Genomic DNA, 72089 nt, shown 5'->3' with positions numbered 1-72089 from the left:
TGATGCAAGCGCCACACACAGTGACAGATACACAAACACACTATCTATTCATTAAAACTAAATTAATGAGCTACATTAAAATCCAGATAATTTAAGTAGTTTATATCTACACTTTGGGGTTTGTGTTCCCTTTTATTTAGATGAATCAACATTTGCAAAGGAAATATTTTTTAAGGAACCCAAAAATCACTTAATTTTCTGTATAGAGATGTCACATAGTAAAAGTGCAGCCGGTGTGTATGCTGCTGTAGTTATGCAGCAGTTTCATGTATACACTGCTTTGTCGTGCAGTTTGAAACAGACATAAGTCAGAAATACAGAGTTGGACATACAGAGTTGTGCTATTCAAGACATAAATGCTTCATTTATAATTCATTGGGAACACAGTTATTGATCTTAAATAATATAGGCCTAAACATATTTCCATATTCCAAATTTCCAAGTCAGCATGAATACCCAAAATGCAAACAGTTGTACTAGTTTAACATATTTCTGAGTAAAACAGTATAAACAATGAGACAAAATATTAGACTTTATTGGGTCGTGAACATGGGTGTTCAACACCAGAATAAAGCCAGACATGAATGCGAGTTTGCAAAAACAAAGCCTTAATAGCTATTAAGCTACTGGTTAATGTTATCCAATTGAGTTATTCAATTGTTATTCAGTTACGGTTATTACATTTTGATTAAAGATTACAAAGAGTAAAAACTGCATAATCCACAGATCATCCACAATAACACCAGGAAAATGCATTAAGAAAGTAGGGTCAATTTTGATTTCCTATTGGTAGATCAATACCTCACTCAGAGTAGAGAGTGGCATGCTTAGAATGTCCATGAGAGTCATATCAACTTGATTTCAGATCTCAGAATGCTCTGTGCCATTTGTATTTCACAAGCACATGTGGATGGACTGATATGGGGTGCTCCCCTTCAAAGTGTAGTGCACCTGTGTTAATTAAACACCAATATTAACAAGAGCCATCATACAGTCAACATTCAATATGATACCATTGACATAATAAATGCAACTCTGGCTAAACTTTGGTTCAGTCTGTATACACTAACAGTAAATGTGTATGCTAGTTTAAAGTAGCTCTCGGTTAAATAGGCCTTTATATAGATGGGCCTAATTATTGAAACATTAATATTCAATTAATTACAACGCCCCCTACTATAATAAATAAATGAGAATATAAAACCAGAGACTTAAGTGAATTATTTAGATTTTGCTAATCTATCTATTAATACCAGGTAAGAGACGGCACTGGAAAGAGTGGAGAGAGTCCTCTACATGCTGCTATACACCCATCATTTCCCCCTGTCTCTGTTTTGCTTTGAATCATTAGTAAAGCAAAAGAGTCGTGAATCACTCTTTTCTTCAGCCCTACCCTCTGCCGGACCTCCCTCTCTCTTTTTCTTCCTCTTCCTCTGCAGTGCTAAACGTCTGATAGAAGGGTACCCAGACCGTTGGCACTAGCGATCGACTGGAAGGGGGAAGCTGCCAGGAGTCCTTGATGGATAGGCTCATTTTCCAGCCGGCAGCAAGTCTCAGCGAAGCATCCGTGTCATTTGTAATGTCAGCCAACAAAATGTAATCAAACATTCCAGTGGTTTAATCACAGAGGGCTGCTCGAGAGATGATTGTAGTGTCAATATAATGCTATTTCATTATCTGTTTGTATTTTATATTGACAGTGTCAGATAAACAGTGTGGAAAATTAAGATTAAAAATATGGTAATTTCATTTCAATCACCCAGGCTACAGTTGCAGGCCCATTATGCGATTGATTACTTCTGAATTAAATTTGGGGCTGAATGTAAAGTTTAATCTTCTTTCTTCTCTGCAATTCAGCTCCCCAAAGGCCTCTTAGTAAGTAAGTACCCATTTCATTTGATCTTTAATGAAAAGTAATGGCCCAAATGAATTGTATAAATCAGCCTGAGTGTGTACCTAGCTGACATTTCAGCTTTTTTTCAACAGCCATATATTCTTCTTTGTGCTTACACATACCACTGCCCTGCAGACCTTTTAACCACACTACACCTTTTTTTTAATTATATATTCCCTTGAGTCTCTAAAATCAAGGACTTTCAAAAAAGTTAATCTGTGATGCTGTGTAATCAGAACTAAAACAGCATCCACTTTTTGCCTCTAAAGCCAATCTCTTGCCCTCAAAAATGGACAGAGCTCATACACGCATATTCATAAACACACGCACTCAGCTAATTTTTTACAAACTGGAGAGGGAAAGTGGTATTTAAATGATAGAAACAGAAAATAACCTTGAATTGTTGTACTTTGCAAGGTGCTTAACAATCAAATTAAATGGAGTGTTTTTTTTTTTGCCTCTATTGCCATTTGGAATAGACGTATGCAGTCTTTAAACTATGAGCTCTGTGATAGACGTTTTAATTACATGGTACATTTTTTATATTTTGCAGCCTCTCTATAAATGCAGCTACTGTCGTGGGTCTCAAATTTGCCAAGCGTCTAATTTTTTCTCCACCATTTTTTCTCGAAAGTGACACAACCGTTAACGAGGACTGTGCAAAAAGGAAGGCGAAGAAAAAAGGGGCTCCTTTTTGTGAGACCCATTCACAGTGATTTGTCCTCCTTTGTAGTCCTAATTATGTGCCAAAGTAGGATAACAGAAGTTCTCAACTCGACCATTATGCCAGTACAAAAAAGGAGATGCACACAAGAAGCTGATCACTTTGGAATTAGCAAACATGATACTATACGAGGAAAAGAAATCATTAATACCGACAGGGATTAGAGGTTCTGATTAAAGGGTGGCTTTTACCATATGCAAATTAGTGATAGGCATTTATCAGTGCCTGGCCAAGCTGTCTTAGCTACAAAGCTACATATGTTTTTTAGCTGATTAAAAAAACTGCTTGAAGTTGCAGGTCTTTTTTTAATGGAGGGGAGAATGAGATGAGAGCAGGAGAGAGTGAAGGAAAATAAGAGAAAACGAGTAAAGGAGTGTCTGGCAACCAACTAATTTCCTTTTGGCCAAATTCCCGCTATTGTTCAAAGCATTTCCCTTGTTTCCCTTTTTTATTAAGAACGTTCTTTTGCACATAATTAAAACATTTCTCAAGTGCATGTATGTTTGTGTGTGCTACTCTAAAGCCCCCCACCACCACTACTCTTTTCTTCATCCATAAGCTTATACACATATATTATTCTCCTGAAACAACCACCATGGCTGGAACTGTTATTTGCCTCTTGTCTGAACAGCAAAACAAGCTGAAAGTAATGAATAGAGGGGCAGGACGAAGGGGGAGAGTTTATCGCCGGACCACCATTGTCTGAGGGCCTCCCATTCACTTCACTCACCTTCCTATGGAGGTGACCTGCTTTGTGTTAACAAAGAAAAGCGGAATGAAACTGAACTCTCTTTGGCTCTCACCTACCACTGATAATACCTTCGTTACAACCCCCCACCCCTTCTCCTTGAGGGAGTGCTTTAATTTATGCTTTTTCATCTCTCAGGGGCTCAGCAGTGTGTTAACCTGCTCTCGGCACAAACTGACTCACGTGAGAGGAAACTGCTGTGTCAAGAATTTCGCAGCACGGATGCCAGGCTTAAACAAATATAGCTAGCATTCCCCAAAGAACACAAAATTCAATTAAGATATAATTACAAACACAAGCTGGTGACCATATCCCATAAATCAGCATCAAATTCACAATGCATTATCTGTTTTAATATCATAAGTGTCCGAGCTTTGAACAATTATGTAAAAATGAAGCCACCATTTCCATTTAAAAAAAAATAAAATTATTGTAGCGTTCTCGCTTCTGTGCCCCATGTCAACAAATCAGGATTCTAATAAGGATAAAGTTAATAATTCAAATGAAAATTGTAATATTGTTACGATCCCTGGTTGTCTGCCCCGTGTTTTCCGTGTCGCCGTCACCATGATTCCTGACATTCATCACTGTGTCATTGTTCTCACCTGATTGTCGTTTGTTATCATCATGTCTCTGTGTATTTAAAACCTGCTGTTCCTCCATTCCCTTTTCGTTCGTTGTTTGTGGATGTCTGGAAGTTGATGTTTTGCCTTGTTTACTCTGTTTGTGTACCCTTTGGATGTTTTCGTGTTTTGGTTTCATTTTCCCATCGTGGACGTTTCCTTTGTTCCAGTCTTGTTTGTTTTCACCTTGTTCAATAAAAAACCGCACTTAGATCCTCACCCCTCGTCTGCCTCCTCCTGCCAACGTTACAAATATACACACAGTTGTTATTCTTTAAAGAATATTTAATTAAACTCCTTTTCAGGAGTTGAATTTTATTATACCTCAGCAGACTTTTGATTACATTATTTACAGTGAAAGTCACACATTGTAGAAAAGTCAAAAGCTCATTTCCATAGAGCAAAATATTATGACTTTAAGTGTGATTTTACATATAACAATTTAATTATAATTCAATGTGCAGATAATATATATATATATATATATATATATATATATATATATATATATATGTGTGTGTGTGTGTGTGTGTATTAGGGCTGTCAATCGATTACAATTTTTAATCTAATTAATTGCATGGTCTCCGATTAATTATTCAGTGATTAATCGCATATACAAATATTGCTGAAAGCCCCTCATATAACAATAATTCAATATATAATGATAAAATAATTATACATAGTTATCTTTATATATATATATATATATATATATATATATATATATATATATATATATATATATATATATATATATATATGTATATATATATATATATATATATATATATATATATATATATATATATATATATATATATATATATATATATATATACAGTATATATATATATTCAGTTAATTAAAATGCATTACATTCTTTTGGCAGAAGAGTTAATCATTGATAAGACAATACAAAATCAGCTTTAGAATACAATGTATTGTTTACTACCATATTATTTAACATAAGCCAATCATTGGCATACAGTTCACAGCAATCCATTTCACAAGTACATTTGTCAATCAGTTTGTAATTTATTATGAGGGCTTGTTTAAGGGCCCGTCAATGTACACCTCAGTCATGCTTGTGTAGCATCTCGGGTGCATTGCGCCATAAACATCAAATGTTTAGGTCACTGTGTCAAGTTAAATATAGTTTAATACTTAGAACACATCTTGAGATCCCTTAGTTCGAATTGGCGCTCCAACAAGTGTTTTGAACGCAAGAACGTAACGTGTTTTCTTCACTGTATAAACTCTGCATTTCCACACAGCTGAAATTTCACTTACTGCCCTCTGGAGTAAACAGGTGGTACTACAAGCTTGCATTTCACAGAAAACGTCCTTATTACAGTCCGTAATTTTACATTTTTAACGCGTTATTTTTTATCAAATTAATCGCACTGAATTAACGTGTTACATCGACAGCCCTAATATATATATTAACAAATTCAAGTTCAGTTGCATCTACTCCAGAACCTACATGTGAACTCCCACTCTTCCATTCCTTTTCAGATGAAAACTGCATGTAAATAAAAGTTTTACTATTTATTTAAAATAAATTTTTTCTAGAGCAGCTAAATAGTTTGCCTTCTAAGCAGGTGTGGGTCTAGATTAAGAAATGGAAGATATAGCGTGCAGATGAAACGACCGGTAGAATGAAGCATTTGAGAAATTCAGTTAGGCTGGGAGGTCAACCAAATAAGACGTTATTTAAAATGGTCGAGCAGTGTCCAAAAGCTAGATAAGATTTCAAATAAACTGTGGAATAAAGCTAGTTTTTGCACAAGCAAGATACACGTGACTTCTTTTCCCTCCCTGCTTTTACTATATCATTGTAATTCAAGAGAGTAAGAGGAATGGTGGGAATCTACAGCCTTAAAGCCTTTTTAAATTCCAATTTGTGCTTAGGCTGCTGTTTTGCCAGCACAAATACAGTATGTGTGCACAAGGAACAGAGATAGGTCCTCTGCATAGTCACACGGAAAAGTGGTGTTATAATAGAGCTGTGGCAGTCAGACCCATTTGACAACTTCTATCTGACAGAACTTGCTGATTTTTTTATTTTTTACAATTATCTACTTTCTACCATTGCACAGACTATTTCATCCTATAGATCTATGAATTAAGCTAAATAAACATCACCTGCATCTGGATAATGGGTAAAGACTAGCAGTGAATAGATATATAGTAATTATCAACGTTCTTAATTGAACAGAATTTACAGTAAATACTGAAAAGTTTGAATAAAATAGCACATTGTAAAAACATAATATTGATGAGAACAACAACAACTAAATGTTTAAAAGGCAAATTCTAATAATCTTTTTATTCAGTTACAATCCATAGACTACAGATCACACATTTGTAGATCTGTAAAAAAAAACGTAATTTTTCTGATCTGGTACAGAGAAGACATTTTCATCTACTGAATGCTTCATTTGAAGAAAATAAATAATAGCATTTGATTAAAATATGAATCAAACAAGGAATGAAAAAGGTGAATTCAATCTTTAAGCTCAAGGTAGAAAGATGATGCAGAATTGCTTGAGAACAGGCCATAATGAGTGATTAATTGGGAAGCTATATGAAAAGAAAGACATTGAAGCCTCGGTTTGACATCTTTGCATGTCAATGGGTCTAATGGCAGAAGTACACAAAGCTCTCATTTCCAAGGCCAAATCTCCTTCTCACTCTCACTCCCAGCAAACTAACTTAAATTATACATTCCCACAGGATTCATACTATAACAGCTCATCCCTAAATTAGTTATACCTAAAGGAAACCAACATTTAAACCTACTGACTGCCTATTCAGATACCTATTTCATAAACTAAATAAATGACATGGAAATTTGTGGAAATTAATGTTCATTCAGGATTGTCCTATTGATTTTCAAGGTATGGATCAAGGACCTCTTTGGTTTCTGCTCTAAAAAAGTAATTGACTTTGTAATTTATGGACCTTAATATGGTGCACATAATTCACCAATGTACCTTGACTGAGAGGGTTTTAATTTTCCCAAATCTGCATTTTGAATAATGAACACACCACATTGAACTTTTTAACAATAAAAATAAATGGGGAAAAAACTTACAACTTAACTTAAAAAACGATAAAGAGATACAGGTATAGACGTATAGAGAAATTGATTAAATTGCATAGTCAAAAGAAATTAAACACATAGCAGTACTGCACATTTCAAAAGTGTACTTATTTTTTTTTTAGATCTCTTATACTTACTTTCTTTATTTCTCTTTTCCATGCATAAACTATATGTACTGTTCTTGAGCTACACTATAAAGAGTAGTTACCTTCAGTTGTTAACACAAGGAGCAATTTTTACCTGAACTAACATTAACATTAGCTTTGTTGGTTAACTTAATATATTTAAGGTGCACTGAGTAATTTTTTCCTTATTAAAAAAAATGTAATTCCTTAAAGACAAGAATTGTACTTTCACTCACTGATTAAGTAATCATGGCTGACTGCGTATACACAATTTCTACAATGCATATGAAATTGAAAACTATTGATTTTAAATTATGCTGCATCCAAACCACTAGGTGTCTGTGTAAGTCCAAGCTGACATAAAGACAAAAGATACTGAGTGCACATTTAAAGTAACACTTCAATAATTTTTATTACTTCTTATCATTGTAACGTATTGAAGCTGGCAATGGCAATGATGAAGATGATGAAATGAAGAACCCATTGCAGTTTATTTACATAAACGTTAAACCAAAACACTAACTACAAATGAGAACTAAGCTAGACATAAGCATGAACATGACTAAAACATAGCTAAACATAAATGTGGCTGAAATAATCTAGACTTAGCTTAGACTTAGCATGAATCTTGGAAGCTACATTACATTGACAATACTCGACAAAGACAAAGGCAAACAAAAGTGCTATAAATACTCTGACATGACAAGACCACCAATGAAAATACAAGACTGAAAAAAAAATTCAAGACAATGAAACATGAACCAATGACATAACAGAACTGATAACAAGTTAACAAGACAATAAACCAATGGACACAAGACACATGAACATGGAGGGAAAACAGGACATCACATGACAAGGGAAACAGGAAATACACTTTTAATAATAAAAGACATGAAAAACAGTAACCAACAGAATAAACATGACATATCTCCCCCTCTAAGGGGTGGCAACCAATGCCCCAACACATGAACTTGAGGTGTGGTCTGGCATGACAGGGTCGTGGAGCATGGGATCTAGGTGGAGCCATTTTAGGGGGGGTTGTGGAGCCATGAGAGATGGAGGGGCAGAGCCGGTGGGGCTGAGGACCAAGGTAGAGTAGAGGCGGGCCTGGACCATGGAGCAGAGGTGGTTCTGGACCGTGGAGCAGAGGCGGGCCTGGACTGTGGAGCAGAGGCTTGCTTAAGACATGGCATGGAGCAGACTGAGGTTCGGGTGTGACATGGCATGGAGCAGGCTGAGGCATGGTGGTTACATGGCCCAGAGCTGAATCTGTCTTGGCTGTGACATGGCCCTGAGTCGACTCTGGCTTGGCTGTGACATGGCCCGGAGCCGACTCTGGCGGAGCCATGGATAACTGGGAAATTACCTTTGTGGTCATGTACATGGGCAGAGACTTGGAAGTGACCTCTGTGGTCGTAGGCATGGACAGAATCTCGGGAATGACCTCTGTGGTCAAGAACACAGGCTGAGACTCAGAGACGAAATCCCTTCTCCTCCTCCTCCGTGAGGCCGAAGTTGGCAGTGCAGGCTCTGGGACAGACAAAGCTGGCAACGCTGGCTCTGGGACGGATGAGGCTTCCAGCTCGTTGGTTGTGGCAGGCATGGGCGTTGGCTTGGTGGCGGCCATGATGTGGAACTCTGGGTCGGCGGTGGCCATGACGTGGAACTCTCGTTATCTTCCTCCCCCACAGTGAACATGGAACCAATGATCAGCAGGGTGAGGTCAATATATTGTGCCAGATTGAGGGGACTGCACCCACTAGGCATCAAGGAAGAGATTGGCTCGCTCAATCCCAAATGAAAACAGTCTTTGAGGCAACCTCATTAAAACCAACCTCGCTGGCCAAAGAACAGATGTGCATCACATAATCCTCCAGGGGATGATTCGCGTGACGTAGGCGTAGGAGCCGAACTGCTGGGTCCATAATGGGTGGTCGAGTATCCTGTAACGTATTGAAGCTGGCAATGGCAATGACGAAGACAATGATATGAAGAACCCAAGTGCAGTTTTTTACATAAATGTGAAATCAAAACCTTATCTATAAATGAGAACTAAACTAGACATAATCATGAACATGACTAAAACATGGCTAAACATAAATGTGGCTGAAATAATCTAGACTTAGCTTAGACTTAGCATGAATCTTGGAAACTACATTACATTGACAATACTCGACAAAGACAAAGGCAAACAAAAGGGCTATAAATACTCTGACATGACAAGACCACCAATGAAAATACAAGACTGAAAAAAAATTTCAAGACAATGAAACATGAACAAATGACATAACAGAACTGATAACAAGTTAACAAGACAATAAACCAATGAAAACAAGACACATGAACATGGAGGGAAAACAGGACATTGCATGACTAGGGAAACAGGAACTAAACTTTTCATAATAAAATACATGAAAAACAGGAACCAACAGAATAAACATGACAATCATGTAGTCATCCTCATACCATCGCAGATACTTTCTGTCTTTTGCTGAACACAAATAACAATTTTTAGATGCATATTTCATGTATAGGTCCTTACAATGCAAGTGAATGTGTACCAAAAATTGAAGCTTCAAAAGCACATGAAAGCAGCATAAAATTAATCCATAAGACTCCCATGGTTAAATCCATGTCCTCTGAAGCAATATGATTGGAGTGGGTGAGAAACAGATCAACATTTAAGTCCTTTTTTATTTAAATTTCTTCTTTCACATTCTTCTTCTTTTGTTTTTGGTGATTGAAATTTTTCGTACATATCACCACCTGCTGGGCAAGGAGGAGAATTTATAGTAAAACAGTACTTAAATGCTGATCTGTTTCTCACCCTCAGCAATCATATAGCTCCAGAAGATACAGATTTAACTAGTCATATGGATTTATTTTATGCTGCTTTCATGTGCTTTCTGGAGCTTCAAAATTTTGGTACCCATTCATTTGCACTGTGAGGACCATGCAGGGCTGAAATATTCTTGTGAAAATATTAGTTTTTGTTTAGCAGAAGAAAGAAACTCATCCACATTTGGGATAGCATGAGGGTGAGTAAATGCTGAAAGAATTTTCATTTTTGGCTGAAAACCTTTTTTTTTAAGGTTGATGCAGTGATGTTAAATAATATTTCTGCCATGAATAAAACTGGTTAATTTAGATGTTACCACATTAAGTTTACATAATTTTTTCAGTGTACTGACTATTTAAAAATAGAATTAACATGCAAACATATCCAAAGATCTCAATTCAGCAAGGCATTGGTTATCAACAAATTCACATACATGTGGCAGTTTAATGGGGAGGTGGACATTTATATAAAATTGTTAATAAATATATAATTCTGTTTTGCAGCTTAGGCCAGCACTTATAAAACAGGATTATGCATCTGTATTGATCCCAAATGGAGATCACTGTCAAGCCTCTGACAGTCATCAAAAAATGTATAGCATTGAAATTGCTTGACCTCATCCGGAACACTTTTCATTAACTGTTTACCCTACACAACTGAAACATTGACTTCAATTTCCTTTAAGAATGCAGTGACATCCTTCACTGTACAAACACATTGTGACTTTTTTATTTGCACGAATAATGATTTATTTGTAATTTGCATTAACCTAGTTAATGAAATTCTACTTCTTTTAATGCTTTAAAAAAATAGTTATGCTCTAATGGTGACCATCATAATTACGATGATTAAAAAAAATTAAACAATGATAGTTCCAATTTCTTCAATTCAGTTCATGACAAATTGTTTAAAAGCATTGTTCTACATAAAATTAAATCAGGTCTAAATCAGATTTTGAGTATTGGCTCAAAGTTCACAATATATCGTTATCTTAACAATTAAAGACAAAACCTTACAAATCAACATTGCAGAAGTTTTGTCAAATAAACTGCACAATGAGCATCAAAATATATTTTACTGTTCTATACTGGGGTGCTGTATATGGTTTACAACATGAGGAAGAATGAAATGATAAAGGCAAATTTATTTTTATTAATTTATTTATCCTATAGTCCAAATATGGAGTCTGCTGGTTACCTTGAACAGTCTGAAGGAAGAAGGCCTAAATAGCAAGAGCACAGAATGACACTGAAAGGGACTGTTCCATTCTCTCATTCCCAAGGACAACTAATTAGCAGACAACAGCTGAGTCCATTTCAAATGTTTTTTTCATTTTCCTTTAAATGCTTTATAGCCATGTTGTATACTTCCGCACACAATTGCGGTTTTCATAGGAGAGATTTTGTTCAACAAGTCCCTTATTATTTGCATGCATGTGGGCATTTTTGTGAGTCAATGCACTAGATGAAAATCTCTTTATGACACAATAGTCAAGTGGAGAGACGGTAATATGAAAAACATTCACGACTAACCCACTAGAAGTCTGAGAGCATAATAGCTTTGCCCACAAAAGCATAATTTGTGATTTTAGGTCTAAGAAAAAGGAACGCAGATTGCTTTCGCTATCTTAATATTCAAGCAATGCCACCGTTCATTTTAAATAGACACATCTTCCTTTCCTAAATTATTTTGGGTATGCATGTGCAAAAACAAAATTGTAAATCACCTTGATGGGAAAGTGTCTGTCCAGAATATAAATTTAAATGTAATGGATATAGAAATATATAATTAGGGTTGGCCGAAAATGACTAATTTAATTAGTAATGAACATTAAATTCCAAAATTTTGCCATTCCAAATCAAAGATAAAAACCTATTTTAAACAGGTCCAGCTTTTTAGATTCACCTGATAAAATCAAATCTGTTTGTAACAGGAGGTACTAGCTGGTGGGCCCATGAGTAAAACAGACTGCCGGTGAGCTCCTGCTTAACTGTATGCCATCCATAAGATATCCGTTGGGTCAATGTGAAATAGTCACAGCATGTGCAAGAGTGGAACAATAGATTTGACAGGGCCAAGCACTCTAGTATTACTCTGACTCTGAGACTTCCAGCCTTTAAGCTGCTGTGCTGTAAAATGGGCCCAGAAACTCTGAAATTGTAAGATCCACCTCAATTGCTGGTCATTCTGAAAAGAATACCTCAACACAGACCATTAGCAGTGCACACAACAAATCAATGAACAGCCAACTGTCCACTTTTTTTTTTTTTTACCAATTTATTGACAACAATTCTTAAGACCAATCATTTTACATATAATCTACTGACATATCTCATAAACCTATTTATCCTCTGCTTCCCAAATATACAGAATACTATAGTGATTGAAATGTATAAATGAAAAAATATTTATGCTATAGCTGTTGGGTATCAAAAAACCAAACAAGCAATAAAACCCACACTGACTTACTTTCACGGAAGGGTCAGCTATATAATCAGTGTTGGGTTAAAAATATTTCAACAACAAAAAAACATTATTTTCATGTAAAACAATTAAAATATGAATTCATGTGTTCGTACATCTGTTTGTGTTTCTGTGACAGCTGAAGGCTGAAGTTTTTAGAAAGTAACTTAAAAGTAAAGTAAATATTAATGTGATTACTTTTTCAGCTAAGTAATCTGTAAAGTAATCTGATTATAATTTACACATAAGTAGTTAATAATTGCAGTGGATTACTTTTCTTCTTCTTTTTTGACACTTTAATATTACACAGTACAGTATATAATGAAAGCAGATTTTTCCAAAAGGTTGAAATGTGTTTTCAAGATATTTTTTCCATATTGAAGAGGATATATATTAATTTAATACAGTATGTATTTTCTGGTTTGTTTGTCTTTCGTCAAATGGTAATTGTCATTATAATGTCTTTATGTGTTGCGCCAGTTCATACAATGAAGCAAACACATAAATACACATCCACCACATTGGAGGTTTTTGACAAGCACAGCAATAAAGCTCAGTAAGTGAATCCTGCCCCACTGGGCCCATTAACAAATACGCAAGACGGTTGTTTCTCTAAAATGTAATTAAGGCCACAAACGACACTCTGAGGGACTTTTTTTTACAGCATTCAATGGGATATGTCCTTAAACCATCCACACACATTATTAAACACACAGACACCTGACAGAAACAACTTTTGCCAAGCTGCCACCATTTGTCCGTTCTCCTCGGGGAGACTGAAAAATCAATAGCTGCACCATTTACAAAGAGCATGGCTATATGGCCTGTCCACCCCTTGTCTTCATCACTGCTACAATTGCTTAGTCTACAGATGCTGTTTCACTCCTACTTATGCTGTGCACATGCTCTGCCCCCTCAAAACCACTCAAGTCATCAGTGGCACACTCCTGACAAGGTTTTGGCCTCATATCCACAGTTTTACCAAGGTAAAAACTGAATTTGAGACAAAGCAGCCTTTATAGACCATTCTATTCTGGGTATTTCATGAAAAAAAAATTTTTTGACAGTGCTGAGAGAAAAGAGGGGTAATTGGAGGGCCTCCATAGCAAAAAATAGTATTAGAATGAATGACCCTGACCATCCCATGGGGACACATCTTATTAAGACCATTTATGTACTGTCAGCACTCACTGCATACTCTGACTTAATATTCATACAATGGCTCTCTGTGTGGAAAAAAACATTGCACACTAAAAGGAATATCTATCCTTATATATAAAAAAAGTGATTTCCAAACAAGTTTGTTTATTAAATAAATGAAAATATAGTGTCTAAATTACTGACAAATGGTTTTTAACAGAAAACCTAATCATAGCTGAGATTTCTTCGATATTTAAAAATCCAACATGGCTTGCTTTCTTCTGTGAAACACATATTGAGATATGTTAGATATGTTAGGCAAGTATCGAAGTCTCAGTCACCAATCACTTCCATTGAATCTTATTTTTTCTACAATGAAAGTGATGCGTAAGAATAATTGTGGCTTTCTATCAACAATGCTCCATTTTAAAAGCAGGTGAAAGTAAGTTTTATGTAGATTCAGTTCATCCTCTTCAGGCCATAAGCATATCATATGGGTATGTGTATGCAGCAGCAATGCCTGGTCCTCCTCTGGCTGGAAAAGCCATGACGTGGCTTCATATTTACCACTGGGACCCTCACAGAGGTGACAGAGGGGCAAGGCCGCATCCCACCCGACCAGATGCCAAACAGATTAAAGTGGGCTGAAAATGTGTAGATTGCCACAAGAAAAAAATAATAGCGCTGACATGGCCTTCCTTTTATGACAGCAACAAAACATTCCCTGGAGACCAATCTCTTTATCATTCCTGAAAGAATGACAAATAAAACACCTTCAAAGGCAAGGAATTCTCACATATATAGGGCCGAGTTGCCCTGGACAAAGCTGTTTTATCGCTGAGGCCACCAAGGTCTTGGTCGGATGTGGCAGAGTTTTCATTAGCCATTGTGACAGGTGAATTTCATCTGTGCCCCTTTTAATACTACAGCAAAATGAATGGTGAGAACATGTTCTGTCCAATAAGATTTAAATGCAGATCTAATCAGGGTGCCCCCCGTCAAGTTCAGTTAAAGGCAGATGATGGGAGTTCTGTATAAACTGTTGTCCTTTTTTATTACAAATATTTAAAAGGTCATCACTTTGTAATGTAAATTCAACAAAATCATCACTAAAACAAAAAAATGTATAATACATAATTTATAATTATTTGAGTTTTTGTAAACAAGTACATCATTATATATATATATATATATATATATATATATATATATATATATATATATATTTCCCTTCTGTCGCTCTCTCCACGTTGTGTCGGAGAAGCGACACTAGGGGTCTCAATTGAGCGCCGATATCCACCTCTGATCTATGAAAAAAGGCCAATGAGATTTGGCAGCCAGTATTTGCATGTCCCGCCCCCGGACATACGGGTATTTAAGCGGCGCAAATATAGGAGTTCATTCAGAAAATTTCTTCGGAGCCGATGGTCTGTCTGCAGTTTGCTGCGAGTTACACACCACTAACATTCCTGTTTCCTCTGACGATCTGCATGCTGTTGGATCTTGACGGCGCACAACAGCGGCTTTCTCCTTCGCATTGCACGGCATGCATTGTTGCCCCTGAGCGCTTCCACAGCGCAGACACACACACATACTGTGTATTAAAAGAGTTATTTCCCTTAAAAGAGTGAATTTCTCTAAAAGAGCAAAACACAGCGGCGTTGAACGTCCTTTTCAGGACGCGTCTTTTTCAAGATGCCCTTCCGCCCCTGTGTTGTTCCTGGATGCGGTAGAGTGCTCTCCACTTCAGACGGCCACAGGCGCTGTCTCGTGTGTTTGGGCCGCGATCACACCGAGGCGGCGTTTGTGGATGGCTCATGTTCTCACTGCGAGAACATGACCATGACCACATTGCGGTCGCGGCTTGCTTTCAACAGAGAGCAAGCCACCCCAGCTGCACCCCGCATTGCTCCTTCTTCCCACGGGATTGAGGATGATGCGGTTGGCGCTGGGGGCGATTTGGGGGCGGCAGCGGGTGCAGTTTCGCCGGGTAGCCCCCCGCGAACCTCCCGTTCCCCGACACGCTCGCTGGTCCCCGTCTACGCTCGCGGCGATAGCGGCTCGCCTCACGGCCCGGCTGTCTATCCTCCAGAGCCCGAAGCAGATGAGCTCGCCGCTGCATCGGAGAGTGTGATGTCTGATGCCGAGGACTCCCCTGGACTGCCGCCTTCAGGCCAGCAGGCCCAGGCTGAGGCCGACGCTCAGATGTCTGAAATGTTTTCCCGGGCCGCCGTGAGCGTGGGGTTGGATTGGAACCCTCCATCCTCCCCACAGCCTTCACGGTTGGATGACTGGTTCCTGGGGACAGCGCGCCGTTCGCGGCCACGCATGCCCCCGGTCCCGTTTTTCCCGGAGGTGCATGACGAGCTGACGTCTACGTGGAGAGCCCCGCTCTCCGCTCGTCTAGGTGCCACCCACTCCACTCTCGACCACCCTCGACGGCGGAGAGCGCCACGGATACGGGGCGATTCCCCAGGTCGATAGGGCAGTTGCGTACCATCTATGCCCCGGTAGCCCTACCTCCTGGTGTGGCCGCCCCGTACTCCCATCCAAGCCCTGTAGGACAACATCCTCGCTCAACGCGAAGGCCTACAGTGCGGCTGGACGCGCTGCCTCCACCCTGCATGCGATGGCCCTCCTGCAAGTCCACCAGGCCAAAGCACTCAGAAACATGCACGGGGTGGACCTGATCCTGATGTGCTGCAGGAACTGCACTCAGCAACCGACCTCGCCCTGAGAGCGATGAAGGCCACAGCGCAGGCACTCGGACAGGCGATGGCCACCCTAGTGCTGCTTTCTGAAATCTGCTTTCAGATTATGACAGTCCCGGTACACCAGACACGGCGATCCCGCCTTCCGCCTGCCTACGACTGCCCCCCGGCCGGCCGGTTCAGACGAGTCCAGAGGACGCCAGCAGACCTCCTCCTCAGTCACGAACCCGCCCCCTGCCGGGTGCGCGGAGCAAGGTAAGTGCTTTGAGTCTATTCTCAGCACCCCAGCCTCAGGCTGCAACGAAGCCGCCCGACGCTGCATTACCTGTTCCGCCCCGCTGCGAGGCCCCGCCGGGTACGTCCAAAATACTCGTCCCTTTGGTGCCCCTAGCGCAGAGCTGGGAAGCGTGGTTTTCGCTTCCCAACGCATCACGCTGGCTGCACCGGACCATTCAACTCGGTTACTCAATTCAGTTTGCCCGGCTCCCGCCCCCCTTCAGGGGCATCCGCTTTTCCGCAGTACACGGCAAGCATGCCAGTTCCCTGCGCACGGAAATCGCGACCCTCTTAGCCAAGGGCGTGGTAGAGCCCGTCCCTCCAACCAAAATGAGGAAGGGTTTCTACAGCCCTTACTTCATTGTATCCAAGAAAGGCGGCTGCTTACGACCAATCCTGGACCTGCGAGTTTTCAATCGGGCCTTGTTAAAACTCCCGTTCAAAATGCTCACGCAGAGAAATATTCTAGCTGGCATTCAGCATCTAGATTGGTTCGCAGCGGTAGACCTGAAGGACGTGTACTTCCACGTCTCAATGCTGCCACGACACCGACCCTTCTTATGGTTCGCGTTCGACGGCCAGGCTTTTCAGTACAAAGTCCTCCCCTTCGGCCTGTCTCTGTCCCCTCGCGTCTTCACGAAGGTCGCAGAGGCGGCTCTTGCCCCGCTACGAGTAGCCGGCATCCGCATTCTCAACTACCTCGACGACTGGCTTATCCTAGCACACTCTCGAGAGTTACTATGCACACACAGAGACCAGGTGCTCCGGCACCTCAGCCGCTTGGGGCTTCAGGTCAACTGGGAAAAGAGCAAGCTCACTCCGGTTCAGAGCATCTCTTTTCTCGGGTTGGAGTTAGACTCAGTCTCAATGACAGCACGTCTCACGAGCGAGCGTGCTCAGTCGGTGCTGGATTGCCTCGCTTCCTTCAAGCCAGGCACAGTGGTCCCTCTAAAACTTTTCCAGAGGCTCCTGGGGCATATGGCGTCCTTCGCGGCGGTCGCACCGCTGGGGTTGATGCATATGAGACCACTTGCTGACCGTCCTTCTCGCCCTCAGGAAGTCCCTCCCGTTAGTTCGGGACAAACACGTCCTCGTGAGATCGGACAGCACCACGGTGGTGGCGTACATAAATCGCCAAGGCGGCGTACGCTCCCGCCACATGTCACAACTCGTCCGGTGGGGAGTGGAGACTTCACCCCCAGTCGGTCCAGCTGATTTGGGAACGGTTTGGCAAGGCACAGGTAGACCTGTTTGCCTCCCAGGAAACCTCCCACTGCCCGCTCTGGTACGCCCTAACAGAGGCTCCCCTTGGGACAGACCGCGCTGGCACACAGCTGGCCCTCGGGGCTGCGCAAGTACGCATTTCCCCCCAGTGAGCCTTCTTGCACCGGTGCTGTGCAAGGTCAGGGAGGACGAGGAGCGAGTCACGTTAGTGGCCCCCTACTGGCCCACTCGGACTTGGTTTTCGGAACTCAGACTTCTCGCGACAGCTCCTCCCTGGCGAATTCCCCTGAGAAAGGACCTCCTCTCTCAGGGACGGGACACGCTCTGGCACCCGCGCCCAGACCTCTGGAACCTCCACGTCTGGTCCCTGGACGGGATGCGGAAGAGCTAGCCGGCTTACCGGCGACCGTTGTGAATACAATTAACCAAGCCAGAGCCCCCTCCACCAGGCACCTTTACGCCCTAAAGTGGCACTTGTTCGCAGATTGGTGTTCTTCCCGAACTGAAGACCAGCAGAGATGCGCAATTAGGTCAGTGCTCCTGTTCCTACAGGAGAGGCTGTACAGGAGGCTGTCCCCATCCACCGTCAAGGTGTATGTTGCCGCCATTGCCGCCCACCACGATCCTGTAGACGGCAAGTCTTTGGGTAAGCACGACCTGATCCTCAGGTTCCTGAGAGGCGCCCGGAGGTTGAATCCCTCCCGGCCAGGCCTAGTTCCCTCATGGGATCTCTCGGTAGTCTTGGCAGGACTCCAGAGACCCCCCTTCGAGCCGCTTGAATAAATTGGACTCAGGGCCCTCTCTCTTAAGACGGCCCTGCTGATCACGCTCGCCTCTATCAAGAGGGTCGGGGACCTGCAAGCGTTCTCTGTCAGCGACACTTGCCTGGAGTTCGGTCCGGCAGATACGTCTGTGATCCTAAGACCGTGACCGGGCTATGTGCCCAAGGTTCCTACCACACCATTACGAGATCAGGTAGTGAACCTGCAAGCGCTGCCCCGGGAGGAGGCAGACCCAGCCCTTTCGTTGCTATGTCCAGTGCGCGCCCTGCGCATTTACCTGGACCGCACACAGAGCACCAGACGCTCTGAGCAGCTCTTTGTCTGCTTTGGGGGACTCGCCCACTGGTTTGTCGACGCCATCACACTGACTTATCACACCCAGGCCGTGCCCCTACCCTTGCGGGTCCGAGCTCACTCAACAAGGGGTGTTGCGTCCTCGTGGGCACTGGCCAAGGGCACCTCCCTAGCAGACATCTGTAGAGCCACGGGTTGGGCAACACCCAACACCTTCGCGAGGTTGCGTCTGGTGTTTTGTCAGGTCCGAGCCCGTAGAACTCGGTAACACGTAGACCGACCGGCCGGGTGGATCGCTTGCGCCCAGCGCCCTTTTCCTGACGTCAAGGTTAAGTAGTGCGCCTTTTTTCCCAGGGCGCCCCACTCCGAGTCGGGACCCTGATCGATTCCTCCCCAGCCCTCCGGGTCCGCGGTTCAGCGGAGGAACTCGCCGACCCAAGCCACTGCGGGTACCTGATGGCTACCCTGTACTGGTATAGGTGCTCTGCAGGTAAGGCCTCCTGCTCGGACTCCCCCTGTGTGTATTTCCACGGTTCTGTCCCCTTACGAGCGGACCCCCGTGTCTCCCTTAGGCAGTTACAGCTGCCCCGGTCACCGTGCTGTAGCAACTCCCCCCTTTCGAGGCTGGATCTACCACCGCACCATACTGTCCACACGAGCCCTAAGATGGCCGTGTGACGTGTCTACCACTTTTCCTCCCCAAGAAAAAGGGCAGGTGTGGTCTCCGCAGGGTCTGGGTAAGACCCCCTTCCCTATATGCATGTAATGGCCCCGGCCGTGATTGCTCTATGCGAGAAACATAGAGAGAAAAGAGGCCCAGCCAGGCTGGCCCGTTCCCATGTTGGCAAACATCGCCTTGTTCCCCTCTCAGGGTAACTAGAAGGATCCCGATGTTCATATGGGGCATTGGGGAAGGGTACGTGCAGCCGGGTACAGACGATGCGTGGCACTGAATGAATCCCTGCCCGCCTCTGTATCGGCAGTTCACGTACACGGTCCAGCACATGGCAAGATTGGAATGGGTCCCCTAGTGTCGCTTCTCCGACACAACATGGAGAGAGCGACAGAAGGTGAACGTTTGGTTACGTATGTAACCTCCGTTCCCCGAGGGAGGGAACGACATGTTGTGTCTTTCCTCCGCCATGTCGCTGAACCGAGCCACTGTTGTGGCCGGACCATTTCCGGCTCCTCAGAAAAATCCTGAATGAACTCCCGTATTTGCGCCACTTAAATACCCGTATGTCCGGGGCGGACATGCAAATACTGGCTGCCAACTCTCATTGGCCTTTTTTCATAGATCAGAGGTGAATATCGGCACTCAAGAGAGACCCCTAGTGTCGCTTCTCCGACACAACGTGTCGTTCCCTCCCTCAGGGAACGGAGGTTACATACGTAACCAAACGATATATATATATATATATATATATATATATATATATATATATATATATATATATACATGTATATTTGTGTGTGTGTTTGTGTGTGTGTGGATTGTGTGTCTGTCTGCGGGAGAGAGAGCGGTGAGGGTCGCACACAGGATTCATTATCTTTAACAGCTGTTTCTTGTTACAGTGATGGCAGAGGGAGACTTTAAAAAGAACATGAATACTCCAGAGAGGAAAGAGAGAGGCAGAGGAGAGTGGCATCCTTGTGTTTTGCCACACAAGAAGCCTGTGTTTATCCTGTGTTATCAAAGACCAAAAAAAAAGCTTTGTGTTCAGTTTGGCTACGGAGAGCAGTTTTATGTTAAAGTGTGTGTAAAAAAAATGTCCTGGTCAGGACATACAGCTCTGGTAAAAATTAAGAGACCACTACAAAATTATCAGTTTCTCTTCATTTACTCATTATAGGTATGTTTTTTGTAACTTTTTTTGTTTTATTCTATAAAGTACTGACAACATTTCTCCCAAAATCCAAATAAGATTATTGTCATTTAGAGCATTTATTTGCAGAAAATGACAACTGGTCAAAATGAAAGATGCAGTGTTTTCAGACCTGGAATAATGCAAAGAAAACAAGTTCATATTCATTTTTAAACAACACCATACTAATGTTTTAACTTAGGAACAGTTCAGAACTCAATATTTGGTGGGATAACCCTGGTTCCCTATCTGTCACTCACTCTACATTGTGTCGACGTAGTGACACTAATCAGGGGCTTCTGATGGCCACGATCACTGCCTCACATTCCTGAGCTGTAATCACATTGAGGCATCATTCGGGGATAGTTCATGTTCTCAATACGAGGATGGGTCAGTTGATGCTGGAGGCGATTTGGGAAGTCCAATGTGTGTGGCTCTGCCGGGTTATACCCCCAAAAATTCAAACAGCTCAACTTTGTTTGATAGCTTATGGCCATCCATATTCATCTTGATCACATTCCAGAGGTTTTCAATGGGGTTCAGGTCTGGAGATTGGGCTGGTCATGACAAGATCTTGATCTGGTGGTCCTTAATCCACACATTGATTGACCTGGCTGTGTGGCAATGGATCCAAAACATGCTATGAAATATCTCTAAAGTTCATATATAGGGAGCTCTACAGGCCTTCAAACTGCACACACTGTGCATTCAGGAATTTTTTATTTGAATAGATTGAAGGTTCAAAGAACTGTGATCATGAACTGAGAATCTGTTTGGTCAGTCAAGGGATCTATAATTGAAATATCAGCTGGTAAATGTTTTAACAAGAATACCTTTACAGATTTCAACAAAAGTGACATTTATATAAGGAAACCAACATTGGCTTGAGATGTGAGTGAATGATAAAATTGCAGTTAAAGTGCATGAGAACAGTTATTTTGATAATCATTGTCATACATTTTTTGAAAATCATTGTTCATCATTTATAAAATAGTATTTCTTGAATTGTTGGACAGTCTTTTAATTTATGTAACACTGACAAATGTCATGGTAGATATTACAACATTTTAACAAAGTGTAAAGCATGGATGCCATCTTTAAAAGCAAGCATTGTTAAAAAGGAAAAGAGTAGATTGTTAAATTAAGGAAATATTTGAAATGATAAAAAAAAGACTTTACTCAGCAACTGAATTGTAAGACATCTTACAATCATCTGTATGCTGGCAGAGTGCTAAAAAATGAAAGGCATGAATATTCATTGTTATTGTCTAGTATCCATTTTTGAGACAATATCAAGTCTGATATAAACAGAGCCAATTTCTTTTAGAAAAATCTGAACATTTGTTTCCATGAGCCTTTGGTTTTGGCATTCTTCTGTGTGTTCTGACAAAGACAGCTTCTCTGCTTGAAATCCAAAACAGGGAACTCATACTTAAAGATTAAGTTGGTCATTATAATGAGGCGGGTGATGTTAATTGTTCAGGGGATCTTTCTTTTTTGAGGGGTCCCCCTCCCCCCAATTCCAGACAAATATCTGACAGTAGCTTTGCATGGCAAACCTGTTTAATGAATGACTAATCCCACGAGGCGCATTATGGCAAAACTGTCACACATCATATTGTGGCAATTTTAAGTTGATTTTACATTATTATCCTCTGGTAATGCAGGGGTTTTGTGTGTGTGTGTGTGTGTGAGAGAGAGAGAGAGAGAGAAGGAAACAACAGTGAACTAAATCTGGTTCTCTCCATCTCTTTTGAATCTCTCACCAGTGTTGAGGCAGGGCTGAAATGGCTTCTTTATTGGGCTGACAGCTTCAAGGCTCTACTATTCCTATCAAGACCTCAAACAAAAGGGTGAGCTGAGCTACTTTAAGCGCAATCACATCATGTTCACACCATATTCAACCAGTGTAAGCTGTGAGTAATATCATGGTACTGTATGCTTGTTGTAAATCACACATAACAACAGATGAAGAGGAACAATCAAAAAGTATGGCACCATCCATTTTAAATGGAGACAGAGGTCTAGGTTACGTATGGGTCACAAACTCTCTGTGAATGTAGAGAATCACTTGCTCTGCAGTTATCTTCAGGGTTGGATGCATAATTTATTTGTATTTTTTTTATTATCTCTTATATATTATTATATTATTATATAATTAATAATTATAATTATATTATATAATTTATGTTTAGCCTCACTGAATCTGGCATTGTTGAGTACCCTGCCGAAAAGACCAGTATGAGATGCTGGTGTCTCCACCAAGCTACTTCAAAAGCTTCTGCCATACTTACCCAGAAAGACTTCCTTAATCATCCAGGTTCAGCAGAAAACCCATGCTGGATGACCCAACTTCACCAGAAAATCCATGCTGGTTGACTAGCTTCACATAAAAGCTCATGATGATCCATAATCTTCACCAGAAATCCTATGGTGGTTTACTAGCTTCTCCAGAAAACGTCTAGGTTACAGATGTAACCTCCGTTACCTGATGGAGGGAACGAGACGTTGTGTCGAAGAAGCAACACTCGGGGTATCTCTTGAGCACCGAATATACCTCTGATCTATGAAAAAAGGCCAATGAGAAGTTGGCAGACAGAATTTGCATGTCCCGCCCCCAGACATACGGGTATAAATGCGGGGAAATATGGGATTCAGGATTTTTCGGAGGAGCCGGAAATGGTCAGGTCACAACAGTGCTCGGCTCAGCGACGTGGCTGGGAGGACACAACGTCTCGTTCCCTCCATCAGGGAACGGAGGTTACATTCGTAACCTAGACATTCCCCGTCTGTCGCTCACTTCTACATTGTGTCGAAGAAGTGACACTAGGGGTCTGATTTAAATCACGCCATGTGCTGACCCGTGTACATGTACTGTTGACACAGGAGCGGGCAGGTACTTGACGTCCCAAAATGACCAGCTGTATCAGACTGCATGTACCTTTCCCCCAATGCCCCATAAAGTCATCGGAATCCTTATAGTTACCCTAGACAGGGCAACAAGGTGACGCTTGCCAACCTGGGAACGGGCCGAGCCTAGCCGGGCCTCTTTTCTCTCTATGTTTCTCGCATAGTGTCAACGGCTGGGGCCCTTACATGCATCGGGGAAGGGGGTCTTACCCAGTTTCCTATACTTACAGGGGGAAAAGGCCCTGCTGAGACCACACCTACCCAGAGAGTGGGAGGTAAAAGTGGTGACATACACCACATGGGCTTTTAGGTCACAAGTGGGAAGTGGCACAGTGGTAGATCCCACCTATTCAGAGGGAGGAGTTGCTACAGACACGGCGACCAGGTGGCAGTGGGAACTGCCCAAGGGAGCGTACCGAGGAAAGTACACAAAAGGGGGAAGTCCACTTAGAAGCCCTGACCTGTGGAGCACCTATTCCAGTACAGGGTAGATCTGAGTACACGCAAGGGTTGGGTCGGCGAATTCCTCCGCTGAATTGCGGACCCAGAGGGCTAGGGAGGAGTCATCCAGGGAGCCGAGTTAGTGGGATCGCCTGGGAGAAAAAGCGCACGGTTTTACCTCAACCGAGGGACGTGCAGCTCCGCCTCAACTCGGGCCCAACTCTCAGCCCCCACATCATGCGCCCCGCAGGTAGCGCATGCCCCCCGTCTCACGGCCTGGGTGCGATAGGCCAATGAAATTGTGTCCACCACCCAATGGAAGAGCCTCTGTGTGGAGACAGCGTTCCCTTTCCGCTGTCCACCAAAGCAGACAAAGTGCTGCTCAGAACGTCTAAAGCTCTGCATGCGGTCCAAATAGGTACGCAAAGCACGCACCGGACACAGCTACGAAGGGGCTGGGTCTGCCTCCTTCCAGGTCAGCGCTTGCAGGTTCACTACCTGGTCTCTGAAGGGCGTGGTAGGAACCTTGGGCACGTAGCCCTGCCGCGGTCTTAGGATCACATCAGGAGGCATAGGTGTGTCCCGAGTCTCTGGTGCTGAGAAAAGACTCAAAGCACTTACCTTGCTCTTCACACCCGGCAGGGGGTGGGTTAGTGACTGAGGAGGAGGTCCGGTGGAGGCGTCCTCTAGACTCGTCAGAACTCGCCGGCCAGGGAACAGTCATGGGGCTGAAGGCGGGGGGGTCCGCATTTAGCATGCCGGGACTGTTGAGGTGTGTCGGCAGAGTGCTGTGAGAACGGCATTTGCGGGCCAGGTGACCCAGAGACAAAGGAAATAGCTCTTTTATTGAGAATGTGGGTACCGCAACCCCAAGGGGGTGCGGCAATATGAAATAAACTCAAACAAGGATTCTCCTCCCGGCCCCCCACCAGGGACGTAGTGGTCTGTTTACCAGCTCTCATCTTGGTCTCTGGGTCGATCGTCTCAGGAACGCCTGGGAGCCTTCGGGGTCCTCGAGGGGGTCCGTGAGACGGGGGGCATGCGCTACCTGCGGGGCGCACGATGCGGGGGCTGAGAGTTGGGCCCGGGTTGAGGTGGAGCTGCACGTTTTTTAGCTGCAGGAGGACACCCTCGGTGAGCAGACGGAGCTTGGCCCATGGCCGCAGGTCTGCGGCGGGGCAGGATGTGTGAGATGGCCTCCGTTTGCTTTTTCACCGCAGAGAACTGCTGGTTGAAGTCCTCGACAGTGTCGCCGAAAAGGCCAAACTAGGAGACAGGGGCGTCGAGAAAGCGTGTCTTGTCCGTCTCGCGCATCTCGACCAATTTCAGTTAAAGATGACGTTCCTGAACAAGTGTGGCCATCGCCTGCCCGAGTGACTGTGCTGTGACCTTCGTGGCCCTGAGGGCGAGGTCGATCGCTGAGCGCAGTTCATGTAGCACGTCGGGATCAGGACTACCCTCGTGTAGATCTTTGATTGCCTTGGCCTGGTGGACATGCAGGAGGGCCATGGCATGCAGGGCAGAAGCGGCCTGTCCGGCCGCGCTGTAGGCTTTGGCGCCCAATGACGACGTCGTCTTACAGGCCTTGGAGGGGAGCACAAGGCGACCCCGCCAGGTGGCGGCGTTTTTGGGGCATAGGTGGATCGCAACTGCCCTATCTACCTGGGGAATTGCCATGTACCCGTGGGTCACTCCGCCGTCAAGGTAGTGAGAGTGGATGAGCAAGGGGCTTTGTGATGAATGGAGAGGGGTGCTCTCCATGCAGTCGTCTGGGAAGAAAGGGACCGGGGGGGGCGTGGCTGTGAGTGGCGCGCAGACCCCAGGAACCAATCATCCAGCCGTGACGGCTGTGGGGAGGATGGATGGCTCCAGTCCAGCCCCACGCTGGCGGAGGCCCGGACAAGCATGTTGGACATCTGGGCGTCGGCCTCAGCATGGGCGTGCTGGCCCAAAGGCGGCAGCCCAGACGAGTCACCTGCGTCAGATGGCGGACCGCTCTCCAATGCAGCGGCGATCTCATCCAGTTTGGGGGGCTCCAGAGGATAGGCAGGCTGGCTGTGAGGCGAGCCGCTGTTGCCTCGAGCCCGGATGGGAGTCAACGAGCATGCCGGGGGGCGGGAGGTTTGTGGGGGCCTACCCGGCGAAACCGAGCCCGCTCCCATCCCCAGATCTCCTCCATCGCCAGGCTGGAGTGGCTGGAGTGGCGTTCCTTCGGTTGAAGGAAAGCTGCGTCCGCAACGTTGCCATGGTCATGCTCTCGCAGTGAGAACATGAACCATCCACAAACACTGCCTCGGTGTGACCACAGCCCAGACACACAAGACAGCACCTGTGGCCATCTGAAGTGGAGAGCACTCTACCGCATCCAGGAACTACACAGGTGCAGAAAGGCATCTTTATAAAGACGCGTCCTGAAAAGGACGTTCAACGCCGCTGGGTATTGCTCTTTTAGAGGAAAATACTCTTTTAACAAAACACTATTTCAGTTTTGCTCTGTCGAAGCACCCAGGGGAAAACTGCACTGCCGTGCAGAGAAGGAGAAAGCCACTGAAGTGCGTCGTCGCTCTAAAGACTGTTTTCCACAAAGGCCTTAACCCAAAACTCAGGACGGAACTGATCTGCAAGGGTGAAGGGACTATTCTTTCTGAATACATAACCATGGTCATCAAGATGGATAAGCTGCTTCAAAATGCTTCACGGCCTCAGTTTCTCTTTGCCTCTAATTCTACAGTCTCAGTACAGGCCCAGGCATCCACTGTATTACCTGAACCCATGAAAGTTGCTTATGCTCGTATTTCTACGGAGGAACATCAATGTTGGCACAATGAAAAGCTTTGCTTTTATTGTGGTTGACCAGGTCATCTCAATGCTGCATGCCCACACAAGAAATCAAGAAATCAAGTTCCCCTGAGACAAGGCAGCACACGTGAGTACCACGAACACTGTATCACCCATCTCCCATCATTTTCTGTTACCTGTAGAGGTCTCCAATGGTGATCATGTAAGATATTTTACAGCAGGGCTGCTGTTAATCGCAGAAATCAGGAGATTGTACAAGAACTCAACATACCCACCATTCAATGCTTCCCAACAATTAACATCACCACTGTTAACCTGCTCCTATTGGTACTGGCATAACCCAACAGACCGTTCCTATACCCATCAAGATCAGACTTTATCATAGAAACAGACCGAATGACCTCGACCTTCAAAAATCAAGGAACTACAGTGGTTCCTGGGCTTTGCCAACTTCTATCACCATTTCATTAGAATTACAGTGTCGTTGCTCAAGGGAAAGTCCATCAAATTGCCATGGAACGATGCCGCATACCAAACCTTCATCTACCTCAAGTCAAGCTTCACGACTGCTCTGACACTGAAACATCCTGACCCCGATCTTCCCTTTATCTTTGAGGTAGACACTTCAGATTGCGGAATTGGATCAGTAATGTAACTAAAATGTGGGGAATAAGGAATTACTTTTCATGAAGGCAGCACTGGAAGAATTGCATCACTGGTTAGAGGGGTAGTCCACCCGTTCCAAGTTATCACCAATCACAAGAATCTTGAATATATCAAGGCAGCCAAGAGATCGAGAGAGATGGGGGGGGGGTACTGTTCATCACTCATTTCTTCTCTGCTCACTTCCTGTTTTGACTGTATAAATATGCACGCACTTCCACTTATACTTTGTGAAGTATTGCCAGTTAACCCTGCCTTACCAAGCGTTTTTCCATTGCCATTGCTGATTGTTTTCATGTTATGACCATTGCCTGTTTTTCAGGAACTACTGTTTATTTTGGATAGCCCTTAGTTCCCCTCATGTCGCTCTCTCCACTTTGTGTCAGAGAAGCGACACTAGGGGTCTCTCTTGAGCGCCGATATATACCTCTGTTCTATGAAAAAAGGCCAATGAGAAGTTTGCAGACGGTATTTGCATATCCCGCCCCCGGACATACGGCTATTTAAGCGGGGCGAATACGGGAGTTCATTCAGAAAATTTCATCGGAGCCGATGGTCGTGCATGCAGTCTGCTGCGAGTCACACACCAGTTCCTGTTTAATCCTCTGACGCTCTGCATGCTGTTGGATCTTACGGTGCATAACAGCGGCTTTCTCCTTCCTTGCACGGCTGTGCATTTTGTTGCCCCTGGGCGCTTTGACAGCGCAGACAACTCAAAAGAGTTATTCTAAAAGAGTAATTTCGCTCTAAAAAGAGCAAAACACAGCGGCGTTGAACATCCTTCTCAGGACGCGTCTTTTTAAAGACGATTTTTCTGCCCCTGTGTAATATCTGGATGCGGTTGATTTCTCCCCACCTCTGATGGTCATAAAAACTGCCTCATATACCTGGGTTGCGATCACACGCAGACAGCGTTTTTATGAATGGTCTATGTTTTCAGTACGAGAACATAGCCATGAAAGCATTGCGGTCTTAGGCTTTTTCTTGTAGTGAGAGAAAGCCACTTCAGCCGTCCCCCGCACCTCGCCTCCTTCCTACGGGATTGAGGCAGGTGCCACGGGCGATGAAGACGATCTGGGGACAATGACGGGCTCTATTTAGCTGGGTGAACCCCCTCAAAACCCCCCACCTCCCTGGCACGCTTGCTTGTTTCCGTCCGATCTCGGGATGAGCATTCTCTCCAATGGGTTATGTTGTCAGTGTGAGAACATAACCGCGGCAGCGTTGCGAACTCTGCTTTCTCTTGTAGTGAGAGAAAGCCACTTCAGCCGCCCCCGCACCTCGCCTCCTTCCTACGGGATTGACAAGACCGCTCCCCCCTGCACGCCATGGCCCCCTCCTGCAAGTCCACCAGGCCAGGGCACTTCAAAATCTGCACTTGGGTAGTCCTGTTCTTGACGTGCCGCAGGAACTGCACTCGAACAGGCGATGGCCACCCCCCGTGGTCCAGAAATGCATTGCATGGACAGGACCTGGTCACACTACAGGATGCAGACAAAGCACGCTTTCTCAAAACACCCCCGTCTCCAAGCTCCGTCCATTCGGCGACACCACTTGACGACTCCGCCCAGCAGTCCTCAGTGGTGAACAAACAGACAGAGGCTATTTCACACATCTTGCCCTGCCACAAACCTGCCGCCAGGTGCCATGCCCTGTCTGCTCACCGAGGGCATCCTCCTGTGGCTTTCAAGAAAGTAAGAAATTGGTGCTCCACCTCAACTAACAAAAGAGAGTGGGCCCAGCTCTCAACCCAGCATCGAGCCCTCCGCAGAAGTTGACCGACCCAGAGACCGAGACGGTAGCTCCGAAGCTGGTAAGACCGTTCCGTTCCCCGGTGGAGGGCCGGGAGGAGAATCTTTTGTTAAATTCATTACATTCTCAAAAATAGAGCTATTTCCTTTTGTCTCTGGGTCACTGACTCTGCCCCGGCCGGCCGGTTCAGACAAGTCCAGAGGACGCCAACATCAGACCTCCTCCTCAGTCAAGAACCCGCCCCCTGCCGGGTGCGCGGAGCAAGGTAAGTGCTTTGAGTCTGTTCTCAGCACCAGAGCCTCGGGATGCTTCACTGCCTCCCGACGCCGTATTACCTGTTCCGCCCCGCTGCGAAGCCCCGCCGGGTACGTCCAAAATACTCGTCCCCTTGGTGCCCCTAGCACGGAGTTTAGAGGCGTGGCTTTCACTGCCTAACCCGTCACACTGGCTGCACCGGACTATTCGCCACGGTTACGCAATTCAGTTTGCCAGGCTTCCACCCCCATTCGCGGGCGTCAACTTTTCCACAGTATACGGCAAACATGCCAAGTCCCTGCGTGAGGAAATCGCCTCTCTTTTACTAAAAAAGCAAAGACGCAATAGAGCCTGTCCCTCCATCCGAAACGAAGAAGGGTTTCTACAGCCCTTACTTCGTTGTACCCAAGAAAGGTGCCGGCTTACGACCGATCTTGGACCTGCGAGTTTTCAACCGGGCTCTGTCCAAACTCCCGTTCAAAATGTTCACCCAGAAACAAAATTCTGTCTGGCATTCGGCAACTAGATTGGTTCACAGCGGTAGACCTGAAGGACACGTACTTTCACATCTTGATCCTGCCACGACACCGACCCTTTCTATGGTTCGCATTCGACGTTCAGGCGTATCAGTACGAAAGTCCTCCCCTTCGGCCTGTCTCTGTCCCCTCGCATCTTCACAAAAGTCGCAGAGGCAGCCCTTGCCTACATAAGGGTAGCAAAGTCAAACCAAGTCAAACAGCTGCCGACCGGTGGTAAATGGGGCATTGCGAAATGGGGAATTGTACGAGGGTACATGTACGCTACGCGCCAGCCTCAAAAAAAATTTGTCGCCCGGGCACTGATGCCCGTTCGTTCGGTGGGACCCACGGGGAAGATCTGTGACATGTAGGACCGCCTTGGGGCGCAGCGGATCCCCGCCATGGGCATTTAAAGGAAACCCCCGAATATAGCATTTCCAATGCAGTTCAGCCTTTACCCACGTGATGGCGGCCTCACGTCCCACCTCTGGCTTGAATGAATGGGTGCCTTCGCCTTTCATATCGATGGCAGTCGGGCGCCTCTCAGGGCAGGGCTGTCCCTCGTTCAATTTGTTGCACTGTGTTCTTTTAATGGGGGAGTGGGAAGAAATGCCCCCTTTAGACCCCCATATACCCCTGTGCCACCCTGGGGGGGCGGGGCTGTCCACGGACCCTTTATCATCCCCCTGACCCACTATTTTACCCAAATTGACCAGTGAGACCCCCTGCCCACCCTAGGGGACGGGGCTGTCCACGGACCCATTATCATCCCCCTGACCAACTATTTTACCCAAAGTGACCAGTGAGACCCCCTGCCCACCCTGGGGGGGCGGGGCTGTCCACGGACCCATTATCATCCCCCTGACCCACTATTTTACCCAAACTGACCAGTGAGACCCCCTGACCACCCTGAGGGGGCGGGGCTGTCCACGGACCCTTTATCATCCCCCTGACCCACTATTTTACCCAAATTGACCAGTGAGACCCCCTGCCCACCCTAGGGGACGGGGCTGTCCACGGACCCATTATCATCCCCCTGACCAACTATTTTACCCAAAGTGACCAGTGAGACCCCCTGCCCACCCTGGGGGGGCGGGGCTGTCCACGGACCCATTATCATCCCCCTGACCCACTATTTTACCCAAACTGACCAGTGAGACCCCCTGACCACCCTGGGGGGGCGGGGCTGTCCACGGACCCATTATCATCCCCCTGACCCACTATTTTACCCAAATTGACCAATGAGACCCCCTGACCACCCTGAGGGAGCGGGGCTGTCCACGGACCCATTATCATCCCCCTGACCCACTATTTTACCCAAACTGACCAGGGAGACCCCCTGACCACCCTGAGGGGGCGGGGCTGTCCACAGACCCATTATCATCCCCCTGACCCACTATTTTACCCAAATTTACCAGGGAGACACCTTGACCACCCTGAGGGGGCGGGGCTGTCCACGGACCCGCTATCTGCCCTCTAACCATCTATTCTGCACACAAACTGAGTCCACCAACAGACTAACTGTCCTTTAGCATTTGATTGTATAGGATTATGTCCACCAACAGACTAACTGCCAATTAGCAATTGATTGTATAGCTTCATGTCCACCAACAGACTAACTGCCCATTAGCAATTGATTGTATAGCTGTATGTCCACCAACAGACTAACTGCCCATTAGATTGTTGTAGGGTTTCTTGGTCAGGTTTGGGGAATGTACAATTAATATTAATGATTAATCATACGGTTTGAACCAGATAACAATACATTCTAAATTGCCCCAAAACAGGGGTTATATAGCCCAAAAGTCTGCTTCAGATATATATAGATAATTAAACACAACAAATTATAATTAATTAGGAATATACATCATATGCAGGCAGGCTGTATTCATTTTCAGAACACCTTAATGGAATTAACCCGTACCGCAACCAATCAGTTCGTCCACCGAACCACTTCGCTCGATACTCTTGATCAATTCTCCAGAAGGTTTATTCTTAGTATAAGCTAACTTAATCAAAGCACGTTAACTTACTTTGATAATATCAGCTCGTAGCTTTAGATCGCACATTAAAGAGGCTTTGCTTTATGACCAACAAACACAGACAATCAAGCGTATAATTGGGTTTAATACAAGGAACTAGGATATATCACAAACTTAACAAACGTAGAACACATTTAACAACAAACATTTAACATAGAAAAAACAAAGTAAAACAGGAAGGAAAATAAAGAGATTACAGGGATAGCAAACTTGTTACAACAGTTAAACCTTAAGAGCCAGCAAGGGAATTACACACTCTAATGCATTTGAATTTAGATGGAATAATACTTGCAAAATTGACCTTTGTGTTGCTGAACAAGACTGCGTGTGTGCGTGAATGTCCTCGTTGCGTCCGTGAGATGGAGGATTTCTCTTGGTGCTTCTCGAGCATGGATCGCTCGCGGGAAGTTCAAAGCATCTTAGGAGTTGTAGAGTATGAACGGAAAATCATGAACTCATTAATTCTGAATGCAATGCACACATTTTTGCGAAGGATCCTAAAACCCCCACACCCTGTGTTTCTCCATCTAAATCACCAGGTAGTGCCTGCAAGTCTGGGAGTTAGAATGCTTCTTGACGTTTTTACAACCCAAAAAGCCTCTCCAGAGACACTCGTGATATCGCCATCTACACACTGAAAATCTATACACTCATACCATTTAAAATCAAGAAATGGCTTATTTTTAAGGAAATACGTTTCATTCCCGTATGCTTGGGTATTTCTGCTGTTATATCAAACTAGTTAAGATTGTTTAGTTGTGTAGTTAAACTCTGAGGGCTTATATATAAAGGGTCTAAGAATATATATTCACTTTTAAGTGTACCAAATACAAGTTTCGTGGTATCAAATTAAACCTTATGACTCGCCCTAGCTGAATATATATATATATGGTTACATTAAAATGTATTCTGCTATGTTTTACCATCTTTTGTGTGATTCAAACCACATCCAGGACACTGTCATAAATTAGGCAAATGAGTAGCCTTGACAAGACAAAGGGAACCTTCTCACGCCAAAACTGAGGAGCCTCATTGGGTCATTCCTCCCAAAGGAGGTGTGACCTCCCTACCTTAAAAGTCCAGATCTGGTGTTGAATCGTCCTCTTTGACTTCTCTCCTCGCTTTTATCTCTCTTCAAGCTCTCTTGCTTTTTCTTCCCTTTTTGTGTTACTCTCGTCAGACATGTCTTTTGTTTTATTTGGCGTTTATCTCAGTCTTTTTTTTGTCTCCGGACAAAGCTCAACACTCTACGTTTTTGGAGCAGTCCGATATCCTCCGGGTGAAAGGACTCTCTCTCAGTTTCAACCATTACTCCTAAGATGCTTTGCACTTCCCGCGAGCGATCCACGCTCAGGAAGCACCAACAGAAATTCTCCAGCTCACGGACGCAACGAGGACATTCACGCACACACGCAGTCTTGTTCAGCGACACAAAGGTCCATTTTGCAAGTATTATCCCATCTAAATTCAAATGCGTTAAAGTGTGTAATTCCCTTGCTGGCTCTTAAGGTTTAACTGTTGTAACAAGTTTGCTATCCCTGTGAAATCTCTTTATTTTCCTTCCTGTCTTACTTTGTTTGTTATATGTTAAATGTTTGTTGTTAAATGTGTTCTACGTTTGTTAAGTTTGTGATATATCCTAGTTCCTTGTATTAAACCCAATTATACGCTTGATTGTCTGTGTTTGTTGGTCATAAAACAAAGCCTCTTTAATGTGCGATCTAAAGCTACAAGCTGATATTATCAAAGTAAGTTAACGTGCTTTGATTAAGTAAGCTTATACTAAGAATAAACCTTCTGGAGAATTGATCAAGAGTATCGAGTAAAGTGGTTCGGTGGACGAACTGATTGGTTGCGGTACGGGTTAAATTCCATTAAGGTGTTCTGAAAATTAATACAGCCTGTCTGCATGCGATGTATATTCCTAGTTAATTATAATTCGTTGTGTTTAATTATCTATATATATATCTGAAGCAGACTTTTGGGCTATATAACCCCTGTTTTGGGGCAATTTAGAATGTATTGGTATCTGGTTCAAACCGTATGATTAATCATTGATTACAATCATTAATATTAATTGTACATTCCCCAAACCTGAACCAAGAAACCCTACATAATGGTGGAGAAATGCGCGGGCACATTTTAAGCTTTGTTTTGTGAACTAATGCATTGTCAATTTTATGTATTTTTGTTGTTAATACTGTACGTGAGCGTGCCGAACTTAAAGGCACAAAGCCGAGTCTCAGTTCAGCATTTAACAGCGGCTAAATATATGTCTAACATTTATTTTTGCCACTGTTGATTGCCACAATAAACTGCAGTCCATAATAATAAATTGTTCCGGTAAAGACGAAGAAATCTCTTTGCTGTGGGACATTTTATTTTAGTATTATCGAAATCACCTGTCTAGAAGAGTCTCTTCTTTCAGCGTGATCTAAAACTGTTATGGGCGAGTTTCCCCAAACAGGTAAAGGCCTTATTTGTGTCGTTAAGATTGAACGTGGTTATTTCGGTAGCCTAATAATCGACTACAACGACCACTCCCTAAAAGTTAAAGTCAGCCTAGCTAACTGATGCAAACTTTTTGCAGACCTAATCAGAAAACGCGTCAAGCCAGTATCTGATTGGGAATCATATACGGGAGTCTTTGAACCTTGATCAAGTGATAAAACAACAGCGAAGAAACCCTGTTGTGTATATATTTATTTATTGTGCGTTGGCAGCGAAGAAAAATCCTGCCACACACACTTGTGTGCAGGAAACTGGCACAAACGAATCCACCGAGATTTAAAACTTCACCTGTGATGGTGCAGACAATCAGGGCGTAACACGAGCCCAGATTTGAGTCACACTGAAGTATAGGGTGTAATACCGCTGACTAACACTAGAGGGCAACCTCAAGCGGAACCCTCAGAAACTGCACACTCCTTTACTTCATCCTGCGTGAGCGCATCACCGCCATCGTGTGGACATTCTCGAAATAGGTCTACTCCCTTCCATTTATTTTCCTTTGCTAGTTATCTGAACAGCCCTTTTCATTTCCTCCTTTGGCTATGTTTTTTTTTTTTGTTTTGTTTTGTTTACTGTTATAAACATTTTCATTTGTTGAATTTGTTACTACAAGTATTTGGGTTTAGCAAAACTTCCCCGCCTCTCTGACTGAATACACTTGGTTGAATTTTGGTTGAAAAAAAAATCATTTCTGAACTTAAAATTGAATTAAGTGTCTCAGTACAGCTGCTGATATCCCACTTAGAGGGAACACGCCCTTTGTGGCATTCCCTGCTAAGTCGGCTTATCTCTCTTTTCCTCCTTTTTATTTCATTTTGGAATTGTTTACCACCTATTCCTATTTTTTCTTTCCTTTTTAATTATCTTCCCTTGTTGGTGATTAATACTTGTTATTACTCCTTTGCTCTTACTACTATCAGTTATTATTCTGTTACTTAACGTCCCTGTACACGCTTATTTAAATCGAGTTTAACAAGTTTAAATTTTATTTAAATTAAGAGTGTCTGTTCATCCTGCCTTGTTTAATTCTGTCTTTTCTTGTGGTTAGATTGTTTTGATAATTAACATCCTTGTCAAAATTCCTTTTTGTTTATCATTATTTGGTAAAGCCTTTTGCCTGTTATTTCTACACACATAATTACTTAATTTGGTTTAAACAAGGAAGCCTTAATTCACTTTAAGTTTCACTTGCTAAATCCTGTTCTGTATTTGTACGTAGAATTCCCTAGTGCGCTGTGGTGATTTGACTGTCATCTCTGGTTGGTTCCCAGCGAGCTGGTTTATCCGACCGGCGTTACCGACGCTGGCCGTATGTAAGTCTCGGACTCTTCTGTCTCTTTTCATTGGTGCGGCACGCAACAACATCAGCAACTGGGCACTCCAAAGGAAAGTCAACCCCGTCAGTCGACACACAAGGCAAGTTTGGAATAATTACCTAAACAAAGGCCTGAAGAGGGGCACCTCTTTTGAGGATTCTAGGGAAAATCCCATCTTGTTGTGCCGTCTGGCAGTTGACACCTTGGTGTTGCCGGTTGTGTTTAAAGTCAAGTTGTTTGAGAGGGCGCACCGTGATAGTAGCAGCGGGCCCGGGGACACTGCGGTCAAGTGTTTGGGACCGTTGGAAAGATTGACTGCGCGCTGGTCCCCAGCAGAGTGACTTCAATTCACCCCAGGCAAACTAAAAGAAGGTAAAATCCATCCACCAGTATAGGCCACATAATATTAGATATTCCCCCGGTCATTTAAGTGTTTGGCCCATTTCTTTTCTTTCTCTCCCCTAAGCCACACCATCTTCCTAGGGTTTATACCTCGATAGCGCCCCACCCTGTTGGTCCTATCATAAACCCTAGCAGTGGTGGTAGACTTAGGCCCTTTTTCTCCTGCCTATCTGTTCCTAACATTATTTTGTTCAATTTTATTCCATGCCGCCTCTTTTCGCGGTTTAATTGTGTTCTACTCTAGTCTGCTGTTCTGTTCTGTCGTGTTGTGTACTTCCAGTTCACATTAAGACACAGCCTACAAGAGCCATCAAGGAAAACTGAATAAAGGGACAAATAAGCAGCCCGCATCATCAGATGACCCTTTTGGGCTGCCGCCTTGTCAAATTCTTTATTTAGACCTGCACTGACCCGCGAAATTCGGCCCATCTAACTGTCTGCACCAGTTAGTCAAAATTACGGCTTATAATAAGCCACATCATTGTAGCTCGCTAACCCTACACGTACTTGCATTGGCCTCTTTGTGTGTGATGTCTTTCTCTCGCCTAGATCAGCTACGCCTCGAGACCGAGGAACAGTGCGAGGAAGGGGATGAAACGGACCCAGAGCTACAAAAGGAAGTAGAGAGACTTCAAAATGCCCTGGAAAATCTTCTCCTAGACACAGACCAAAGAGAACAGTCGGAGAGAAAAGCCAGAGAGGAACTCGACGAAAAGCTGCGACAAGGCGAGTCTCTCCTTGCAAGAGCAGAGATTGAACTAAAAGAAAGAGATGCTAAAACAAAAGCCTGTGAAAAGCACCTGAACACGGCCCGAGCTGAAATCCATGAACTTATTCAGCACAGAGACCATCTCAAATATGAACTCGACAGTGTTCAAAGAGAACTGCAAAGTGAACAGAAAGGGGAAACACACACCACAGAGTTTCCCGTGACCAGTGGGCCCAAGCTTTTCAGCCAAGAGCTCAGAGCTGAAAAGGGGGGTGAAAGCCCACTGTTCAAAATGTCACCAGCCAGCCCCCAAGAACCCCCGTCATCAACAAAAGGGTGGGAGCCCGCCCACAAAATCCTGGTCACCAACCACGGCATGGCTCCCAAAGAACTTGACAAGCTGGCCAGAATCATCCCTACTTTCACCCTAAATCCGTCAGGAGGCCACGATGTGCACGCCTACCTGCAAGACATAGACTTTCACTTGCACACTGTTCCCAACGTGACTACTTGGGACAGATTGTACCTGCTAAAAGTTACGTCTGGTCGCGACATGCGCAGCTTCCTGGATCGGCAATCAGAGGCTGTCAAACCAGACTACCTACAGCTACAGCAGGCCTTCATCAGAGAATTCTCTGATCCAGAGTCAGAACAAGGACTCATCACCGCTATGGACCTCAAACAGGCCCGACTGGAAACAAAATGGCTTTAAAACTTCAAACAGAAAGCCTATCATACACCAACACCTGTTCCAAGAATGTAATGACATCACAAGAAATCACAACATGATTGTCTACTGGAAGAAGGTGAAAGGACACTCAAGGCAACCAGGCCTTGACAAAGACTTGAATGACCAAACCGATGCCCTTGCCAAGACTGGCGCACTACACGGTACTCTATGGTCACCTCCAACCCACCCACCCACCTTTAACGTTGCAGTGATAACCCGTAGCAAACGAACTTTCCCTGCAACAGTGCCACCCTCACAGCCTCAAACGCTGGCTCCGCAGATTTCAAACAACGACATAGCGGACATGCAAGCCTCTGACACATCCATACTGACTTTTCTGAACCACCTCTCAGACCCCACCAACCACCCTCTGGCACTGTCTGACCTCACTGACAACCCGTGCCTCAAACAGCTGCATGACATAAAGCACATGCTGCGTGTGATAGACAACATTTTGGTGGTAGGCACCTGATGACATCACAGCGCCAAGGCTTGTGGTGCCACAGTGCCTAAGGGGGGGTCATGCTAATTTATGCCCACGACGCCAGAGCCACTTTTGAGACACTAAAGCAAGTGGCATACTGGCCCCGCATGCAGAAACATGTGGCAGAATATGTCAGAGAATGACTGGTTTGCTGCCAGTTTCAACCGGCAAACCCAAACCACATAGCTCCACTGCAACGCAGAAGAGTCACATTCCCATGGTCAGACCTCCAAATCGACTGGGTAGGACCTCTGCCCAGGTCGACGAGGGGCAACAAATACTTCCTCACAGTCGTGTGCCAGTTCACAAAGTGGGTATAGTGTCTTCCAACACCTAACAACACTGCCCAGACCACGGCATACCTCCTGATGAACCACATCTTCTCCAGGCTCGGACTGCCCCTGAGAGTCAACTCAGACAGAGGCACTCACTTTACAGCTGAGATTATGCAGCAGATCTGGAGACTCCTGGGGGTCCAAGTTCAACTACACATCAGTCATCATCCAATCTCATCTGGCCAAGTGGAACGATCGAATCGTACCGTGGTCAGTATGTTGAAAAAGTATGTGTCTGCCAATCAGAAAGACTGGGATGTAAAACTCCCGCTGGTGCTAATGGCCCTCAGAGCTACCCCGCAGGACTCAACTCGCGCGTCTCCCGTCGAACTAATGACTGTGTGGCAGATGCCACTGCCACTGCATCTGCTGTATCAGCCAGGAGACTCCAGCCTCATCACAGCCTGCACCACTCACCAGTACCTCGACAAGTTACACCGGCACCTGAAAGCAACATTTGCTGTCGCCCAACAACAGCTAAAAGAGTAACTCACCACACAGAGTGCATCCCTGCAGACCATCGGCAAGACCTTGAGAGGAACGGTGGTAATTCTCAACACTCACAGCGTTCTACTGAACCAGACAGTGAACTCCATGAAACAGCTGTTTACTGTCTTCCAGAACGACTTTGCTCAAACGCAGCTGGTCACAGCCCTAATAACCACCTGCTACAAAACCCTCATGATTCACCTGCCATCGTCATTGTGATGATTGTCGTCCGATGATGTCTCCACAGGGACTTCATCCGACGAAAAGGGGGACTGTAGAGTATGAACGGAAAATCATGAACTCATTAATTCTGAATGCAATGCACACATTTTTGCGAAGGATCCTAAAACCCCCACACCCTGTGACTCTCCATCTAAATCACCAGGTAGTGCCAGCAAGTCTGGGAGTTAGAATGCTTCTTGACGTCTTTACAACCCAAAGAGCCTCTCCAGAGACACTCGTGATATCGCCATCTACACACTGAAAATCTATACACTCATACATTTAAAATCAAGAAATGGCTTATTTTTAAGGAAATATGTTTTATTCCCGTATGCTTGGGTATTTCTGCTGTTATATCAAACTAGTTAAGATTGTTTAGTTGTGTAGTTAAACTCTGAGGGCTTATATATAAAGGGTCTAAGAATATATATTCACTTTTAAGTGTACCAAATACAAGTTTCGTGGTATCAAATTAAACCTTACGACTCGCCCTAGCTGAATATATATATAAGGTTACACTAAAATGTATTCTGCTATGTTTTACCATCTTTTGAGTGATTCAAACCACATCCAGGACACTGTCATAAATTAGGCAAATGAGTAGCCTTGACAAGACAAAGGGAACCTTCTCGCGCCAAAACTGAGGAGCCTCATTGGGTCATTCCTCCCAAAGGAGGTGTGACCTCCCTACCTTAAAAGTCCGGATCTGGTGTTGAATCGTCCTCTTTGTCTTCTCTCCTCGCTTTTATCTCTCTTCAAGCTCTCTTGCTTTTTCTTCCCTTTTTGTGTTACTCTCTTCAGACATGTCTTTTGTTTTATTTGGCGTTTATCTCAGTCTTTTTCTTGTCTCCGGACAAAGCTCAACACTCTACGTTTTTGGAGCAGTCCGATATCCTCCGGGTGAAAGGACTCTCTCTCAGTTTCAACCATTACTCCTAAGATGCTTTGCACTTCCCGCGAGCGATCCACACTCCGGAAGCACCAACAGAAATCCTCCAGCTCACGGACGCATCGAGGACATTCACGCACACACGCAGCCTTGTTCAGCGACACAAAGGTCCATTTTGCAAGTATTATCCCATCTAAATTCAAATGCGTTAAAGTGTGTAATTCCCTTGCTGGCTCTTAAGGTTTAACTGTTGTAACAAGTTTGCTATCCCTGTGAAATCTCTTTATTTTCCTTCCTGTCTTACTTTGTTTGTTATATGTTAAATGTTTGTTGTTAAATGTGTTCTACGTTTGTTAAGTTTGTGATATATCCCAGTTCCTTGTATTAAACCCAATTATACGCTTGATTGTCTGTGTTTGTTGGTCATAAAAAAAGCCTCTTTAATGTGCGATCTAAAGCTACGAGCTGATATTATCAAAGTAAGTTAACGTGCTTTGATTAAGTAAGCTTATACTAAGAATAAACCTTCTGGAGAATTGATCAAGAGTATCGAGTAAAGTGGTTCGGTGGATGAACTGATTGGTTGCGGTACGGGTTAAATTCAATTAAGGTGTTCTGAAAATTAATACAGCCTGTCTGCATGCGATGTATAGTCCTAGTTAATTATAATTCGTTGTGTTTAATTATCTATATATATCTGAAGCAGACTTTTGGGCTATATAACCCCTGTTTTGGGGCAATTTAGAATGTATTGGTATCTGGTTCAAACCGTATGATTAATCATTGATTACAATCATTAATATTAATTGTACATTCCCCAAACCTGAACCAAGAAACCCTACAGAGTAATGGTTGAAACTGAGAGAGAGTCCTTTCACTCGGAGGATATCGGACTCCTCCAAAAACGTAGAGTGTTGAGCTTTGTCCGAAGACAAGAAAAAGACTGAGATAAACGGCAAATAAAACAAAAGACATGTCTGACGAGAGTTTGAAGAGAAGTTGAAGAAAACTTGAAGAGGTTCAGAAGAGAAAGCAAGAAAGCAATAGGACAAGAGAGCAAATGAGGACAAAGAGAGAGTGATTCCACACCAAATCCTCACTTTTAAGGTAGGAAGGTCACGCCTCCTTTGGGAGGAATGACCCAATGAGGTACCTCAGTTTTGGCGCGAGAAGGTTCCCTTTGTCTTGTCAAGGCTCGCCATTTGCCTAATTTACAACAGGGTCTGGATGTGGTTTGAATCACTCAAAAGATGGTAAAACATAGCAGAATACATTTTAATGTAACCATATATATATATATTCAGCTAGGGCGAGTCGTAAGGTTTAATTTGATACCAAGAAACTTGTATTTGGTACACTTAAAAGTGAATATATACTCTTAGATTCTTTATATAAGCCCTCAGAGTTTAACTACACAACTAATCAATCTTAACTAGTTTGATATAACAGCAGAAATACACAAGCATACGGGAATAAAACATATTTCCTTAAAAATAAGCCATTTCTGGGTTTTAAATGAAAGGAACGTGTGTGTCTAAGAAAATCTCACATTCCTTTCTCATCTAAGGAGGGGGGTGTGGGGAGAGTAACAGTGTGTGGGGGTTTTAGGACCCTTGCAAGAATATGTGCATTGCATTCAGCATTAATGAGTTCATGATTTTCCGTTCATACTCTACATTGTATAGCTATATGTCCACCACCAGACCACTGCCCATTCATTTGACTGTAATTGGGACTACCCAGGTTCAATTTATTTGCATTTGCTGAAATCATCACTTGGTGGTCAGTGGAATTTATATGTTTTGAAGGGTGCACTATGTTCAGGGGGAGTCCTACATGTGCACCAACAGACTCTCTACCCATTAGCAATTGATTGTATAGCTTCATGTCCACCAACAGACTAACTGCCCATTAGAAATTGATTGTATAGCTGTAAGTCCACCAACAGACTAACTGCCCATTAGCAATTGATTGTATAGCTTCATGTCAACCAACAGACTAACTGACCATTAGCAATTGATTGTATAGCAATATGTCCACCAACAGACCACTGCCCATTCATTTGACTGTAAGTGGGACTACCCACGTACAATTTATTCAACAGACCACTGCCCATTCATTTGACTGTATGTGGGACTACCCACATGCAATTTATTTGCATTGGCTGAAATCATCACTTGGTGGTCAGTGGAATTTATATGTTTTGAAGGGTACACTATGTTCAGGGGGAGTCCTACATGTCCACCAACAGACTAACTGTCCATTAGCAATTGATTATATAGCTATATGTCCTCCAACAGACCACTGCCCATTCATTTGACTGTATTTGGGACTACCCACATGCAATTTATTTGCATTGGATGAAATCATCACTTGGTGTTCAGTTGAATTTATATGTTTTGAAGGGTGCACTATGTTCATGGGGAGTCCTACAGTCACCTAAATGTGATTATATGTCATACATTTATTCCTGGAGTTATAAAAATGAAGTAAACCAAGTGAAAATTGCAGGTCCGATAACTGGTCCGTTAAATCGATTGTAAGTGGGACTACCACATGCAATTTATTAGCATTGGCTGAAATCATCACTTGGTGGTAAGTGGAATTGATATGTTTTGAAGAGTGCACTATGTTCAGGGGGAGTCCTACAGTCACCTTAATGTGATTATATGTCATGAATTTGATCCTGCAGTTATAAAAATGCAGTCCACCAAGTGATGATTTCAGCCAATGCAAATTAATTGCACGTGGGCAGTCCCAATTCCAATCAAAGTAATGGGCTAAAAGGACTGACAGACAGACAGACAGACAGAAAAACATCCTACAGATAGATTCATTCATACATAGACATATATTGGACATATTGAGAACTGCACTGTGCAAAAGTGCTAAAAAGTGGATTTCTTAACACAGAATCACAGACAGGGATAGCGGAGATCCCACATACAATTTGTCCCATTAAATCGATTGGAATTGGGACTGACCACGTGCAATTTATTTGCATTGGCTGAAATCATCACTTTTTGGACATCAGTTTTTTAACTCTTGGATAAAATGTATGACTTAAAATCACATTAAGGTGACTGTAGGACTCCCCCTGAACAACATAAGCCCTTCAAAACCAAAAAATTCCACTGACCACGAAAACTTTATTTTTGTGAATGGGTCAAATCGGTTGTGGGATGTGCATATCTCAGCTCTAGACAGACTTGGGAAGCTGAAACTTGTATTTCTGTTCTTCTCCAAGCCTCCTCTTTCTATGGTATAAATTTCATTAAGATCGGAGGATGTCAAAGATTTCGTGCGTACCCCTTTAAGGATTTTTGCGCGCAATTTTCGACTTCCTCAGATTTTCTTGAAACTCACAAGATAGAAAGAGGAGGCTTGGAGAAGCACAGAAACAGAGGTTTGAGCACAATAAGTCTGTCCAGAGCTGAGATCTGGACATCCCACATGCAATTTGTCCCATTCACAGAAATGAAGGTTTCGTGGACTGTTGAAATTGTATGTTATGAAGGGTGCACTATGTTCAGGGGGATTCCTACAGTCACCTAAATGTGATTAAATGTCAAAAAATGGATCCTGGAGTTATAAAAATGCAGTCCACCAAGTGATGATTTCAGCCAATGCAATTCAATTGCAATTGGGTAGACCCACTTCCAATCAAAGTAATGGGCTAAAAAGATTGACAGACAGACAGAAAGACAGACAGACACATAGACAGACAGACAGACAAACATCCTACAGATAGATACATACATACATAGACACATATTGGACATATTGACAACTGTACTGTGCAAAAGTGCTAAAAAGTGGATTTCTTAGCACAGAATGACAGACAGGGATTGCTGAGATCCCACATACAATTTGTCCCATTAAATCGATTGGAAGTGGGACTGCCCACGTGCAATTTATTTGCACTGGCAAATGCTGCTTTCCTTTCAGCACCACTTAGAGGCTATCTCCCCCTCAGGCAGCACCATGGGCCCTTTTTATGTTCCTGGTGGGCTAGTGAGACGAAGCTGGGCTCATTGTAAAGGTCGCAGTCAGCCCTTTCGAACGAGGTCAGTCCCGAGGTCGTAGCCCGGGAGCTGAGATCTGGACATCCCATGTACAATTTGTCCCATTCACAGAAATAAAGGTTTCATGGTCAGTGAAATTGTTATGTTTTGAAGGGCTTAGGTTGATCAGGGTGCTTCACTGAGTCACCTTAATGTGATTATATGTCATAAATATTATCCTGGAGTTATAAAATTGAAGTCCACCAAGTGATGATTTTGTGCCCATTAAATTGATTGGAAGTGGGTAGTCCCATCAAAGTAATGGGCTAAAAGGATAGACAGATAGACAGGTAGACAGACAGACACACAGATAGACAGACAGTCAGACAAACATCCTATAGATAGATACATACATACATTGACATATATTGAACATTTTGAGAACTGCACTGTGCAAAAGTGCTAAAATGTTGATTTCTTAGCACAAAATCACAGACAGGGGTTTCTTAAAAGTCATGGATGACCTCAAAGAGGCTATAGATAAAAAAATGTATTTGTGTTTCTCTGTTCATAGACCTCACAAAGGCTTTTGATACTGTGGACCATCTATTGCTTGTTAACACCTTGCTGAGATCTGGCATTGGATGTAATGCGGTCAAATGGTTTCATAGCTATTTGTCCAATCATTCACAGATGGTTAAAAATGGAAATGAATTGTCAAACCCAGTCTTTGTTACGAAGGGTGTTCCACAAGGTTCAGTCTTGGGACCCTTGCTTTTCCTAATTTATATAAATAATATTTGTGATAATTTTACATTTTGTATCATCTGTATGCAGACGATACAGTTCTGTACTCCTGTGCCCCCACAGCTGAGTTGGCCTTTGCAAATGTGCAAGCAGATTTTGACACACTGCAACATGCGCTAATAGATTTGAAGCTGCTGTTAAACCCACATAAAACTAAAGTTATGGTTTTTAATATGGGGCGATTAATGTTGCCACCTCTCTCCATCGCTTCACGGGATGGAGACTGTATCCAGTCTGTAGATAATTATAAATATCTGGGAATTTGGATGGACAAAAAAAGTAATTTTATATACCATGTTGATTATCTTGCAAAGAAATTAAAATTCACATTGGGTTTTCTGTATAGGCTAAAGTCCTGTTTCTCCTTGGCTTCACGAAAACGCTTAGTTGCTGGCCTATTTCTGTCACAAATAGATTATGGGGATACAATCTATAGGTTTGCCTCTCTGTCCACTTTGTCCAAACTGGACCACCTTTATCATTCAGCTCTTAGATATGTCACTAACTCTAGTTTTAGAACACATCATTGTATATTGTATAGTTTGGTAGGATGGTCATCTCTTCATCTGCGAAGGCTTGAACACTGGTATATTTTAATTTATAAGGTCATTTTAGGAAAACTTCCAAATTATTTAAATAGGAAATTTTTATTATATCGAAGTTGTCATAATCTCAGGTCACAGAACTGGCTACAGTTCAAAGTGCCTGCTATTAGAACAGAGGCTGGAAAGCTAAGCTTGTTCCATTACGGCCCTTGGTCTTGGAATGATGTACAGACTAAACTCAAACTACAATCCCTCATCTCTCTAAATGATTTTAAACATAGAATAAAGGAGGTGGTTACTGCTAATTGCAGCTGCTTTGCTAATTCTATCACCACTTAACTCCTTACTAAACCTATGATAAAATATAGTTATTTATGCGAACAGTACCATGTAGGGTATTATGAAATACCTATATGTTTGTGTTGTTATGCTGTGTTTCGGTGTTGCATAACATCGTGTCGTGGTGACTTGTTTTTTCTGTGTTTGCTGTTGTCTAATGATGATGCTGCGTTTGGTTCCTTGTTGCTTGTTATCTGTTTAATCCTGCTATCTGACCCTGTCTTGACTAGGTCCCACTTGTAAAAGAGGTTTTAACCTCAATGTGATTTTCCTAGTTAAATAAAGGTTAAGAAGAAGAAGGGGTAGCTGAGATCCAACATACAATTTGTCCCATTAAATTGACTGGAAGTGGGTCTACCCACATGCCATTTATTTGCATTGGCTAAAATCATCACTTCGTGAACTTCATTTTAATAACTCCAGTATCAAATTTATGACTTAAAATTAAATTTTTGTGACTCAGTGAAGCCCCCTGATCAACCTAAGCCCTTCCACACATAAAAGTTTCACTGACCACGAAACCTTTATTTCTGTGAATGGGACAAATTGTAAGTGGGATGTCCAGATCTCAGCTCTAGACAGATTAAGGAAGCTGAATTCTCTGTTTATGTTCCTCTCCAAGCCTCTTCTTTCTGTGGTATAAATTTCAAGAAGATCGGAGGAAGTCGGAAATTTCACGGAAAAAAACAAAAGTTATTAAAATGAAGTCCACCAAGTGATGATTTTTGCCCCATTAAATTGATTGGAAGTGGGTCTACCCATAAGCAATTTGTTCTATGGAGACTCAACAGCAGGTTTATGGGCTATTCATTTTAAACACTTAGAGTAACATTTACAGCAGTATTATTGACAATATCCCTTTGGCAGCACTCAGAATACAAAATACAACAAGTTGATGCAACTATCAACTCATAAACATGCACAAATAGCTTAAGTGTGAGACTCAATTATTAATCATTACCATTGTAATACGCTTATAGTTGGAGAACCATTGCAACTGGCTTGAAAATGGAGAAGGGGGGATGGGCTCCAAATACAAGCCAATACATGCAATTGAGGTTGTAGTGGGGGAAACAGTATGCTTTATTATGTTCCTTTATGAAATAGTACTCAACTCAGCACAATATAACAAGCTGATGCAACTATCAACTCATAAACATGCACAATGAGCTTAAAAAAGTTATTCCCACGAGCCATGCATTTGGTGCCATTCAAACAAATTGGAAGTGGGCACTTCCTGTATGATTCAGTGAAAAAAAAGCCTTGAATCATATGCCAGCAACTTCAGCCATTGAGTACTCTTTCCTGGGGCCTTCAGATACAACATATAATGAATTCATGTCACTCAGTGTTAAGCAAGTACTTTAAAAAAAATCAAGAAAAATATCCCTGAAAAATTATTGTCACAATACACTCACAGGTCAGCCAATTAAGCACTTAACAAATTCATTCAGACTTGAACCTTTTCACAGTGTCTAAGGGGCCCCTAAGAAGCTACAGATTCAAATTTGGAGCCATTTGGACCTTTCCAAGTCATGTCCACAGACCCGCTGTGAAAATGAATGGTACAAATGGGATTGCTCTTCCCGATGTCCTAAAGACCCTAGATTTCGCACGGTGACACATCAAGGGCCCCTTATCGACATACTAAGAGGACTACAGCCTAGGGTGCAAAAAAGTATTTTTCATTATTTTCAACAGATCTCTCTGCTTGTCACAGGAATCAATGAGACAGGCTTCATTTTCTAGAAAGCTCCCCTAGCCCCCAAATTTCACACGGCGGTAGCCTGACGTCCCTCCAAAGACATACTGAGAGCACGTGGCTCTAGAAAAAAGGAAAGTTTTTTGGGGGGAGTTTGTGCAAGATTCCCTCACAAAGGCCTCTTGCGCTGATAGCTTGACAGAGCCTCGTGACTGATTAGAGAAAACTAGGTTGAGGGTCTGATTATACGCTCAGGAAGGTTCTAGAGACCGCAAATTTTGGTTCCTGATTTGGGGGCCCTTTTGACCGAGTTTCTGGATTTTCGAGAGCCTGCGACCTTTTGACCCCTGTTAGCCAGACGTCCCACTTGCCCTTTGAACCAATGACTTTTTCACAATGTGTTCGTGGACAACGTCCCTAAATGGGCCAAATGAATGGAAAAAAAGTTCAAAAGGTCACGAAACTCCCCACACTGTCTAAGGATGCCCTGACGACGCGCATATGCCGTTTTTGAGTCGTTTGGACCTTTCGGTGCCCCGTCCATCGACCCCGTTGTACAAACTGAATGAAATAAATGGCAGATGGACTTTTTCTAGAAAGCTCCTCTGGGCCCCAAACTTCACGTGCTGGTAGTCCGGGGGCCCTAGCGTGTCATATTAAAACATTTTTGCTTGAATGAGAGAATCAACCTCACAGGCCTTTTGCTCTCAAAGCCAGAAAGAGCCTCTTGCATGTGCAAAGTCATTTGGGTGTTCATTTAAGGTCTAGAGCTGAAAGAGTTCATTCAGAAAATGTCTAGAGCTTCCAAATTTTAGGCACTGATTCGGGGGCCCCTGGGGCTCCAGAATCCCAAATTTGGAGGTCCTCACGGGGTTCAAATTGATGCTAAGACCTGGGGGCTTCGAAAGCTTCATAGTTGGGCCCTCAGAAACAACATATTAAAAAGGTGTGTCCCTCAGAGTTAAGGAAGTACTTTAAAAAAAATCAAGAAAAATATTATAGGAAAATTATTGCCACATTACACACATTAGTCAGCCAATTAAGCACTTAACGAAGTCATTGGGACTTGAAACTTTGCACACTGACTAGGGGGCCCCTGTGAAGCACCAGATTCACATTTGGAGTCGTTTGGAGCTTTCGGGGTTGTGTACACGGTCCCGCTGTGAAAATGAATGGTACAAATGGTAAGTGGGACGTGCTCTAACTTTGCTCCTGGAGCTCCAACGGACCCCAAGTTTCACACGGTGACACGTCAAAAGCCCCTTATCGACACAATAAGAGGACTAAGGTCTAGGATGTAAAAAAGTATTTTTCATTATTTTCAACAGATCTCTCTGCCTGTCATAAGAATCAATGAGACAGGCTTCATTTTAGGCCTGTGTGCAAAGGTACTTTCATCAGAGGCTTTAATACTTAGCAAGCCCCCAGGGCCTCCAAAATCTAGGACCTGAATCGGGGGCCCCTGACGATCGAATATTTGAAATTTCAAGGTTCCATGACCTTCGGAACCTCCTTTTCTAGACATCCCACTTGCCCATTGAACCAATGCAATTATACAGCGGTTTCGTGTACAGGGTTAAAATTGATGCTAAGACTTGGGGGCTTTGAATGCTTCATTTTTGGGCCCTCAGAAACAACATATTAAAAAGGTGTGTCCCTCAGAGTTAAGGAAGTACTTTAAAAAAAATCAAGAAAAATATTATAGGAAAATTATTGTCACATTACACACATTAGTCAGCCAATTAAGCACTTAACGAAGTCATTGGGACTTGAAACTCTGAGAAGCAAGCCCCCAGGGCCTCCAAAATTTAGGACCTGACTCAGGGGCCCCTGAGAAGCTACTGTTGTGAATTTGGAGCCGTTTGGACCTTTCGGGGTCATGTACACGGAACCGCTGTGTAAATACAAGGTACAAATTGTATGTGGGATGTGCTCTAACTTTGCTCCCTGAGCTCCAACGGAGCCGAAATTTCACTCGGTTGCACACCCGGTGCCCCTCTATCACATACCAAGAGGGCAGACTCCTCCTGCGATTCTATTTTTTCTCCTTCAAAATATGCCTTTTTGAAGGTGTGGGCAGGCACCACGACCACCAAACACATGGCCCGTGAAATCCCAGAGCGTAAAAACCTGTTTGGGAAAAACAGTTGGTTAGGGGGATGATAATGGGTCTGTGGACAGCCCCCCCCCAGGGTGGTCATTGGGCATTATAAGTGGTCTGGGGCAGATAGTGGGACCGTGGGACGCCGGGGGTCTCACCGCAGCTTACGTCGCCCCCTAAATGCGTCCGTTCGGGAATGTAAACCGGACCCGTCACTATTTGGAAATTTCTCCATACACGAACCGACATCCTCCATCTGGTCTATGAGATAAGTGGCAATAGGGCGGTACACGAACCTGTCATCGTCCCTCGCATCCATGAAACGTACGATGGCCAGTGATTGCAATGGGCAGATTTCCACCAACCCTCTAAGTTCCCTGACCCCGCTCCGAGAAGCCGGCATACGCATACTCAATTACCTCGACGGTTGGCTCATCCTGGCCCCCTCGCGAGAGTTACTATGCGCGCACAGAGACCAGGTGCTTTTGCACCTCAGCCATTTGGGGCTTCAGGTCAACTGGGAAAAGAGTAAGCTCACCCCAGTTCAGAGCATCTCTTTTCTCAGCATGGAGTTAGACTCAGTCTCAATGTCAGCACATCTCTCCAACGAGCGTGCACAGTCGGTGCTGAAATTCCTCGCTTCCCTCAAGCCAAGCACTGTGGTCCCTTTAATGTTTCCAAAGGCTCCTGGGGCATATGGCATCCTCCACGGCGGCCGCGGCGCTGGGGTTGATGCATATGAGACCACCTCAGCACTGGCCTCAGACTCGAGTCCCGAGATGAGCATGGTGCCGCGGCACGCACTGTGTGAGAATTACCACCACCTGCCACCAAACCTTCAAGCCCTGGACAGACCTCTGCTTTCTACGGGCAGGAGTACCCTTGCAGCAGGTGTCCCGACGCGTCCTGGTCACAACCGACGCCTCCAAACTGGGTTAGGGCGCCGTGTGCAACGGGCACGCAGCTGCAGGCCATTGGAACCGGGCCCCGCTGCATTGGCTGCCTAGAGCTGCTGGCTGTTTTCTTTGCCCTGAGGAAGTTTCGAGACAAACATGTCCTAGTCAGGTCAGACAGCACCACAATGGTAGCAGCGTGGGCAACACCTAACACTTTCGAGATTATACAATCTCCGAATTTAGTCAGTATCGTCCAGTGTTCTCTCAGGTCCGAGCCCGGAGAATGCCGACCCAAGCCACTTCGGGTACTCAATCTACCCTGTACTGGAATAGGTGCTCCACAGGTTAAGGCCTCCTGTTCGGACTCCCCCTGTGTGTAATTCTGCGGTACTGTCCCCTCACGAGCAGACTCCCGTGTCTCCCTTAGGCAGTTCCAGCTGCCTCGGTCGCCATGCTGTAAGCTTCCCCCCTCTACGAGGCTGGATCTACCACCGCGCCAACTTTCCCACATAGGTCCTAAGCGGCCATGTGATGTATTCGCCACTCTTTACCTCCCCTGCAGGGTAGGTGTGGTCTCGGCAGGGTCTTCTCCCCCTGAAAGAATAGGAAACAGGGTAAGACCCCCTTCCCTTAATGCATGTAAGGGCCCCGGCCGTAGTTGCTCTATGCGAGAAACATATACAGAAAAGAGGCCCAGCCAGGCTTGGCCCGTTCCCAGGTTGGCAAGCATCACCTTGTTCCCCTTTCCAGGGTAACCAGAAGGATTCTGATGGCTTTAATGGGGCATTGGGGAAGGGTACGTGCAGCCTGATACAGCTGGTCGCCTTTGCACGTAAGAATACCTGCCCGCTCCTGTATCAGCAGTTCACGTACACGGCTCAGTGCATGGCATGTTTAAAGGTGGACCCCTACTGTTGCTTCTCTGACACAACGTGGAGATACCGCCTGCCAACTTCTCATTGGCCTTTTTTCATAGAACAGAGGTATATATCGGCGCTCAAGAGAGACCCCTAGTGTCGCTTCTCTGACACAACGTCTCGTTCCCTCCATCGGGGAACGGAGGTTACATACGTAACCTAGACGTTTTGTTTGCCTTGTTGGACTGTCTTTTTGGTATATTGGATTTTACTGCCTGCTTAATGATCTATTTTCTTGCCGATTTGGATTGTTTGCTTGTGTTCTTAATAAACTTCCTGCACATGGATCCTAACACTGTCTCCATGGACAGTTCATTAAAATTTTCAATGAATAACTATTTTATATATCGGTCCGTTTCTTATAAATAGCAATTTATGGCTAAAGTATACTTTGAATATAGTGCACAAGTCAAATGGACAAAGTAATAATTGTTTTATAGTGCTTTTGTGTCTTTTATGAAGCTTGAAAGATTCCTGTTTTCATTCATTCTAATTGCAAAGGAAAAACAGTGGCCAGCAGAGTATTCAAACATGTTCCACAGAAGAGCGAATTCATGTTTTGAAGAATGCAAGTATAGAACAACATGTGGGTGAGACAATGATGCTTTTTTTATTTTATTTTAGGGTGAACTGTTCCTTTAAAATGCCTCTAAGTTAATGACATTATTTGTAATTGTACGGAAATCTACCTCGTAAACTTATCTGAAATAAAGCAATAGTCATAGGGGCAACATTACGGGAAAAATGTAGCAAAGCTACTGGCCTGAATCTTTGTGCCGCCTTCCTCATCAGGAAGCTTGTGGATTCATGTTTGCTAAACGATTAATCTACAGAGTTTAAGTAACAAAGTTTAAGTGAATTCATTTGAAAAGCCAACAATGTACATAATTGTTGTAGTGAAAGAGAGTGGCTGAGGTACTCAAACACTGAAAGTGGTACTATTTTTATATTGGTTTGCTTTTAACCAATGAAAAGATTAACATGTCAGGTAAACTACTTCTCCAAAATATGCATTAATTATATACATTTTATTAATTGATGCTTTCCCTTGTACCCATGACTTTGGCTCATTAGCAATATGTGCTAACATTTGGGAACAGATGGAGCATGGAACTTTGCCTGAACTCTAAAATGGAAAATGTTTGTCACTGAAAGGGTCTGTTCTGTCCAAGCTTTCTCATTTACAATGCTTGTACTGTGATCCAAAACTGATTTAGCCATTACTGCCCAATGTAAATAATGTACTCACCACTGCTTTCTGCAACTCTGCGGAAATGTCGCCTAAATTCCTCTACACACCAGTAACCAATATGATGTCATTATTTTTGTACCGCTTTGAGGGAAACAGAGACACTTTCCCTTTTATTTCTGCAGTTATTCTGCAGACAAATATTTCTGAATCATTCTGCATTCATGAAAATAAATTTCATAGCTTTGGGTTGTAATTAGGATAGAAGTTAATGTAAGAAAACACTGAACTAACACATTTAAAAAGTGTTAATCTAATACTGCATCCATTCTCGCCACTATGAGCATTTAAAATAAGTCTTGAACCCCTTAGTTAATGCAAGTGTGGAGAAGAAAGGATTGGAGTGAGCCAACTGGCAACACGTGGACTAAGCAATTTTTGAATATTACTGACATAGCATTTGGAAATACCAAATACATGATGTTAGAATTATGAATAAAATTGTGCTTTTTTTAGTCCAAAAATACTTTCACCCCCTTACATTCAACCGATCAGATTAAGAGAGAGGTTTAAGAAGATTTGGATGAAAAAAAATTTCAGTGCAAGGGAAGAGGGAGTGGAAAAAAAAGGGAGGGGGGGACTGTTTATGATTCAGTAGCCCCAGGCAATTCATCATAGAAATTGAGTTTCTAATGCAGCATCTTGTGAATCCCTTTTGCTCTGTCAACGTTTTAATACATTACATTGAGAAATTGTAAATCACATTATAAAAAGGCCACCAAAAGCTGGCCCTAACTGTCCCCCTTAACTAACTCTTTCATTTCTTTGCTTCCTTCTCCCTCGCACACTCTCTTTCATGCTCTTTACATCTCACACTTGCAAGCATAACAGTGCTCTCCATACAGGGGTGGATCTGTCGAGAACAATCTGCTGCAGGCCCTGTTACTTACAACAGAAAAGGGAATCTAAATCTCATTATGCTTGTTCACTTGTGATTTGAAGAGAGCAGAGAGTTGTGGGCCTTGACACATTCTGTGGGATAAGTTTGTTTTTTTCCTTCTCTTCGCTCTCACCATCCCTCTCACCACTGTCTGTCACACAGAGGGACAAAAGCATTCAAAGGGAGGAGGATAAACTAGACTCAGACTCAAGACACCTCTCAAGGAACAATGGTTAACAGAGCACTCTATTAGTAATTCTCCTGTCCTGTACTGTAAGATCATGGCAGTAAAAGTGTATGAAGATTAAACATCATTTTTGCCAACAACAAATCAAAACAATGATCTCGTCCTTGCATAAAATAGCACTGCATTCATAGGCTCAGAACTGAAGAAGTGGATCTGAAACACCAAGCTTTGTTAATCAAGAAAGTGATATAAAAGGCACTTTCCATGAAGAATGTAAAAAGTACCCTAGTACAAAGTCATGTTTCTTTTTTCAGAAATGGCCTGTCGAAGGAGGTTCTTCATAAAACATTGATTGTCAATCTCAGGAGGTCAAATAGTTACTATATAAGCTGTTTCTTTTGTTTTTCCCGAACAATGTGTTCACCGGGAGCACCTCACAAGCCTTGCCATTTAAGAGATGCTATGACCCGGCCATATCAATTTGGCCATTGTCAAAGTTACTCAGGTCTATACTATTTTGTCAAGGTTATAGTAGCAGTAGCAGAGGCAGGATCCAAATGCAGAGAGAAAGATTAACAGAAGATTTATTTAATACAAAAAACAATGGGATAAAACACAAACTACCCTGAAGGGAAAAAACACAGTCCAACGCAGGCAACCCTCTGAGGGAAGATGAACTGTGTCCAGGACCGACTGGAACCGACAGACTAGAAATGGGACTGACGTGAGACTGACATGAAACATGAAACAAGACAAAGTGGCACTGGACAGCACACATGAGGAGACTAAATTAGTGAGAGAAACCCAACAGCTCAACAAGGGATCAGGTGAGGCAAATGAACTAATAATAGGCAAACAAGAAGGCAGGGTATGACGTGGGACTGAGAGACATGTGGCAATACAGAAACAAAACAAAGCTATGTGCTCTCACTAGACACAAACACCCGAATGGCACAAGCTCATATCATCATGTCAATAAGGCAACATAAGATCATGCCAACTGAGAGACAAGACGAGAGAATGAACGGCAATGCTAACAAAGCAATGGCATGCATTCTCACACAAGACAAAGTCTGAGCAAACATTGTGAGGCAAACACCATGTGATGCATGCAAATGGTGACAAAACGAGACAGGACACCTGTGCGAGAGTTCAGCCACAAAAAAACGACACCTCAGATGGAAGTGACCGAAATTCTGCACAACATGAAGTCAGACCGTGATCCCGGCGCACCCCGTAAAGCGAGCACAACGCTTAGCGTGTCCACAGTCGAAAGAGACAGACACAAATTATTGACGCAAGTGCATGCCGCCAAGATGACATAAGCGAAATGCACTCATGCCAATAAAAGACAAGACATGGAGCATAAGTATCCGGATCCCGACAACAAAACCGAAAACTGCCGGAAATGCAGGATATAAACGCAATGCTCCCGACATGAAACAAGAACGACCGAAGAGTGCACAGCAGGGAAACCACAACCAAAGCCATGCACTCACTCAAAGACAGAAGACAAAACAAAAGACAGACACAAAACAAAGAAGTCACTATCCCGTAACACAAAAACCCAGACTGACAGGACCGTGACATATTTCTCCTGCATTCAAAACATTGACTACGAGAACTGATTTTTCGCTTACCATCTAATCTACCCAGACCTTCACGTGGCATTCAACATCATTCGCTTCACCTTTGAGTGGTCATAATGTTTTGGCTTATCGATGTACAGTACTGTGAAAAAGTTTTAGGCACTTGTGAAAATTTTTGAAAAGTGAGGGGTTCATCATAAATAATGTTTTCATTCATCAATTAACATCATACAAATTCTAGTCTTGACCACCTTTGCCTTCAAAACACCACCAATTCTCCTAGGTAAACAAATATGATGCCCCTAGCTTTTTGGAGAATTCACCACAGTTATTTTAACTATTTATGCTGTTTCAATTGATTCTGTCTCTTCATATAATCCCAGACTGACTCAGTGTTCAGTGGGGGGCACTGTGGGGACAATGCCATCGGTTGCAGGGCTACCTGTTTGTCTTTTCTATTATTTTTGCAAAAGGAATATTTGATAGTCTAAAATGTATATTTCCTATTGGCACACTAAATGTGAAGATATAAATAACCATCTTAAGACAAATATTTTTGTGAAACATATTTAGTGCATAAAACATTTGCACAGTACTGCATATACAGTGCCCTCCACTAATATTGGCACTGTTGTTCAATATGAGCAAAGACGGCTGTGAAAAATATCTTTATTGTTTATTCTTTTGATCTTTAATTCACAATATTTACGTTAATTTAACCATTAATTGATGTTAAATAATTGAAATTGGGGAAAATCTCATTATTAAATAAATATTTTTCTCCAAAACACATTTGCAACAATTATTGGCACCCTTAGAAGTTATTATGAGAAAAATATATCTGAAATATATTCTCATGCATATTTTACATTTTTTTAGTAAACCTGGGTGACTAGAAACATGAAATTGTTCAGCCATGACTTCCTATTTCCAGTTACAATGGGTAAGACCAAAGAATATAGTTATGATGTGCGGTAAAATGTTGTTGAGCTTCACAAAATGGGAATTGGCATTGAAAATGCCCATTTCCAACATCAGTGCAAGAATTAATAAGTTCTAATCATCTGGAGATGTTAAGAATTGGCCTAGAAGAGGATGTGTGTCTACATTGTCTCCATGCACAGTGAGGAGGATGGTTCGAGCAGCCAAAAATTCTACAAGGATCACAGCTGGAGAATTGCAGTAATTAGTTGGGTCTTGGTGTCCGAAAGTCTCCAAAACTACAATCAGACTTCAACTACATCACCACAAGTTGCTTTGGAGGGTTTCAAGAAAAAAGTCTCATCTCTCATCCAACAACAAACTCTTCAAGAATCTTCAGTTTGCCAGGCACTACTGGAACTTCAAATGGGACCGGGTTCTATTGTCAGATAAAACAATAATAGAGCTTTTTGGCAGCAAATGCCTGAGATGGGTTTGGCACACACAGAGAAGTAGCCATATGGAAAAGTTCCCCATACCCATGGTTAAATATGGTGGTGGATCTTTAATGTTTTGGGGCTGTTTTTTATGCCAGAGGCATAAATGGCATCATGGACTCTATCAAATACCAACTATCATTCCAATATCAAACCCGACTGCCTCTGCTAGAAAGCATAAAATGGGCCATGGCTGGATCTTCCAGCAGGACAATGATCCAAAACAACTATTTACAACAAAACAACATAAATAATAAAAAAAAAATTCTTAATAACAACTTGTAACGATGTGGACGAAGACAGAGGCAGACGAGGAGGTGGGATCAAAGTGCAAGTAAACAGACAGGAACAAAAGAAACTACCACGATGGGTAAACAAAAACTTAAACACGAACACATTCAAGGGCACACGAAACGGGAAAACACGACTGAAATGAACACGGGAAGACAGGCAACGGGGAAACCATCAAAACAGTTGAAAACATCCAGAACATTAACATGCAACGAAAACAACGACCGACAGAGAATGAACAGACAACCAGGGTTTAAATACAAAAAGGAACAAACAAGGGAATGAGGGACACCTGGGGGCACAATCAGGGAAGGAGAACAATCAGGGGAACACCAATCATAAAAAGAAACTACAAAAGCCAAACAGGAAACAGGAACTAAACTAAACTTCAACATAAAAGCACAAAAACAAAAAGACAACAGTGAATCGTGACACAACTATTCAAATGCCCCTATATGTTAACTTTGACCAAGGATAATTCCAGAAACATAATTAAATTATTTAAGCACATTGAATTACGGTTATTCACCGTGGCTTCAGTTATGTACTCAATAGTTAAAATCTATGTATCTTAAAGTAAAAAAAAAATAAATCTAAAAGTCATTTTTGTATGGACATAAAATGGATTTATGAGAAAAATAAGTTTATGAACATAGATATTTGAGATATGAGCTCAAATCTAGATAAAGTTTAATTAGGACAACTTGATTTTTCCAGTAATCACATTATACTGGACTAGCCTTCATGAAAGTGACACTGCTGGACTGTACAAACCAAATTTCCAATTGTGAACAATTAAGATAATTACTCTGTTCCATTGATTTTCTTTCTGATTTGTTCTGTTTTGATGCCTTGGTTGAGCAAATAAGTGTGGGGCAGTTCCTCCGCTGCTTCCAAATACAACCTTTTTTATTTATTTATTTTTACTTTTGTGCTAAAGATGAATAAACTCTAGACATTGTGTAAAAAATTTTATTATATAATTGTATTTCAATTTTTTTTTTTATCTTTCTTGAAATGACATTGTTGATCCATCAAAAGTGATGTAGAATCACTTCAGATTCTAACATTGATTCAAAGACTTAATATTGATTTTATATTGAAATTTCAATGTTGTTTCAACATTAACACATGGTGCAATAGTAATGTAGGATCAACATCAGATTGTAAAGTTGATTCAATGGTACCATTTAAATTTTGTTGAGATTTTAATGTTGTTTCAACAAATTTAAAATCTACATCCGATTCTGCCATTGATTCAATTATGTTAACATTCTTTGTTAAAATTTCAGTGTTACTTCAACGTTACCTGAGGGTGCAAAAGTGACGTAGAATCAACATCAGATTGTAATGTTGATTCAATGCCATAACAGTTATGCATTAACGCTCGACTTAACATTGTTTCTGTGCATGATAGCTATCTGGAAAATATCTTGTTACACATTTGAAAGGTACAAAACCATTTAGAATACCTTTTCCCAAAAGCATCCATACCCAAGAGTACATTAAAACAACCAGAAGCAGTTATTAAGTAGTTAACAACCTTGAGGCAGTCATAACCTTATACAGTTACTTTCACATCTGCATATGGTGTCAAAAATCTGTCTGTATATTTGCAATTAATATGCATAAGTCTTATAATCTTGTCTGGAATGGGCAGCCATGTGTGTGAGGGTGAGATTTGAGAAAGTTTTTAGACATGAAAATGGTCACCCTCTTAATTATATTTGAAAGTATGCACTTCATATCGATCATTGAACCATGGAGTTGTCACAGAATATTACATATCATAGCATCCTATCATTTATGAAACCACTTTAGATGACTGCATTGCTTACTGTACAAGTAATCTTTGTTAATCTTTTTCTTAATTGACACACTTCAACTCTCCCAGATATCAGAGATAATACTACACACCTGAGTGTGTGTTTGTGTATGGTACACTGGGGCATCATGGCTCACTTGGTGCCCAAGGTGGTAGAGTTTTTTTATTTGCGATCAAAGGGACCTGGGTTCTAATACTGACTGAAAATAGGCTACACATTTTTTTTTTAAACCAAGCAAAATTGCTACTGAACTATTGACAGCTAGTGATCACCATGCATTTTCTTTGTATGAAAAAGAGCATTGAAAACTCTTTTTATGTTCTATCATTCGAGTTTCATGTGACATAAAGGTTGGTAGATGATAACATAATTTTCCATTTAAAGTAGGGCTGTCAATTTAATGAGTTAATTTAGTCTAGAGCAGTCACAGAGACAGGTGAGATATCTCAGGACAGATATTTCATTAATATCTTTCAGGGAATAGGACATTTTTTGCCCACAGTTCCATGAAAAAAATAGCTTATGGCACCTTTAAGCTAGACAGAATGCAGGGGACTCAAGACATACAAGTTTTAAACTACATTTAACTTGGTTGGCACAAGATGCTACAAAATCAGTAAGACAAAACGCAACCAAGGTAAAACACTTTAAAAGTGTCTGTCTGATGCATGTATACATATACCAACAAAAACAGCACAGATGGAATGCAAAAATGCATACTGTGTGAACATCTAAATTTAATTTTTATTCAAAATAATGTATTTTTTATTATTTATCATTTTAATTATACATATTGAATTCCCATACAAAAAATCTAGAGTTCTGGCAAACTTGTCGCAAATTTATTATTTTCACGTGCAATGCTTGTAATTCACCACAAACGTTTGCAGCTCTTCATCGATAGTGGTAAACCTGCAGCAAACATTTGGCAACAATGGACAAATTTGTAATGAACTCTCGATCTTAATATTGGACAATATTTTAGCAAATATTGATCAATTCAATTAATTGTGATTCATTTGATTAAATGGCACATAACCTAACTAATTCTAGTTAAAATTGTAGTCAATTGACAGCCCTAATTTAAAGCGAATGATCCGCATAAGGTGTGACTCAATTGGACTGACCAAATTTAGACATTAACTTTTTAAAATCTTTTTACCTACAATATTCATGCAATTTAATAATGCAAACAGTTAAACAAAGATCATAAAAGTAAAAAAAAAAAAAATTACATTGCATTCAAAACCCACTTGGTTCGAAAATCTGAGGGGGCACATTATGGACATTAGTGTAAACATGTATTTAAGCAAGTAAATAAGATTGAATCAAAGTATAAGTTCATATATGTAGTGCGTGCATGTGTTTATTTGTATGTATATGTGCATAATCTAATTTCTCCCGCAGCCGAACACTTGTACTGCCTCTCAGGAGTCATTAGCTTGCTGACTGTTCAGGTGCAACGAGCTCTGTCACACAGCTAAACTTTATTTAATGCTTCAGGAGTCTGTTTCACTTTGGGTCTCATGTGTAAAGCAAAAGTAATATCAAGGTGTCGAGAGGACAACCACAAATACGTGCCGCTCCTTCATCTTCATCCTGCCAACCTCCCTGGAGCTTCTGCCTGTGTGAAGGCGAAGAGGCACGTTGGACAGATGGGTTATGACATTATGACCACCCCAAACCTGAAGTCTGCAGCCTGGGCAGACTCTTTTAAAGGCAGCAACACAATTCTCTCAATAAATCACTGCATACTATGAACAGAGTTCAATGTTTTCTTGTTTTTAGCAGTGTTGGGTAAGTTATTCTAAAAAAGCATTTAATTACTAACTACTAATTTCATCTTCTACAGTGTAATTAGATCACTGTACTAAGTATTGAAAAGTAATTGCATTACTTATTACTAATTACTTTCTAAAACCCTTATCAACCTCGACCAGATGAAAAATACAAGGATAGACATTAAACTGTTAATATAAAATCAAATAAGTTACTCATTATCTGGCCAAATAATTTAAGGGGGCAGCATTCAATTAGAAAACATATATTTTAACAATAGATGTTAAATTTAGATTTTAAATTCACGATTGTTTTATATAGAATTGTTCTATAATCTTTCCAGTATTTAATGCACTTTCTGTACATCAGATATAACTGTAATTTAATTACTGAAAATTAAGAATAATACCTTACTTTACTTTTTTCAATGAAAAAGTCATTAGAGTAATTCATTACTTAGTAATACATTAAACCCTACACTAGTTTTTAGCAAAAAAAAAAAAGAGGCTTTAAAACACATTTTTGTTTTAAATTAAGGCTGTCATTTTAACGCGCTTATTCAGTGTGATTAATTATATTAAATAGTAAATTATGCAATTAATCATGTCTCTGGACCTCAATAAGGAAGATTTCTGAGCAATTCAAGCTTGATGTACCACCTGCATTCTCCAGGTGGCAATAGCGAAACTTCAGCTGTAAAGGCAATGTGCAGCTTCAGAGAATAAAGCAACCTTTCCACAGACAACACAACATGAGGACGTATTCTTGCATTCAAAACACATCTTGATGGAGCCCAATCTGAATTTAGGGATTTACACAGGGACCTAAAAATGTATGTTTATGATGTGATGCAATAACTCGCTACAAAAGCATCTGTCTGGTGCAGGTGTGCATTGACGGGTCCTTAGACAAGTACTCCTAATAAATCTAGTACTGATTGACAGATTCAATTGCAAAATGGATTGCTGTGAACTGTAGGCAAATAAACAATACATTGGATTCTAAAGCCACTTTTTGTATTGTCTTATTAATGCTTAATTGGATCCTAACGTCTAGGTTACTGATGTAACCTCCGTTCCCTGATAAAGGGAATGAGACTTTGTGTCGAAGAAGCGACACTAGGGGTCTCTCTTGAGAGCCTTTTGCATCTCTGATCTATTATAAAAGGCCAATGAGAAATTGGCAGACAGAATTTGCATGTCCCTGGTATAAAGGGATGAAAATGCGTTTCATTCAGGATGTATCTGAGGAGCCAACAATGAGGTTCGTTCGCAACAGTGGCTCGGTTCATCAACGTGGCCGGGAGGACAAAACGTCTCGTTCTCTCCATCAGGGAACGGAGGATACATCCGTAATCTAGACTTTCCCCATCTGTCGCTCACTTCGACGTTGAGTCGAAGAAGCGACACTAGGGCTCCAATTTAAATCACCCCATGCACTGAGCCGTGTACGTGTACTGCTGACACAGGAGCGGGCAGGTATTTTATGTGCCAAAGCGACCAGCTGTGCCAGGCTGCACGTACCCTTCCCCAACGCCCCATAAAATCGTCAAAGACTTCTGGTTCTTTACCCCCGACAGGGGGGAACAAGGCGACGTGTCAAGCATGGGAGCAGGCCATTCCAGCCGCGTCTTTTCTCTCTCTATGTTTCGCGCATAGAGTTAAAGTGGCTGGGGCCATCTTAAAGCTATCATACGCATCGGGGAAGGTGATCTTCCCCAGATTTCCTATTCTTTCAGGGGGGAAAGACCCTGCGGAGACCACACCTGCCCAGACTGGGAGGGGTAAAGAGTGATGAAATACATCACATGGGCTTTTAGGTCACATGTGAAGAATGGCGCAGTGGTAGATCCTACCTCATTGGGAGGGAGGAGTTGCTACAAACATGGCGACCAGGGGTCCGTGAGGACTGCCCAAGGGAGACGCGGGTCCGCTTGCAAGGGGACCGTACCGCGGAAAATACACACAGGGGAAGTCCCCGTAGGAGCCTGACCTGTGGAGCACCTATTCCAGTACAGGGTAGATCGAGTAGCCGCATTGAATGTGGTCGGCGAATTCCTCCGCTGAACAGAGGAAAAGGGCGCTAGGTACAAACGATCCACCCAGTCAGTTTGTCAGCATGTTACCGAGTTCTACCGGCTTGAACCTGAGAAAACACGTGGCTAAACCACCTCAACCCTGAGATTGTAAATTCTCGCAAAGGTATTGGGTGTTGCCCAACCCGCTACTCTGCATATGTCTGCTAGGGAGGTGCCCCTGGCCAGTGCCCATGAGGACGCAACACTTCTTGTTGAGTGTGCTCGGACCCGGAAAAGGGGGGGGGGCACGGTCTGGGTGTGATAGGCCAATGTAATGGCGTCCACTACCCAGTGGGAAAGCCTCTGTTTGGAGACAGCGTTCCCTTTCCGCTGTCCGCCAAAGCAGACAAAGAGCTGCTCAGAACATCTAAAGCTCTGCGTGCGGTCCATGTAGATACGCAAAGCACGTACTGGACACAGCAACGAAGGGGCAGGTTCACTATCTGGTCCCAGAAGGGAGTGGTAGGAACCTTGGGCACATAGCCCGGTCTGCCGGACCGAACTCCAGGCAAGTGTCGCTGACAGAGAAAGCTTGCAGGTCCCCGACCCTCTTGATGGAGGTGAGAGTGATCAGGAGGGCCGTCTTCAGGGAGAGGGCCCTGAATCCGACTGATTCTAGCGGCTCAAAGGGGGGTCTCTGAAGGCCCGAGAGGACCACTGAGAGATCCCAGGAGGGGACAGGCCTGGCCGGGAGGGATTTAACCTCCGGGCGCCTCTTAGGAAACTGATAATTAAGTCGTGCTAACCCAAAGACTTGCTGTCTACTGTGTCGTGGTGGGCCGCGATAGCGGCTACATACACCTTCAAGGTGGAGGGGGACAGCCTCCCCTATAACCTCTCCTGCAGGAATGAGAGCACTAACCTAATTGTGCACCTCTGTGGGTCTTCAGCCTGGGAAGAACACCAATTCACAAACAAGCGCCACTTCAGGGTGTAAAGTTGCCTGGTAGATGGGGCTCTGGCTTTGTTTATCATGTCTACAACGGCAGGTGGTAGATCAGCTAGATCTTACGCATCCCGTCCAGGGGCCAGACGTGGAGGTTCCAGAGGTCTGGGTGTGGATGCCAGAGCGTGCCCCATCCCTGAGAAAGAAGATCCTTCCTCAGGGGAATTTGCCAGGGAGGGGCTGTCGCAAGAAGTACAAGATCCGAGAACCAAGTCCGAGTGGGCCAATAGGGGGCCACTACAGTGACTTGTTCCTCATCCTCCCTGACCTTGCACAGCACCTGTGCAAGAAGGCTGACTGGGGGAAATGCGTACTTGCGCAGCCCCTACTTGCGCAGCCCGTGGGCTAGCTGTGTGCCAGCACATCTGTCTCGAGGGGAGCCTCCGTTTGGGCGTACCAGGGCGGGCAGTGGGACATCTCTCGGGAGGCAAAAAGGTCTACCTGAGCCTTGCCGAACCGTTCCCAAATCAGCTGGAACGACTGGGGGTGAAGACTCCACTCTCCGCAGGGAAAGCGTTGTCATGATAGCACATCTGCCACCACATTGAGGTTTTCCAGGATGTGAGTGGCACGCAGCGAAATGAGATGACGGGTGAGTTGTGACATGTGGCGGGAGTGTACGCTGCCTTGGCAATTTATGTACACTACTGTGGTGGTGCTGACTGATCGGATCAAGACGTGTTTGCCCTGAATCAGCGGGAGAAACCTCCGCAGGGAAAAAAACTCTAGCCAGTTGATGTGCCAGCACAGCGGGGCCTCTTTCCAATGGTCCGCGGCTGCGTGCCAATTGCACACGGTGCCCCAACCCAATTTGGAGGCGTAGGGAGTGACCAGGACGCATCGGGACACCTGCTGCAAGGGGACTCCTGTCTGCAGAGAGCAGAGGTCTGTCCAGGGTTTGAACGCTTGGCAGAAGGCGGGAGTGATGATCACACGGTGCGTGCCGTGGCGCCATGCTCGTCTCAGGACTCAAGTCTGGAGCCAGTGCTGAAGCGGTCACATATGCATCAACCCCAGAGGCACGACCACCGCGGAGGACGCCATATGCCCCAGGAGCCTCTGGAAAATTTTAAAGGGACCGCTGTGCCCGTCCTGAAGGCAGTGAGGCATTTCACCCCTGACTGCGCGCGCTCGTTGGTGAGGCGCGCTGACATTGAGACTGAGTCTAACTCCATGCTGAGAAAAGAGATGCTCTGAACCGGGGCGAGCTTGCTCTTTTCCAAGTTGACCTGAAGCCCTAAACGGCTGAGGTGCCTGAGCACCTGGTCCCTGTGGGAGCATAGTAACTCTCAAGAGTGGGCCAGGATGAGCCATTCGTCAAGGTAGTTGAGTATGTGGATGCCTGCTTCCCAAAGTGGAGCAAGGGCTGCCTCTGCAACCTTTGTAAAGACGCGAGGGGACAGGGACATGCCGAATGGATGTCGAACGCGAACCGTAGGAAGGGTCGATGTCGAGGCAATATTGAGACGTGGAAGTACACGTCCTTCAGTTTTACCATTGAGAACCAATCTAGATGCCAGACGCACATAAAAAAATTGTTTTTGCGTGAGCATTTTGAACGGGAGTTTGTTCAAGGCCCGGTTGAAAACTCGCAAGTCCAAGATCGGTTGTAAGCCGCCGCCTTTCTTGGGTACGATGAAGTAAGGGCTGTAGAAACAATTCTTCATCTCGGTTGGAGGGACAGGCTCTACAGCGTCTTTGAGTAAGAGAGTCGCGATTTCTGCACGCAGGGATTTGGGGGGCGGCTGGAGTGGCGTTCCTTCTGAGGAAGGAAAACCGTGACCGCAACGTTGCCATGGTCATGTTCATCGAAGTGAGAACATGACCCATCCACAAACTCTGCCTCGGTGTAATCGCTGGCTAGACACACGAGACAGCGCCTGTGGCCGTCAGGAGTGGAGTGCACTCTACCGCATCCAGGAATTACACAGGGGCGGAAGGGCATCTTTATAAAGACGCGTCCTGAAAATGACGTTCAACGCCAGCTGTGTATTTGCTCTTTTAGCGGAAATAACTCATTTTGAGAAATACACTCTTTTAACTGCACTGCCGCGCAGAGAAGGGAGAAAGCCGCTGATATGCGCCGTAGATCATAGATCAGAGATGCAAAAGGCGCTCAAGAGAGACCTCTAGTTTCGCTTCTTCGACACAACATCGAAGTGAGCGACAGATGGGGAACCACTGATATGCGTAGATCCAACAGCAATCGCACTCAGAGATGGGAGGAACAGTGTGTGACTCGCAGCTCGCTACATACACAACCAGTCGGCTCCAAAGAAAATGTCTGAATGAAACAGACGCATTTCCCTCCCTTTATACCTGTATGTCAGGGGTTGGGACATGCAAATTCTGTCTGCAAATTTCTCATTGGCCTTTTCTCATAGATCAGAGATGCAAAAGGCTCTCAAGAGAGACCCCTAGTGTCGCTTCTTCGAAACAACGTCGAAGTGAGTCACAGACAGGGAACCTTTTTTGTAATATAACCAAAAAAGTTTCTGAAAAAGACATATATTTCCTTTTACACCGAAGACAAATCTAAGCTAAATTTGGAGTGGAATATTACTCTTAATTTAACAGTGAACTGAGTACCTACTTCCCTTTAAGACAAATTCTGGTTTAAATACTACGTTTGCCACAGAAACAATCCTACAAAACTAGTACAAATAACTACATTTACGGTGTAATTTATTTTGTTCTGAAATATTTGTATATTACTATGGTCATCAATAATAACAACATTAAATATGTGTTACAGACTCTGTAAACCACCAGAAAATTCACTTTCAATGGAAGTCAACAGGGCTATCGTGAATCACCTACCAACCTTTTGTAAGGTTACATCCATTTCATCTCATGTCATGACCATGTAAAACCAAAAAACATTCACATGATATCCATGCAAGGACTACCAGTATGGGATGTGATGTGAAGTAACACAGACAGAGGAACATGTCCTAAATTATTTCCTTTGGTAATCGACAGCATGCTACAGATGCTATCGATAGAGCTAAAATTGTATTTAAACTAGGGCTGTCAATCGATTAAAATTTGTAATCGAACTAATTACATGGTGTGCCGATTATTTAATCAAATTAATCGCATATATATATATTTGCTGAGAAAGCCTTTCACATAATTATAATTCAACATGTATTTAACTAATTACAAATAGTTATAAATATAAATCATTCTTATTTTATAAATAAACATTTTATAATTCTAAATCATATATACAGTATATATGTATTCTAAAAAAAAATCTATTCAGACAATTTAAATGCATTACATTATTGTGGCAGAGGAGTTAACAACATAAAGGCATAAAAACAAATAGACAACTTAAACACTTACAAATGTGCTTAAGATCGGGATAATGGCTCTGGCCTAAATGTCATGGAAATATCATCTCCACGAGTCTGGTTTATGCTTTTATCTGAGGGGAGTGTTTCACGTAGGAAAGGTAAGTGGAACTAGGTCACTAAGCTTTTCTTCCAATTTGCCACAGTGTTCACAAAGTGTGAATCATACAAGGATTTAATCTCACATAAGTCCACTTAAACCCCTCTCTGCTGCAGAATGGCTCACTTGAACTGTAACAGGTAGGCCCATATTATTGGACCATCTCTCTCGCTCTCCTTACACCAATGGAGCCACTATTACAAGAGTGTTTATGAACCTGCGGATTGGCCTGACATCTCCTACAAATCCATCCAAACTCTATTCAATATGATTAGGGTATTAAGCAGCTATAAAGCCATTAATGCACCTCTATCTGCCAGGGACAGGGTACTGTTCCTACTAGGATGAAGGAAAGAGAAGGGCACCTGGTCCATTGTTAAGACCCATATCATCCATTTCATCTTTGTGGGTGAAGAACAAAGGACTAAAATCAGGTCAAATGCAATCCTACCAGCCTCATCTCAGTGAACATGTGACTTGACATCAGTTTGTTTTTAGTAAGCATCCATTTAAGTTATTAAGTCATGTTCCTGTTGATAAGCTTTTGATAATTCATCTTCTCAATAGCTTGCACTAAAACAAAGCAGTGGCCATCTTGCTCCAAGCTGCAGATTACTGTAGGTTATCACAATAGATTCCACCTTTTCATACAATAAAACTCTCGTGATCAAATGTTTACGATTTAGTTTTTTGTTGTTGTTTCTGAGGTTGTTTCTTAAGCAAAAGAACTACTTGCTATCAGAGCATTAGGCAATAAATCTACTAATTCTAAAATCTAGTGAGACACTTCGCTGCCTACAACCCACATAGGCATCAGCATCCTAACCAGGGCAGTCTCATATATTGAAGGATATTTTACAGTAGAAACTTTTTGGACTTTTGATATAATATATTAAAGCTGTATAAATTATCACTTTAAAGCATGTGATTAATTTAAAATGTTTACTGCGTTAATTTTTCTTAATCGCAATTAACGCATTTACTAATTTTCACATTGTATTCAGACATTTTATTGAGCTCCATGTGAGTTCTGAAACAGGTGTGTAAGTGGTTCTTAACCTTGTTGGATGTACTGAACCCCACCAGTTTCATATGCGCATTCACCGAACACTTCTTAATTGGAAAAATAAAATGTGATTTTTTTCAAATTCAAAACATAAGTATATATTTTACTGGTGCACAAAATGAACCGTGCATCAACATCACTGTGATCAAAGAACAAAACCATTAAAACATGATTTTCACACAAAAACAAAAACATAATAATGAATATTTACTGCAAATCAGTGTGACTTCTGCTGTTGCCTTTCAGAGACCAGTTCAGAAATGCGCGGCTTCACCTTGGCAAGTGCCACTCTCATGTCATTTTCGCAACAAAGTCTGTTCCTTTTCTTCGTTTTTATGTCCAGCATCCTCGAAAATGATTGCTCGCAAAGATATGTTGTAACAAACGGTATGAAAATTTCCAGAGCTTTCTTAGCAATAACAGGGTACGTTACCATTTGTTGACACCAAAACGTTGAGAGCGTTGTTGTTCTGAAGAGTTGCTGTTGGACCTGGCTCTGCTGAATTTCAATGATTTCATCGAGGTATTCATCATTGACATCTATTGTCTCAACACTAAACGTGAACGGCTGTCTCACCCATGCTGGATAAGACTCTCTTGTAGGGAAGTATCCGTCGAGAGACTTTGCAAGCTCATCTAAGTGCGTGGCAATTGCTTGCTTCAGTTCCGCGGGTAAAGAAATGTCTCCGATTCCAGATACATCTTCGATCTTACATACACAGTCGTCTAGCAGGGGAAAGTTTGCAAAGTTATCGTTCTCTATTCGTCGTTTCCATAACGGTAGCTTTTTTGAAAAGCCTTCAGGTTTTCTTCCGCTACGACGATGTTAACTCCACCGCCCTGCATCTGTTGATTGAGATGATTGAGAGCTGCGAAGATATCAGCCATAATGAGAATGAACTCAGAATTTTTGAAGCAATCTGCATGAAAATGTTGGTGCTCTTGCAAAAACAGGGCTAATTCCACACGCAGGGCAAAAACACGATTCAGCACCTGTCCCCGGGATAACCACCGAACGTTAGAATGGTACAAAAGTACCTTGAATTCAGAGCCCATTTCTTTACACAGCTCACTGAAGATGCGGTGCCTCAGAGCACTATTTCGCACATAGTTCACGCATTCCACTACAACTTTTAATACTTCTGCCAATGTTGGAGGTAAGGTTTTTGTTGCCAACGCATGCCTGTGCAGAATACAATGCGTAACAATGATGTGTGGTGCATCAGCTTTCACTAGCGCACCAAAACCAGACTTTCTTCCCAGCATGACTGGAGCTCCGTCCGAACAAACTGCAGAAACCATATTCCACGAAAGATTGTTGTCTTTGAAGAAGTCATCCACAAGTTTCTTCACATCGGCTGCCTTAGTTGTTGTTGTAAGAGGCTTACAAAATAAAAAATCTTCCTTTATCAAGTCGCCTTTCACATAGCGCACGAATACAGCAAGCTGGCTTAGATGTGGTCTCGTCGAGTTGAAGGCTGAATTTTGCCAGGCTTGAAATCAGATCTGCAACTACTTGAGCCAAGATGTCTTCACTCATGTCCTCTATTCTGTCGCTGATGGTGTCATTTGAAAGAGGAATTTGGGATAACTTAACTTCAGCCGCTTTTCCCAGCATGATATTCGCCATCTTCAACACAGCTGGTTTTATGAGTGTTTCACCAATGGTGTGTGGTTTGCCCTGCTTTGCGATCAGGTAAGCAACTTCGTACAATGCTGCGAGGATCGGTTTGTTGATGGGTACAAAGCCGAGAACAGGCAAAGTAGCCTTTTCATCGAATCTGGCTCTCTTCACCTTGAATTCAGCGAGCGTTGTGTTCTTGTATTTTCCATCTCCATGCAGCTTAAGGAAGTGTTCTCTTAGTTTTGCTGGTGCTAGACTAGAATTGCTCAACTTGGCATTGCAAATAATGCAGTTAGGACGCTGACTCCCATCATGTTCCGTTATACATGTGAATCCATATTGTACATATTCGTCCGACCACTTTCTTTTTTTGCTCGACATAGTTAGCATGAAGGGATTAAAATATTAAGAAAGAAATCACACGACGTACCATCACGACAGTCACAAGTCGACTACTGGGCGCACCAAATTTCCTGCAGCACAGATAGGCCAAGCGATGTTGCGTGATCACCTGCAGCCAACGATGGCCAAGGGGGGCGTGTCATCACGAATCATATGAGTCGGTGTGTCTTATCCTCCGCCGAACCCCTAAGACTGACTCAATTTCGATCGAACCCAGGTTAAGAACCACTAGCTGCTAGACCCTGACTGATAGGGCTGCAGTCCCAGATCTTTTGTTTATAGCCCCGAATATTTTTTGGTTTTGTTATTTTGTGATGAAAAAAACAACAAAAAAATGAAGGCTTAGACTAATGTTCATTACATCTGGGTACAAAAGCAACAAGGCAAGCTGCGATTCTGGCTTCAAATGTAAATTAATTCCGATCTGTAAGCCCCACTTGCATTAATTGACAGTATGCATTTTTACTTTTTTTACCTGCTGTTCATGCTCAAGTTCATCAGACATGTTACAAACTTATTTCAAAATATATAATCTATAAGACTAATTTCTAATCTTCATTTGATTTTATCAATCCTTAAACTAAGTAGATATTAATGCATGCACCAGTGACAGTCAACTTGATCTGAGCACCCCCTCTTGCTCCCTAAGATGGACTCTTCCCAGGTTAAATCAGCTAGCGTGTTTAACAATAACCATAATCAAATTAGCGATTAGCACTCAGTAGATTGCCAGTAGATTTCACTCAACGGCAAACCAACCACAATTTATTTAGCATTAATCAATCAGAATGAAGAAGGTATGTCAGTAACAATGAACTTTAACAAGGACAATTTGTTTGGTGTGCGATTGTTATGCCAGTAGATCGGAACCTTATCTAACCTTATATTTATCCAAATATAATCTTTGTTAATATTATTATTAACTACATTGTAGTATATGGTTACATTATATTTTGTGTTCTCTCAGACCTGATTAACTTAATAAACACAACATCCATCCCTCCTGCACTTTTGGCTTCTAGCTGGTGAGGAGGCTTTTCAAACAGACAGGTGCATATGAGCCGATTTGCATGGAAGTAGGCTATAGAACAGGGAGCGATAGCGTTACTCACTAGGACAGCAGATTTTGAATGAAAGGAGTGAAAAGTCAGGTAATTTAGCATGGGAGCACCAGAGCATATGAGCGGAGTGGAGCGGTGAAAATTTCAGCTCATCGCTCACGGAACTGTTCACCCCTCCGCTCCCCCGCTCAAAGCTACATCAGGCCGCTCCGCTCATTATCGCTCAGCGCTCAACGCAGTTTGCTTCGCGCTCCACTCAAATTGCCCCCCGCTCGCTCCGAAAAAAAATCTACATGTATATATCACTTTTAGCTTAGACCACCACACCACAGCCTTACCTCCTAAAGAACTAATGAGCAACAACAATATTTTTCAAATAGAAATGTTTTATTTCAAATTACAAATGATAAATTAGTCACAAAAATTTCTGTAAAATTAAAAGAATAAATGTGCCCAATAATATAAATAAAAATTATATAAACAAAAATATACATAAAAGTTGTAAAAGTAAATTAACTATTAGGCCAACATGCCAGAAATGCATTCTTATAACTGAATTTTGCGCAGCGCGCAGGATTAAAATTTAAATTGGCTTATATCAATTGTACAAAAAAAAATGCTGTAAAATTAAACGAATAAA

The sequence above is a fragment of the Xyrauchen texanus genome, chromosome 7 (assembly GCF_025860055.1).
Source record: "Xyrauchen texanus isolate HMW12.3.18 chromosome 7, RBS_HiC_50CHRs, whole genome shotgun sequence".
In the NCBI taxonomy this organism is placed as follows: domain Eukaryota; kingdom Metazoa; phylum Chordata; class Actinopteri; order Cypriniformes; family Catostomidae; genus Xyrauchen; species Xyrauchen texanus.
The sequence above is the reverse complement of the archived record's forward strand: the minus strand, read 5'-3'. Positions refer to the sequence as shown.